This window comes from Globicephala melas, chromosome 2 (genome assembly GCF_963455315.2).
Source record: "Globicephala melas chromosome 2, mGloMel1.2, whole genome shotgun sequence".
Lineage (NCBI taxonomy): Eukaryota > Metazoa > Chordata > Mammalia > Artiodactyla > Delphinidae > Globicephala > Globicephala melas.
This window is the reverse complement of record NC_083315.2, coordinates 118,786,628-118,858,716: the sequence shown is the minus strand read 5'-3', so window position 1 is coordinate 118,858,716 and position 72,089 is coordinate 118,786,628.

The window sequence follows — 72,089 nt, the reverse complement described above, 5'->3', positions numbered from 1 at the left end:
AAACAATTAAAGGGTCACTGAAGAAATCAAAGAGGAAATCAAAATATACCTGGAGACAAACGAAAATGAAAACACAATGATCCAAAATTTATGTGAAGCAGCAAAAGCAGTTCTAAGAGTGAAGTTTATGACCATACAAGCCTACCTCAGGAAACAAGAAAAATCTCAAACAACCTAACCTTACACCTAAACGAACTAGAAAAAGAATAACGAACAAAACCCAAAGTTAGTAGAAGAAAAGAAATCATAAAGATGAGAGCAGAAATAAATGAAACAGAGACATACAAAACAATAGAAAAGATCAATGAAGATAAGAGCTGGCTCTTTGAAAAAATAAACAAAATTGGTAAACCTTTATCCATAATCATCATGAAAAAAAAGAGAGGGCTCAATCAATAAAATCAGAAATGAAAAAGAAAAGTTAAAATCCACACCAGATATACAAAGATCCTAAGAGATTACTACAGTTATACACCAATAAATTGGACAACCTAGAAGAAACAGACGAATTCATGGAAATGTACTATCTCCTAAGACTGAATCAGGAAGAATAGAAAGTACAAGTAGAAAAATTACTCGTAATGAAATGGAATCAGTAATAAATTCTCAAAAAGAAAAGAAGTCCAGGACCAGATGGCATCACAGGTGATTTCTACAAAACATTTACAGAGAGTTAACACCTGTCCTTCTTGGCAGGAATTCTTCTGAACTCATTCTACAAGGCCAGAATTTCTCTAATACCAAAACCAGAGAAAGCTATCACAAAAAAAGAAAATTACAGGCCAATATCACTGATGAACATAGATGTAAAAATCCTCAACAAAATATTAGCATACTGAATTCAACAATACACTGGAAGGATCGTACACCATGACCAAGTGGGATTTATCCCAGGGATACAAGGATGGTTCTATATCTGCAAATCAATGTTATACACCACATTAGCAAATTGAAGAATAAAAATCATATGTTCATTTCAATAGATGCAAAAAAAGCTTTTGACAAAATTTAACATCTATTTATGATAAAAACTCTCTACAGTGTGGTTATAGAGGGAACATACCTCAATATAATAAAGGCCATATATGACAAGTTCAAAGATGACTCATACCCAACAGTGAAAATCTGAAAGCATTTCTTCTAAGTTCAGGAATAAGACAAAATATCCCCACTCTCACCACTTTTATTCAACATAGTATTGGACGTCTTAACCACAGCAAACAGACAAGGAAAGAAATAAAAGTAATCCAAAACTGGAAAGGAAGAAGTAAAACTGTCACTGTTTGCAGATGACATGATCCTGTACATAGAAAATATTAAAGATGCGACCAAAAAACTACTAGAACTTATGAATGAATTCAGTAAAGTTGCAGGATACAAAATTAATATGCAGAAATCTGTTTTATTTCTATACACTAACAACAAACTATCAGAGAAATTAAGAAAACAATCCTATTTACAATTTCATCAAAAAGAGTAAAATACCTGGGAATAAATCTAACTAAGGAGGTAAAAGATCTGTACTCAGAAAACTGTAAGATACTGATGAAAGAAATTAAAGATGACACAAACAAATGGGAAGATATACCATGGAGTGGAAGAATTAATATTGTTAAAATGTCCATACTACCTAAGGCAATCTACAGATTCAGTGAAATCCCTATCAAAATATCAAAGGCATTTTTCACAGAACTAAGACAAATAACTCTAAAATTTGTATGGGAACACAAAAAACCCTGAATAGCCAAAACAACCTTAAGAAAGAAGAATAAGGAGAAGAACAAACCTGGTGGTATCACACTCCCTGATTTCAAACAATACTACAAAACTACAGTGACCAAAACAATATGGTACTGGCACAAAAACAGACACACAGATAAATGGAACAGAATAAAGAACACAGAAATAAACCCACACTTACATGGGCAATTAATCTAGGATGAAACAGGCAAGAATACACAATGGGGAAAAGACAGCCTCTTCAGTTGGGAAAACTGGACTACTTTATCATACCATATACAAAAATAAACTCAAAATGGATTAAAGATTTAAATGTAACACCTGAAACCATAAAAGTTCTAGAAGAAAACATAGGCAGTACACTGTTTTGTATCAGTCTTAGCAATAATTTTTGTATACATCTCCTCAGGCAATGAAAACAAAAACAAATGTGACTACATCAAACTAAAAATCTTTTACACAGTGAAGGAAACTATTAACAAAACAAAAATGCCTGCTGAATGGGAGAAGATATTTGTAAAAGATATAGCCAACAGTGGTTAATATCCAAAATATTTTAAAAAAAACAACTCATACAAGTTGACATAAAAAAAATTAAAAAATTGGCAGAGGACCTGAATGTACATTTTCCCTAAGAAGACATACAGATGGTCAACAGGCACAAGAAAAGATATTCAACAACACTAATTGTCAGGGAAATGCACGTCAAAGCCACAACGAGATATCACCTCACCCCTGTCAGAATGGCTCTTATCAAAAAGACAAGAAATAACTAGTGTTGACAAGGATGTGGAAGAAAGGGAACCCTGGTGCGCTGTTGATGGGAATGTAAATTGGTGCAGCCACTATTGTAGACAGTATGGAGACACCTCAAAATATTAAAAATATAGCTGTCATACGATTCAGCTCCTGGGTGTTTCAATTCAACTCCTGGGTATTTATCAGAAGAAAATGAAAACACTAGTTCAAAAAGATATATGCACCCCTATGTTCATTGCAGCATTATTTACAATAGCCAATATATGGAAGTAACCTAAGTGCCCACTGATAGATGAATGGATAAAGAAGATGTGCAATATATATACATATAAATACACACACAGACACAGACACACAGAATATTAGCCATAAAAAAGAATGAAATCTTGCCATTTGGGGCAACATAGATGGACCTAGAGGATATTATGCTAAGTGAAACAAGTCAGAGAAAAACAAATACTGTATGATTTCACTTATATGTGGAATCTAAAAATCAACAAATGAACAAACATAACAAAACAGAAACAGAGTCATAGATACAGAGAACAAGCAGGTTGTTGCCAGAGGGGTGGGGGTGAAGAGAAGAGAGAAATAGATGAAGGAGATTAAGAGGTACAAACATTCAGTTACAAAATAAATGTCACAGTATGAAATGTACAGTGGAGAATATAGTTAAATAGTTATGTAATATCTTTGTATGGTGACAGATGACAACTAGACTTACCATGGTGATCATTTTGAAATGTATGGAAATATTGAATCATTGTGTTAGTGTAACAGGAACTAACATAGTGCTGTAGGCAATTATATTTTACAAACAAACAAACACACTTATAGAAAAATAGATTAGATTTGTTTTCTCCAGAGGCAAGGAGGTGGGGGAGGGGAATTGGATGAAGGTGGTCGAAAGATATACAAACTTTTAGTTATAAGTACTAGGGATGTAAGGTACAACATGATAAATATAATGAACATTTCTGTATGTTACATATGACAGTAGATAAGAGAGTAAATCCTAAGAGTTCTCATCACAAGGAAAAAATATTTTTTCTGTTTCTTTAATGTCATCTCTGTATGAGATAATGGATGTTCACTGAATTTATTTCAGTTATCATTTCATGGTGTATGTAAGTCAAATCATGATGCTATACACCTTAAACTTGTACAGTGCTGTATGTCAATTATATCTCAATAAAAATGGAAGAAAAAAATAAGATGTTACCTGGACCTATGGATTTTCAGAAACCCAGTGTCTGCAGCTCAGGAATTGAACTATATATTATGTATCTTTTAAAAAGTAAGGAACTTGGAAAATTGATGTGGAGTATTTGAAAAATAAGTCCCATCAACCACCTTTTTTATTACTTTAATAATAATAATAGACTTACAATATTGTTTTACTTTTAAGATGTACAACATAGTGATTCCTTATTTTTATACACTACAAAATGATCACCATGATAAGTGTAGTCACCATACAAAGTTATTACAATATTATGGACTATATTCCCTATGCTGTATATTCCTGTGACTTATTTATAACTAAAAGTTTGTACCTCTTAATTACTGTTTCACTTTTTTCACTCATCCCCCCCCCATCCTCCTCCCCTCTGTCAGCCACCAGTTTGTTCTCTATGAGTCTATTTCTGTTTTGTTATGTTTGTTCATTTGTTTGGTATTTTAGATTCCACATATAAGTGAAACCACATCAACCACACTTTTCACAAATGCATAATGCCTTCTGCATATGTTGCAAATTATTCCCAGTCTTCTGTGTTTAGGAGCTTATAATGGAAGAGCCCACAGGTACACAAAAGGACAGACAGGTCTTAGGCAAAATACGATGGTCCTCTTGTCAGGTGTATAATTCTATTTAACAGTGTTGACTAATGACATCAGACAGCGACCGTTAATTATATGAAGTGATTTTAAGTAGATTGCTTTGAATAATTTGTTTCTTTAAATGATTAACAACAAGATTCAAAGCTCCTTCTGACGGATTTTGCACATGGTACCTGGAAATTAAAAGAAAGCATAGTCTGTTGATAGACAATGGAACTCTGTATAAGGATCTGTGGGCTACTCTTTTATGCATTTCTGTGAATTTCCCCTTGTGTTTTGAATGGATGTCAAAATAATTATTTGCATGCTACACCATGGCCACTATGGATTCCATCTTAAATTAAGAAAAATGGTCCACCTAAAAAAAATAGAAGACATATGAAAAGCAAAACAATTTTAGAAAAAAACATAAAAAATATTTTTTCATGAATTCAAAGTGGGGAAGGATTTCATACACAAGCCATAAAAGTGCCAGCCATTAAATAATAAACATGATTGATAAATTATACTATATTTTGTTAAGAATACTGCACATCAAAATACAAGTAAAAAAAAATAAGCTATAACTGGGGGGGAAGATCTTTTTCACACATGTAACCCTCAGAGGGTTATATAACTCTCTATAAAAGGGTTTTATATATTGCAGTTTTTATATATTTTATATTTATATAAAAAATATAAAAACTAAAAATCAATTATAAAATGAGCCAGTAGAAAAATGATCAAAACACAATCATAATCAGTATATAAAAGAGAAAACAGGAACAAATAAACATAAGAAATATTTTTTTTATTTCATTAGTATTAGGAAAATGCCAATTATAGCCAGAGTGACATAGCATTTTATACAATCTAGGATGACAAAAATTAACAAGAGCTTCTGAAGCATGTGAATGAAAGAAAACTCGTAGTGATGTTGGCATATAATTGGTACAGCTACACTGGAAATCATTTGGGAATTATCTTGTGAAGCTGAATATGGTCATCTGTTAGAGCAATTTCACGTCTAGGACTATTATACAGATACATTCTTGCATAGGTGTACCAGGGATACAAGCAAAAATGTTCACAACTAACAGTAACTTTGTTATAAAAGATAGGAAATGACTCATTGTTTTGACAGTAGAATGCACACAGTGGGATGTAGAACAATGAAAACTCAATGAACCATTACCTGCAATAATTTAGATGCAATTAAAAAAATATGTCAAGTGAATTTTTTTCTGAAGGTATCATTAAATAAAACCCTCAACTTAAGCACTATGTTTTTAATGATTAATATATTTTTTAAAAAAATAAAAACTATAAAAATGATTTTCCAAAATGACAAAAATGGTGGTAATTGAGATATATACAAAGGGTACTGGGTAGAGTCATTACTGGTAATATTTAATTCTTTGGCTGGGATTTGAGGTTATGGATTTATATTTAATAACTGATGATTATGTTAATTCAATTCTTGTATTTTACAAGTATTATATTTGAAATTAAGGTCAGTAAACCTTAATATATTTAAAAACATCCCATATTTGGATCTAGGACTGATTTGTTTTACCAATAGATATATGAAAAGACTTACACAGTAAATAACTGCTTCTTGAACAAAGATCATAGTCTTCCCTTTATCTGGATTAATTATTTCCTGTGAGAAACTATCTTTCATTCTTTAATTATTGGTCAGGACATCTGAAGATTTAATATATAATATTTGTGGTAGTTTTCTATCACATGAATTCATTTTATTTAACCATTTATATTTGGCCCTTTTCACCATATAATTTAAAATATTCCTAGCAGAAAAATATTCCTAAGTAGATTAAGCCTCATTTTAACACTGATTTCAAAGAAATGATAAAAAGCCATCTCACTGCTTTTCTAAGTAAGTAAGTAGTATCATCTGTCATTATTGGGTTCTAAAGGCATGAACCTAATACAGAAATACAGGGGGATGCATTATTTTGTAATGAAATGATGTAAACTTTGCATTTTATTTTATTTTTCCCATGATTTTAAATAGTTTGCTGATACAATCCATACTTGCTCAGGTCTATATTTTTGCCTACCATCCAGCTTATATTTCTAGAATAGTGTTGAGCAAGTGAAAGATTAAAGCATTATCAATATAAATATATTGCTTTAATCATACTTTAATATTAAAAGATTATCACATAATTTTTTATGTAAAGAATCATTACATAGTTTCTTATTAAGATACAAATTATACTCTCAAGGAAAGATGTTTCTTCTACTTTTCAAGTATTTCATAGTGAGAGTTTATACTTTTCAAAATGGAAAATATTTTAGCATAGCAAGCAACTAGGAAAAGAATTATTGTAATAAGTTATTATGCATAAAACTGGATATCTAAGTCAAAAAAGTCTCCTGTCTGAAAACTTTGGTTAAAACTGGATAACAATGGTGAGGTATAATTTTTATAAATTACATAAATTTTTATAGGATATTATTTTAGTAATTATATTTTTATAAGAGAAAAAAATAAGATTTCCAAACTATACATTTTCACTAGTCTCATAACTAAAATAGTCTTTACAATTGGTTAATATAATTTGACATTTCTGCTTTGCATAAAATAGATTTAAACATTAGGATGTATCCAGGTGATAGCAAACTGCCTTCTCATATTGTTTGTCTTCTGTTTTATGATTTGTACTTAAGCTACTTAAATATTTTTTGAGATGAATATTGCATACAATAAAATGATCCTTCTAGGCTGAACCAACTAGATTAGTTACAGCTCAGGGGAGAAGTTGCAAAATAATATTTCTGTTGTTTCCTTGTGCTTTCCTATTTGCTGTTTTTATTTTTATATCAGTGAAAGCACATTCCACACAAGAGCTTTATAAAAAATAAAAATCATGCCTCCTGCAAAAGTACACTCTGTGTACTTTAGCACCAAGCAAAATATTCTACCAATAAAATCTGATGTTTGTGTCTAGCTGTTAAAAGAACTTGATATTCAGAGAGTACATTAGAAGATACATGAGTCAAACTGAGTGAATCCAGAACTTCATCTAAACTAAATCTATTTCATCTTCACATATTAATATTTATTGAATTAATATGTCAAACTTAAATGAATTTAATCAATGTTGGTATGCTACTCCAATATTTGTTATATTTTAAATACCTACATATTTACTACCTTATTAGGGTATAATTACCTGACTATATTAATTAAAAATACAATTCAATTGCTGTTATGTTAAACTTACAGTTACATACTTTGTTTTACATATCTCAAGTCTAAAAATCACAAAAAAGAATCCAAATATCAGTTAACTTAGTAAGTTGTAACTTTATTTGAAATAGTATTAACCCAGGAGAGTTTCTTCCTAAAGATATCATCTGTAGTTACTACCTGTATACTATTTGCCATTCTATTTCATTAATAATTTTTTCACAACACCCTTGTCTGTCAGGCATAGTTATCTGCAATGTACCAATTAAAACTGTTGGTCAAAGAGACTGAAAAATTTATCTGTGGATTTAAGTAAAATAAAATTCCAGAGTAAAAGGATCTGCTTTTTAACAAGTTTTGTGGACTTTTTAATATGACTTTTGTTTGACTTATAAATTTAACAATCACTTACAAGAAATGAATTAAATATGTAATATTATTTTGAAAGTTTAATGCTTGCTACATTTTTTTGTGATACAATAACATGCCACTCATTTGGCAAATACAGTGGTGGAAGGTTGCTCTCTGTATTAGTCCGCTAGGTCTGCCATAACAGAGTACCATAGACTGGGTGGCTTACACAACCAACATTAATTTCCTTATAGTTCTGGAGGCTAGCAGTCCAAGATCAAGGTGTCAACAGGATTGGTTTCATCTGAAGGCTTCTTTATGGGTCTTGTAGATGGCCATCTTCTCCATATGGCTTTACATGATTTTTCCCCTGAGCAAATCTGTATCCTAATCTTTTATAAGAACACCAGTCCTACGGGATTAGGGCCCATCCTAATGACCTCATTTAGCCTTAATTACCTCTTTTTCTTTAAAAAAAATTCTTATTTTTTTAAATTGAGGTATAGTTGATGTACAGTATTATTTGTTACAGGTGTACAATATAGTGATTCACAATTTTTAAAGGTTATACTCATTTTATAGTTATTATAAAATGTTGACTATATTCCCTGTGTTGTACAATATATCCTTGTAGCTTACTTTATACAAAATAGTTTTTCTAAAATATGTTAACTCCAAATGTAGTCACATTGTGAGATACTGAGGGTTAGGACTTCAACACATGAATTTTGTGGGTATACAATTCTTAACAATATTAAGGACTCTGGCTTTTGCTTTCTACATTGTATTTGCTCTACTGTGTGGATTATGTATAATGAAAACACATTACATTAAAATCTGAAAAAGTATTTTTAAAGGAATTGAGATATATTGAGTGGCCAAATAATGTCACCACGTTCATGTTAAAATATGTAAACTTTATGTACAAACAAAACCACTTAAATCCTTCTCTCACAGGAAATTTGCTCACCTTTAAACACACATTTAAACATGTTTGGTTACGTGTTTTTCTAGCTTACTGCAAATTGCAAAACCAGCAAATTGTAAAGACAAAGAAGTATACCAATTAGAGGCTGGAAAATTGATAGTAATTTTAATTTGTGGAACTCTAAGAGGAGGGAGATGTTAACACACACTCACAAGCACATATGCATGTAGAAGTTTTCAGTCATTTAATATAAAGGCAAACATTTAGACACCTCAAATTTTTCTATAATATTACTATTTTTAGAGGGTATTAATATAATAATAATGGTAAACATCAGTCAATAAGAAAAATGTGAAAAAATGATCCATTGGTAAAGAACACAGATAATAAGACTACATTTATTGAGAGAACGTTAGGTTTAATGTGCATATAGATTCTTTTTATGTTTATAAATATACAAAACATTTTGTCTACAAGAAGTCTACTAATTTAATCATAATGTGTTATTTTTTTCAAGTTGCTAGATTGGTTTGCTAATATTTGGGAAGTTTTAGCATCTGTGTACATAAGTGAGATTGATGTGTATATCTCCCTTTCTATAGTCCTTTTATGGTTCCATAATCTCACAGCCACTATATCATAGAATGGTTTGGAGAATGTTTCCTCATTTTGTAGGCTCTGTAAGACTGGAGTGATTTCTTCCTTGAAAGATTAGAACTTGCCTTTAAAATTCTGAGCCTGGAATTTTCTTTGTGTGAAAAATAATATTAAAGTTTCTTTAGGAGAATAATTATTCTTCTCATATCAGTTTTTCTAAATTATATTATTCTAGGAATTTTACCATTTCATCTTTTAAATTTCATGGCATGATTTTTAAAAAATAATTTCCTTTCATTTACTGAATTTTTAGTCCACTTAAGATACTAGAAGTTTAGAACACCTTAATGTACAGGATCTTATGATTTCCATGCTATTGTTTAGTGTTTTATTTCTGTCATATTTTAATATGAATGTACTCATTAGCTACTATGAATGACTAATCACCCTAAAACCTAGTGGCTAAAAACAAACATTTATTTAGCTCACAGTTCATGGTTTTGAAATTGATGCTGGTCTCAGCTGGATATCCCCAAGTGTGCACAATCAGTGGACTCAGCTAGGTGTCTCTGTACCTGGGGTTGGCTGGCTGTTGGCAGAGGGGTGTAGGTTCTCGTTTACATGGGCTCTCGTCTTCCAGCAAGCCAGACTTGACCTGTTCACATGGAGTTGGTAGAATTCTAAGAGAGAGAACAAAAGCACACACAATCTTTTGTGGCCTAGGCTTGGAACTGGCCCATCACTTCTGCTATATTCTATTGACTAAAGCCACCACAAAAGATTTGATTCACGGAGTTAGAGAATACTCTCCATCTTTTAATAGGAGTAACTTGAAAATCACATTGCAAAGGGCAAAGATACAGAGAGGGGTAAAGAATTCAACATTTTAGTCTAGCATTATTTTTAGTATTGAAAACATTTGTTTATATTTATCTGCATTTTTAAAAGAATTCCTCTTCTTATTCTTCCACCTCAAATCATACTTTAAGATAATTATCTTTATTATTTTATTTTTAAAATTTATTTATTTATTTTTGGCTGTATTGGGTCTTCATTGCTGTGTGGGCTTTCTCTGATTGCGGTGAGCGGGGGCTACTCTTTGTTGTGGTGTGCGGGGTGGTGCGCGGGTGTCTCATTGCAGTGGCCTCTCTTGTTGCGGAGCACAGGCTCTAGGCACGCAGTCTTCAGTAGTGTGGTACGTGGGCTTCAGTAGTTGTGGCTCGCGGGCTCTAGAGCACAGGCTCAGTAGTTGTGGCGCACAGGCTTAGTTGCTCTGCGGCATGTGGGATCTTCCCAGACCAGGGATCGAACCCCTGTCCCCTGCATTGGCAGGTGGATTCTTAACCACTGTGCCACCAGGGAAGCCCCTAGGATAATTATCTTTAGTTCTCAAATACAGCAATTAGAATTTCCTTTAGTGAAATTTTTGTTTTGTGAACTTTGAAGGTTTTATCTGAAATTTTGCAACCATTTTTAAAAGAGAGATTTTTCTGGGAACTCCATTCCATGTTGTCATCTCGCCATTTCTAAGAAAATTTTCAGTGTTACCTGGATTTCATTATTGAGATGTCTAATTGTCATTCTTTTGTAAGTCTTTTCTCTGGGGCTTCTTTAAAATCTTTTAGTTGCTTTTGTACTTCGTAGCTTCAGTGGAATATACGGGAATGTATTTCTTTTTAATTTATCCTGTTTGTACTTTATGTATCTGTGGATTTTCAATTTCATTAGTCCTAGGCAATTTCCAGCCCTTGCTTCTTCATTCTAGTCACCTATTTCTGTGTACTGAATTGACATCTCATTGCCAATTAGATATATGTTATACTTTCTCATTTCATTCTCTGAATCTTTTAATTTCTTCATATTTTTCATTTCCTTGCTCAATATATTGCATTCTAGATAACCCCTTAAATTTATCTTCAGATTTATTCATTTTCTGTAATCAGCTCTTTAAACCATCCATTCAGTTTTTAATTTCAACACTTTTACATTTTATTCCTGAAAGTCCTTTCTCATATTTTCCTGAACATTTTTGGCAGTCTCTTGCTCTGATATCAATGTTTATTTAGTTTTTTACTTTTTAAAAGCATTTTATGCTAAGTTATATACATTATGTATAAAAATGTGTAGTTCTTTCAGTTGACTGTCACTCATGATTTTACTAGCTGTTTAGTAATTATTGTAAGCTTATATTTTTCGAAATTCTATCCCTGGAAATCTTGAGGAGTTTTAACTTTCTCCATAGAGGATTTGTATGTTAGATTCCATCAGAAGCCAGGAGTCATTATAGTCTAAGAGCCATGTTGTCCTACCTTCAGGACCTTGGCATGATGTGGGATTCTCAGATCAGTTTCTTAACTCACAAGTTCCAGGGCTTAGAACCCTGATCACTGCAGAGCTAATATTGGCACTTACCTTTGGAGACACCCCATCTTATTGATCCCTGCTCAATTGCTTGCTTACTGCTCCCTCCCTTGTCTCAACTGTTATATTTGTGTATCTGCATATGTATAAGAGTTTGACCCTAGGGACTTAGATTATTTTCTAGTGAACTCAATAATGCAATAAGTTATATTTTTTTATTTCACCAAAGATACAGTTGTACTTTACCAGAAGGGCTCTTCAAGTATCTGCTCTACCATCCTGTCATGCAAATTATCATCCAGAATTCTTACATGCAAAGAATAATTTAAATGATAACATGTAATTATCAGTAAATTTAATTTATATAAGATAAATATATGATATATATGAAAAAAGTAATGTTTAATAATTTGGTATTATTATTTCCAATAATTATATCTCTGTTCTGAATGGGATACCAAATTTTTGGACATTACTGGGGGTGTGGTTAAATCAACAGTGTATGTAATAGTCTTGAGATCAATGTGGGGAAGCAATGAAGCATAATAAAATGCACAAAAGTCAGACAGATGACTTAGAAACCAAATCCTTTGAGCTAATTAGTTGAATTCTCTAAACTTCAAATAACTCCTTATGTAATGGTGATAATAATATTTTAAGTACTGTTTAAAAGATTAATTGAAATGCTAAACCAAATCTGAAATATGGCACATCTCAAATATTCAATACATAACATAGTGATTTGATAAAAGCTTACTTACTGAACACCTATGTGCTAGGCATTACTTTGCTGTTTCTTTGGAGGCAGAGTATGACTTTGGAGGATTACAGATTCTTTCACTTTTTGAAATCTTATCATAGAGACAGTATAAAACCACATAAAATTAATTCAAGGAAAATAAATTAGTGAATACTCAGTTTTTAAAACTGTACCAAAGATGAGGTATGCTGATAATAAAGTAGGAGAATGAGGTAAAGAAAAGAAAGATTCAAGACGACCTTTTGTTAGGTAAGATGTGAAGACAGCATTCAGATTCTGATTTAAAAAGAAAACAAGGGCTTCCCTGGTGGCGCAGTGGTTGAGAGTCCGCCTGCCGATGCAGGGGACACGGGTTCGTGCCCCAGTCCGGGAAGATCGCACATGCCGCGGAGTGGCTGGGCCCGTGAGCCATGGCCGCTGAGCCTGCGCGTCCGGAGCCTGTGCTCCACGGTGGGAGAGGCCGTGATGGTGAGAGGCCCACGTACCGCAAAAAAAAAAAAATTAATTTAAAAAAAAAAAAAGAAAAGACATCAATGTTGCCTTTCACTGCTTTAGACACACAACAATATTTTTTATGATTCTATATTCAAAGATTGAAAGATTGACACATGAATTTTAAAATTCAACTGTTTGCTAATTAATCATATTTGCTATTAAAAGAATTGTGAAAATGTATTATCCTTAGAAACTCTGTAAATTATATTCTTCATGGAAGAGATAATAGCAATAGTAATTTACTGAATATTCTGCTTGTCTCATAAGTATAGCTGTGGATGAAATATGTTAATTTAGTAAATCACAAGTATGTCATCATAGGAGTTTTCTAAATTTGTGATCCCAACAAATGTCTGTTTTAATTTCATTAAAAAATTATATAAGCAGATGAGCTCTGTTCAACTTTATTTATTTATTGCCGAAAATTGCTTTGGGCAAAATTTTCCAGTGCAAAGTAAGAAATGAGATGGAAAGCATTAATGAGCCAAAACAAAACTTAAAAATAAAAGAAAGCCTGTGGGGTTTCTTTCATTTCTTTTATAAACTATAAATATATTCCATCAGGTGAACTGTAGCAGAATTATAAGGCAGAAAAATGAGATGCTCCCTGGAGCCTTGTGGGGGGGTATTAATTTGAATTTTAATTGGAGTAAGAATTTCAATTTCTACATTGCACATGTTGCCCCCTGCCTTTCAGTTTGAGGGTTTTGCATTACCTCGGGAGAGAGGAATGTAGTTCGATTTCATGTGCTCTCCTAAGTCTATTAGCTTCGTACTACCTCAGGTTTTTTTCTCCGTTTTTAAAAGATGCATATAAAATATTTTATGTAAGCATCCAGGGACTTCCCTGGTGGTCCAGTTGTTAAGACTCTGTGCTCCCCATGCAGGAGGCCCGGGTTTGATCCCTGCTTGGGGAAATAGATCCCACATGCTGCAACTAAAGATCCCACATGCAGCAAAGAAGATCCTGCATGCTGCAACTAAGACCGAGCACAGTCAAAATAAATAAATAAATATTAAAAGAAAAAAAGGAAGTATCTGATAACTAATGAGCATACTTCCTTGAAAGTCACTGGTAAGTGCATGCATGCTGGTGGCGGTGCTGGTGGTGATGGGATGGTAGTACAGAGGACTAGAACAAAACAATCTCTTGGAAAGAAGGGAATTATCTTATGTAGTTACCTTGGCATTATCTCTTGTATTTGATTGATATATTTTGTGGTGATTTGGGCCTACGTGACACTTTTTCAGAGTACCAGTGCCAAAAGTCATTAAAATAAATTGATATTTCTATCTGTACTGTCATTTAGTGGGAACAAAGATACTCTAAGAAAAGCAAGGGGTCAGGGGCAAATATACATAAGGAGGGAGGGAAAGGAATTTTATAATGTATCAAGAGAGGAATAGCAGTATTTCACTTTTTAATCAGCATTCTTGAGATATAATTTACATATTATAAATTCACCAGTTTAAGTGTACAATTTAATGTTTATTATTGTATTTCTCAGAGTTGTGCAACCATCATCATATCCTAATTTTCATCTTCAAAAGAAATCTCATATTCCCTAGAAATCACTTTTTGCGGTACGCAGGCCTCTCACTGTTGTGGCCTGTCCCGTTGCGGAGCACAGGCTCCGGACGCGCAGGCTCAGTGGCCATGGGTCACGGGCCTAGCCGCTCCACGACATGTGGGATCTTCCCGGACCGGGGCACGAACCCACGTTGCCTGCATCGGCAGGCGGACTCTCAACCACTGTGCTACCAGGGAAGCCCTAGAAATCATTTCTTATTCCTCTTCCCCCTAGCACTAACCCCTGATCTACGTTTTGTCTCTAGGATTTGCTTATTCTAGAGGGTTTTTTATAAATTGAATCATTCAATAATATGTGATCTTTTGTGACTGGCTTCTTATCATAATGATTTTGAGGACCATCCATGTTACATATAGCATATATCACTATTTCATCTTATTGCTGAGTATTATTCCATTGTATGGATATACCACATTTTGTTTATTCATTCATCAGTTGATGAATATTTAGGTTGCTTCCATTTTCTGGCTGTTACTAATAAAACTGCTATGAACATTTACATACTAATCTGTGTGTATAAATATGTTTTCATTTCACTTGCGTAGATAACCAGGAGTGGAATTTCAAGGTCTATGTTTAACATTTCTTAGAAATTGCCAAACCGTTTACCAATTCAGTTGAGTCATTTTATATTCCTATCAGAAATGTATGAAAATTCACGGGGCTTCCCTGGTGGCACAGTGGTTGAGAATCTGCCTGCTAATGCAGGGGACATGGGTTCGAGCCCTGGTCTGGGAAGATCCCCCATGCCGCGGAGCAACTAGGCCCGTGAGCCACAACTACTGAGCCTGCGCGTCTGGAACCTGTGTTTCGCAACAAGAGAGGCAGCGACAGTGAGAGGCCCGTGCACAGCGATGAAGAGTGGCCCCCGCTCTGCGCAACTAGAGAAAGCCCTCGCACAGAAACAAAGACCCAACACAGCCAAAAATTAATTAATTAATTAATTAATTTAAAAAAAAAGAAATGTATGAAAATTCAAATATCTCCACGTGCTTCTTTTTTTTTTATGATAGCCATCCTAGTGAGTATGAAATGTTATCTCATTGTGGTTCTGATTTGCATTTTACTAATACCTAATAATTTTGAGCATATTTCATGTACTTATTGAGCATATTCATGTACTTATTGACTTACATAAGTCAAATGACTTATTCATGTAATTTGCATGTCTTCTTTGGAGAAATATTTATCCAAAACCTTTGCCTATTTTTAATTGGGTTGTCTTTTTATCATTGAATTTCTTATCATTTAATATCATTGAGTTCTTTATATATTCTGGATATAAATCTTTTATGAAGTATTTTCTCCCATTCCATGGGTTATCTTTTCATTTTCTTGATGGTGTTATTTGAAGTTTAAAAGATTCTAATTTTATGAAGTGTAGTTTATAATTATTTTTGTTTTATCACTGTACTTTTGATGTCTTACCTAAGAAATGATTGCCTAACCCAAGGTCATGAAGATTTAAGCCATTTTTTCCTAAGAGTTTTATAGTTTTGGCTCTGATGTTTAGCTCTATGATTCATTTTGAGCTAAATTTTGTGTATGGTATGAAGTATGAGTCCAACTTTATTCTTTTGGATATGGATATTTAGTTGTCCCACCCGTTATTTTGCAGAGACTTCATTGCAACTTGAATCTGCTAAAATACGAATTGTTTACTTTTGAAGCCTCTGTGAGCCTTACTGCTCTTATGAAGGAACAAACACATGCATCTTATAAACATCTACATGTTTTTGCTATATGAAATACCTGGGATATTTACTATAGGAAAGTGGGCTTTATTCTTACTCCCTACACAAAAATATAATTCTTTGCAGTACTGTAGAATAACCTTATAGTATGGTGTTAAAATAACTAAAATATTTTGTAACATGTAAGTATTTGATAAAAGAAGAACGTAACTTGATCCACAGTCTAGTTTTGAACTATCAGCAGGAGGGTGAATGATTTTCTGTTTTTCCCTTCTTCTAACAGAGAACAGAAGAGGGAATCCTATCTAAAAGAAGTTATGTTAGAAAGAAAATTTCAAGGCTTCTGAATGTATTTCGTAAAGAACAGAGACTGAGCAGATGATTCTCTTGTTTAAGAGCAAACTTTAATGATTTTTCCTGCTTATAAGGATGTAAATGTTACTGCCTTTTCTGGGAAGCTAAACTGCTCAACGAAAATGTTATAAAAGATTATCCACACTGTGAGCAGGTGTAACCTTTCCAGATTATGTTCTTTTGCCTTTAGAAAGAAATTCATTTTTCTTATTATGGTTTTATATTCTTTTATTTCAGAAAATCTGTGTGTGTATGTGTGTGTGTCTTATGCTAAGGTTACATAGTAGAGACCAAAACATGGTAGAAATAGGGAGGATCTTATTTTATCCTCATAATGTACCAAAGGTCCATACTCAGCTGATTTGCTGAAGCACCTTCATGGTGATACTCTTCTAGAGAGAATAGCTTTAACTCTGATTAACATATTGTTGAATATTCACATACTGTGCATATACAGGTTGGGAGGAAGTTGCTTTAAGAAAAGGTTCTTAATTGGTATGAGTGAAGTTTCACTAACAAGGAAAGTGGAGGATTGAAAAGAGGGTGCAGAACTCCAAGGAGGAAAAAAGAAAGGAAAACAGAACTCATCAGAGGAAGCCAGTCTAGGAACTGGAGAGGGGCTGCAAAGGGTTTAACATTATTCCAAAATTTTCCTTGGCCTTTGTTGACTGGCTATTTATAATGTAGTTGCAAGGATACTTTTTCATCACTGCATTTTGAGATATTCTCAAATTTCTAATTAAAAAAAAAATTTGTGGTGTTAGGAAATATTCAGAAACTATTATAAGCAAGGCATTAAACTCAGCTCCAGGCTGTGTGTAACCAGCAATATCATTTTGGGTAGAAGTCATGCTTTATTTGGGGAGCAGGTGACTGTGTGGACTTAGTGGTGTATTTGATATGTAACTGAGACCCTCCCAATCTCTTCCCCTCACATGTACTTGAAGAAGCTCATTCTGGAAAGGGAGGGATGTACACTTTGTTTGCTCATATAATGAAACATTAAGGATGTAGGCTTCTTGACATCAAGTAATTACTAGGTAATGTTTTTAAATATCAGATTACCTCAATCAAATTTTCCTGTTTCCAATGTCACATCGTTTAAATTGTTCTCCCTAGGGAGGGGAGAGCAACAAAGTGATCTCTCTCCAAAAGCATTTTTAATAATCTCATTTCCTAACTTAAAAATTCTTCAATAACTAATAGTGACTTGCAGGATAAAATCCAAACTATTTTGTAGGATATCCAGGGCTTTCCAGCATCCCACCCCTTCCTTCTTTCTCATTTCCACATCTTCTCCTTCAGGAAAAGCTTCCTTTAGTCCATTTCCTACCAGTCTTGATAGGTCTGGTGTATCCTATCTTAGGATATCGTATTTCACCATAGCAGCATCTGCATTTTATTGCCTTTACTTGTTTTTCTCCTTCACTAGTCTGTGAACTCCACAAGAGCAGGAATTATATCTTCCATCTCTATATTCTCTATGGTTGGTTCCTTGGCTAACATGAAGTAATTGACAAGGAATATTTTTGAATGAATTGGCTTTGTGGTCCTGATATCTATTTCCCTCTTATACCTTCTTCAGTGTTAAGCTGTGCCCTTAGCCATCCAGGTCCAGATGATATTGTCAGTCTCCTTTTTAGCTAGGTATGGGCGTATGAAGACATTCCAAACAATGGGAAGTGGGTGGAAATGTTTGATACAATTATAGTGTGAGATTAAATTTCTGAAAATAAAAACTCTTCATTTTCTCTTTCTCCTTGCTGCAGGCTAGAAAGCAGATATGCTGATGAGCCAGATTTAACTTTCATGAAGGAGCATCATTCTAGAAAAGGTAGAACATGTAGAGGGAAACTTGGAAAACTTTATGGAGTAATTCCCCGTATTCTTCTAGGACTGCTAACATACCTTTGGACATGAGGAAGAAATCTTTTTACTTCAGCTTAGCCTGTACTCTAACTGGCATATCTGGGAGTGCACTGGAGACTTTGTCTATCTGTGTTGCTTCTTTTGTGGGACTGAGCAGAGGTTCATTCTATTTGCAGATATTACTCATCTGCAAGAACCACCCTGCATCCTTCTCATCAAGGCAACTTCCCCGGGACTGATCTTTAAAACAGTCATGTACTTAATTTTGGAGATAGGTAGAAAAATATTTACTCTCAGGAGTTTTTGCCATAGTTCTTGCTTATCTAACATTAAATAGAAAAAACAAGTCCTTCAGCTAGCAACTCTGCAAGTGACTAGGACTGAATTGTCCTCTAGCACTTCTAAGTTACACCATATATCCAAGATTTTATGGGATCTTTACTCATTTTTTTTTTTTTATTTTAAACAAACTGTCCTCACAGAGTGATTACAGTGAAGATCTAGTATAACTAACCTCCACCTAACAGGCTTGTTGAATTAATGGACATTCTGTTTTCTTTGCAAGCATGATGACTAAGGTTTATTGTATGCTGAATTTTTAATGATGCTGATGTACCACCATTTGGGCTGCAATCTTAATAAGAGTCACTTATACCTATTTCTAAACCTGTCTATGCCAGTTAGGAGCCGCATAATACACTGGTGTAAAGCACCTACTCTGGAGTAGACAATTCGTGTTTAAGTCCTGGCCTGCTTATGTGCCAGCTGTATGGTCTTGGGGAAGTTACTTCTGTTATGTAGTACTTCCTCATTTATTAAATGGGGATAATAATAGTAACTATGTCATCGGGGTCTTGTGAGGACTGTTTGTGTAAATATAAATAAATCTCTTAGAACAGTATAAAGAGAATTATGAAAAATTGGCAATAAGTAAAATCACTTAAGTGTTAACTAATTGTACTCATGTAATTGAATTGACTATTGTATAAACTGATGAAATTTAATTATGCAAAGAAGTTGTTACATCTATAGAAATTAAGTCAGATCCTTTGGAATCATTCCAAAGAGATAAATATCTCACACACACACACACACACACACACACACACACACACATATCAGAGTCTAGTCAGGGAATTGTAACAGTTTTGGGAAAAAATTCATGATATTCCACAGGTGTTCTTTATTCAAACTGCTTTGCAACTAATATTAGATAAACTAAGAGGAATTAGAATAAGTGTTTTTTGTACAAAAAAGGCAATGCAAAGTCCCACTCTAGGGAGTCATAACCAAAGAAAAGGCCTTGATCCCACTGCAAAGAATCAATGAATGAATGCTCATTAATATGTTTTAGGTTATAGTAAAATTTTTAGGTCTGTATATAGTTCTTTTTAAAAATTTTATCCTATTAACCAAATAGTTATCAGTCAACTGAGTAGTAGTGTTTCTGTGTTGCTCTTCTCTTAAAAGGACCCAGTCTTGTTCTCGTTATTCAACCAGTTCCTATTACCTTACTCCAGGTCATTTTTGTTGCTTTACCTAGATATAAAAGGGAAGAGTCCTCTCCCAAAATTTTGTTTAAAAAGTCACATTTTTTTCCTTTTTCATTAGATAGGTTGTAATTTGAAGATGGCTGTTCCAGAGATTAAATAATAAGATAATTAATAAGACAACAACAACAATGGAGTAGATAAAATCTGAATTTATTCAGGCATATAAATGGCCTACTGACCACCCCAAATCTCTTCTACTTAAATATTAAAATTCAAAATTAATCTCTACTGTTATAAGAAGGACAGAAAAAAATATTTTCAGAAAATTCAAACCAGATTTTAGTCTTTATGGCAATTGTAAGAATTCATACTAATCATATTAAATCAATTTTGTCCATTTGTTTAATGTATTAATATTTGAAAAGGAATTCTTTTAAATTTAATATCAGAAAAATATGTTAAAGTATGTGGGACTTGAGATTTAAAAATAAACATTAAAAAGTTCCTTCTAATTTTAAATATTAGTTGGTACAACTAAGTGTAAAATAAACCCTCCCATCTCTAAGGAATTCTTTCTCTTGCTCATTCTGTTAGTACAGTTTCTAGCTCCATGCCTGGTACATATTAGACGTTTATTAAATACCTGTATATATAAATGAATGATTGAATCAATCAATCAATAAATGAATATGTGGTCACTGCTCTTACAGAGGTTACCATTTAGGAAAAAACACATATAAATACAGATAAGAAGACTATTAAAAAAACAATTTAGGTCATAAATGCTAAGTAAGTAAAAAATGCTAGGGAATATTCAGTTAACATTGAAATATTTTGGAATAAATAACTAAGGGAGACTAGAGCTTTCCTCTCTGGTATACTATAAAATTGAATTTAATGCATGTGCACCTGTTTTCATTTTTTAAAAATTTCACATCAGATCAGATATCTAAATATTCAGATATCTAAATAATTAAAACATACTTACCTAATAGGTTAAAGGAAGTTTAGGTTTAAAGTTTTTAGTGTTTCAGATTGCCTATCTACCTTTCATTAAAGTTATTTGATTATGCAAATTCATAAGTTTTATCAAAAGAATTTCCTTTAGAATCAAATTTTGTAGTGGTCTTTTGGTCTTCTATTGGTTTTGGATGATTTTCAGAGTAACTACTGGAAAACTGGTTTTAGACTCTATAATGCTGATGCACACATCAGCAATATTCATTTCCCATGTGTTTCATATAATAAAGGCAACCAAACAGGCAATTAGTTTCTAATAAGGATAGGTTTGTTTGACATCTGCTCTTGACTTTTTTTTTTTTTTGGCTTGTCTAGAGTCACTTAGAAACTATAGTTAGAAACTCTCTAAGCATAGAATAGATGCACTTCTAATAAGCCAGTACCTCATGCTTCACTAAATAGAGCAAACTGTCTTTTATTATAGTTTACAGTTTTTTGAACTTTGGTGAAAGGCAGTAGATTGTATACTTTGGTTTTTACTTTAGTTCTTTTCTTATAGATAATAATGCTGTTTTTAAAAGGTTATAGTTACAATGCAATTTGTAAAATGACAGACCTCGTAGTTCTTAGTTTTCAAAGAAAAATGTTCACTTATACTATTTATAAGATCAAAACTGACTTTCAAATTTAAATTTTACATTACATGTTTTTCTAAGTTTTGATATGTAAGTTATTCATAGAAGGTGATAGTTATAGAGCTATAACATCATATCAAAATTTACTTAGAAATCTTGTACTTGATGATAATTCCAGGCATGGGACTAGTGAACTGCAGAAGCATTACCTTTTTTGAATCATTGGTGAGTATGTGAGAGTGTGGTGGTCAAAATTCATCCAATTTTTGACAAAACCAAAATATCAAAGACAAAACAATTGTGCTAAATATTTCTGTAAGGATAAAGGGAAGTTTTTGACGATGGCCTTTTTAAAATTATTTTAAGATTTTGAGAGTAGTTGTATATTTTAAAGCAAGCTTTTCAGCCAGAACTAAAGAAAACAGATGTTAAGCATGCACAAGCATAATGATTGTGCTTTTCCGCCTTTACTCTGCTAGGCTTTAAATTCTTAATACAGTGAGTTTGAAAGTGGTGGCCAGAAGGTTTTTTTATTATGTTTCTTACTGGGGCTCTACAGGGTTTATTGCCACTACCTGAAACAGTGCATTTTCTGGTGATAAGAGGAAGTTTTAAAAACTTATTTATTTTTCTTCAGAATAGGTAAAGAAGAGCAATTCTCAAGGTCTATTGATAATTTTAATACCAAGCATTTGAATATCTCTATCACAGATTCTAATCTCATAATATACTCAAATAAAAAGGCTATTGTCTGATTCATGTAATAAATGCTCTACTTGCAATGATAGCTGGGTTGTGTCAAGACACTTTGATGAGATTCCCAAGGCTGTTGAGCTCAAAGAATTAATTTTAGAATCTCTACCTAAGACATATCAAAGGCAATTCAGGAAAGAATAATTGATAGAGAAACTGCATGATGAGTTCAAGACCTTTATTATTTATCAGTACCAGTTATTTTCCCAAAGAGGATATTTTGGAACAACTGTAATGTATGTTACATAAGAATATGGTATTACCTTGTTTTGGAGAATCTTCAAGTAACCATCATGTCCAAATGATAATGCTCATAATTAGCTTCTATTCCTCCTTTCTCATTATCTATAACCAAATAATCCTATTACTTTTACTTCATATATTTTCTTTATTTAAACTCCCTCTCTTAATTTCCAGTGTCTTTGTTTCTACCTCAATTCAAGCCTACTGCATAGTCTTGCAGAGGTTATTTTTCCAATAGCTTCCTGTCATTTCCTTTTTTCAAATATGTCAGTCTATTCCATGCTTTGTTACCAGAGTAATCAAAAAATAAGTTATCATGTGACTGTCATAGTCAAAAATTTTGAGAGTTCTACAGTAATGTTTCATATCATGGTTTTGGAGAAAAATATAATAAATTTAATGGTAATTTTGTGGGTATTTAAACTCCCTAAGCTGGAGACTTCTGGTTTCAACTCCAACATGTAAAGAGCTTATTACAACAAGAAAATAGCTGAATTAGACAAAAGTTAACACTTTTCTTGGACCCATCACAAAACTGAGATCACAGGGCAAACCACCACCAGGAAATATGGAGAGACAGGCAAATCCAGAAGGTCATGGCTGAGATATGCTTTCCTGGATGAAGCAGAAATCATCCAGGAAGCAGAAGCAGAAAATAATATTTTCTGAAGCAGAAAATAAACTGATAGTGACATTTAAATGGTAATTGAGACAAATGGCCAGAGGCTGAGTGTGGACTAGCAGGAGAGTAAGAAACACTTAGGGACCACAGCCTTAGGAGAGTCTATAATTTTCTGTGTTTTAATTCCAAGAACCCTACAAGGTTCTCATTGTGAAGATCTGATTAAGGTTCCCTAATGACTCTGGGAGGGAGAGGGGAAGAGTAACCTAGGGAACTATGCCTAGAGCAGTCTCCATAACAAAGACTTGCTGTCAGGGCTACCAAACACTTGTTCCACCTGAGGGAAAGGTATTTTCCTGATTCCATCCCTCTCTAGTTTTCCTGTCTTACCAAGGTGGGGAGAAGTTATGCAACAATTGTGAAGGACACGGCCCACAGATACAGTTCCCCTGAAAAGACTGATTTTAATTATAAGACCATAGGAAGCTTTCCTTCTTCCACATCTTACCACTGCATCAGTAGGGCTCCAGTATAATAACTTTGGATTACAGATGAAAAAACCGACAAATACAGACTATCTAAAGAGGAGTTCTTACAGGAACCTAAAGGCAACAGGAGAAACAAAAACAAGGAAACTAGAGGAATTTCAAGCCAATGGCACCTACAGTAACATCAAACACAGCCCAACTCCTAGCCAGATTAACAGAAATCCTCAAACTAAAGGCCTATTTACCTCTGTTACTATTATCCAATACTTCATGTCCATCATTCAACAAAAAGTTACAAGTCATGCCAAGAGGAAAGAAAACACATGGTCTGAAGAGACAAAGCAATCATCAGAACCAGAATCAGATATGACACAGATATTAGAATTATTAGATGGTAAAAATTTTAAATAACTGTGATTAACATGTTGTAAGTTTCCATGGAAAATGTAGACAACAAAAATAAGTAATGTGAACAGAGAAATGGAAACTCTAAGCATGAAGTTTTAAATGCTAGAAATAAAAAATACAGTAATTGAAATTAAGAATACCTTTGATGAGTTTATCAGTAGACTGGACACAAATGAGGAAAGAATCAATGAGCCTGAAGATAGATCCATAAGAAGTCACCAAACTGAAAGAGAAAAAAAAGAAAAACTCCCCAGAACATTCAAGAGCTGTGAGTCAATTTAAAAGAACATCTTGAAGAAAGCCAGAGGAAAAAAGATCATTTTACCTATGGAGAAACAAGTTTAACAGCAAATTTCTCAACAGAAACTATGTGAGCAGGAAGAGAGAGGAGTAAAATATTTAAAATTTTTTTAAATGTTGAAAGGAAAAAACTCAGCAATCCAGGAGTCTAATTTAGTGACATTATTCTTCAAAATTGCAGGAGATTAAAGACTTTCTGAGACAAAAACAGGGTGTTTATTGCCACTGAACCTGCCCTGCAAGAAATGTTAAAGTTGGAGCTTCCCTGGTGGCGCAGTGGTTGCGAGTCCGCCTGCCGATGCAGGGGACGCAGGTTCGTGCCCCGGTCCGGGAGGTTCCCACATGCCGTGGAGTGGCTGGGCCCGTAAGCCATGGCCACTGAGCCTGCGCGTCCGGAGCCTGTGCTCTGCAACGGGAGAGGCCACAACAGTGAGAGGCCCGCGTACCGCAAAAAAAAAAAAAAAAAAGAAATGTTAAAGTTGTTCACAGAAAATAAAGATGACCCAGGTCAGTAAAATGTATATTTTCTAAATATATTAGAAAATATATTAGATTGTCAGAGTGGAAAAAAACACAACAAATATGTTATCTACAAGAAACTCACTTTAAATATAAAGACGCAGGTTAGAAGTAAAGGGATGGGGGTGCGATATACTAAAGTGAAAGGGAGCTGGAGAAGCTATGTTCTTTTCAGACGAAACAGGCTTCGGAACAGGAAATGTATTAGGGATAAAGAAGGGCATTTCATAATGATAACAGAGTTAATTCTCCAAGAAGACATAACCACCCTTAATAGTGTGTACCAAAACTTCCCAAGCCTGTTCCTGCATATGTAAAGCAGGAAACACCTGTTAAAGAATTTTGTAATAGTAGAAAATATGTAAAATGACTACTCAGTGGTCAATGTATCTTATTGTTTCTTAGTGTAGTATACTTGCTATCGACAGTCTGCCCCCACTTTCATTTCTACTCTCAATTACTACTAATCTTCCCTACGCCTCCTTCCTGCAGCCACGCGGACTGCCAGTGGTTTCATGAATAAACCCACATTCTTGCTCAGGTATTCGCTTTTCACCTGTGCAGGTGTCCTTCAGCATTCACAGGGGTTTGGTTTCTGGAGCCACACTGTATACCGAAGTCCATGCATGCTCAAGTCCTTTATATAAAATGGCCATAGTGCATTGAATACAGTTGACCCTCCATATCTGCTGGTTTGGCATACACAGATATTGAGGTCCAACTGTATATTTACTGAAAAAAAGTCATGCATAGTGGACCTGTTCAGTTCAAACCCATGCTGTTCAAGGGTCAACTAATTTCTTATGAATGGAGTGATCTTCCCTGACACCAGACTCAACCTGTTCACCTTACAAAATCTTCACAAACTTGCAAGAAATTGATATGGTATCAATTGCTATGTTCTCACTGTTTTCATAAAAATTGTAGTTAACTTTAATAGAATTTATTTCATTGAATTATGTTTCATTCCCCTCATATCTTTTCCTCCCTTAGTAATGGGAGTTCCTGATATAAAAGGACTGCATGGTATTTTTTACTCTTTGCACTTAGCAAAACAACTTGCACAGGACAGTGCTTAATAAGGAAAGGACACTAGATTACTCATCATTCCTAGAACAAACGATGAATATACATTTTTCATATCTTTGCATGGATTATTTTTCTCTAATTTGGATCTTTGTTTCCTCACTATAGCTGATAAACTCTTATTCATAATTCATGATCCTGCTCAACTATAACTCTCTTATGATTTCTTTTAGATGTTTTGTAATTGTAGATTCCATGTTTAGGTTTTTGATCCGTCTCAAATCAGTTTTTGTGCCTGATGTGTGAAGGGGTGAATACTTATTTTGTCCCCTATTCTTTATTTCATTGCTTAAATACACCACTTGCTGAAAAGGTTTTTCTTTCCCCGGTGAATTACTTTGTTGCCTGTCAAAAATTTTTTGATTGTAATTATGTAGAGCTATTTCTGGAATGTCTTTTGTTCCATTGATCTCTGTCTGTTTTATTATGCCCACACCATAGACTTGGTTACAGTAGCTTTATGGTAAATCTTGAAATCAGGAAGTATAAATCCTCAAATTTTTTTTCAATAATGTTTGACTCTTCTATATAGATCCTTTGCATTTCCATATATATTTTAATACTAGTTTGTCAGTAATCACAGGAAAGCCTGTTAGGATATTGATTGAAATTGTGTTCCATCTTTGATTAATTTGGAGAAAATTGATATCTTTACAATATTTATTTGGGCTCTCTCAAATTTCTCTCAAATTTTTGTAGTTTTCAGAGTAGAGGTCTTGCTTGGCTTTCATTACATATATCCCTAGGTGTTTTATTTTTTATGATATTGTGAATGGAATTGATTTTTAAATTTTATTTTCCAATTGTTTGTTGCCACTTTGTAGAATATAATTGATTTTTATATTGATCCTGAATCCCAAGACCTTGCTGAATTCACCTATTACATCTAGGATGTTTTACTGTCTATGAAAAAAGAAGTTACTTTTTTCTTTCTCCCTCCTTCTCTCTCACTCCCTTTTTCCTTAGATGTACTAAGACTGCTACTCCAAAATACAGTGTTGAATAAAAATGGTGAAAAATTCAGAGCCTTTCCTTTTCCCCAATCTTAGTGGTGGTGAGGCATGTTTAATATTTCATTAATAAATCTGATGTTAGCTGAAAGTTTTCCACAGATTTTTTCTTTTTCAGATTGAGGGCATTTTCTTCTATTTCTAGATACTGAGAAGTTTTTTAATCATTAATGAGTGTTAGATTTTATCTAATACTTTTTCTTTTGGCCTGTTAAGATAACCATATGACTTATCTCCTTTATTCTTTTTAATGAATTACATTCATTGATTTTTGAACGTTACTATAACCTTGAATTCCTGCATAAACTCTACTTAGCCATTATATATTTTCTAATTACACATATTTTAGATTGCCTGAAATCTTCCCACAGGTAACTATCATTCTGATCAGTTGTTTTTACATATTTCTTCCTCTCTAATTCCTTTGGCATAAACTTTATCAACCTGTCTTCCTTCTGCAATGAATTTAATTCTAGTGTTTGAATGTTAGGCCCACTTTGTATTGCAGATTCTAGAATTCTGTACTTTAGTAGTTTTCTTTTCTCTGCTGAGATCTGTTAATCCATACTTTATATCTGTCCTGTAAATCTTTGTACTTATGAAGGATAGTTATTTTATTTTTTAATTTATTTTTTTGAAGAGTAGTTGATTTATAATGTGTTAATTTCTACTGTACAGCAAAGTGATTCAGTTTATATATGTATACATTGTTTTTCGTATGCTTTTCCATTATGGTTTATCACAGAATATTGAATATAGTTCCCTGTGCTACACAGTACGACCTTGTTTTTTACCCATTCTATATATAATAGTTTGCATCTGCTAATCCCAAACTCCATGCCCATCCCTCCCCCACCCTCCCTCCTCTTTGGCAACCACAATTCTATGTCTGTGAGTCTGTTTCTGTTTCATAGATAAGTTCATTTGTGTCATATTTTCTGACTTACTTCACTTAGTATGATCATTTCTAGGTCCATCCATGCTGCTGCAAATGGCATTATTTCATTCTTTTTTATGGCTGAGTAGTATGTCATTCTATATATGCACCACATCTTCTTTAAGGTATAGTGATTTTATTTCTTTTATTTTTTAAATGAGCAGTATAAATAGTAGCTTACTTATATTTTCCAGAAAGTTCATACATATAAAATGTTTCTATAAACCCATTTATGCTCGTTTCAGCAGGATTACTGATGGTACTATTGAAATAGAATGTGACAAAATAATAGTTAAGTCTGGGTAACTGCATACAAACCAAGTATTTCTCTGTTCCTTTATATTTTTTGCTCCTCTCTAGAACAGATTTGTGTTTGCTAATTTTGTAATCAGGAGAGATAAATTTAAAAGACACAAGGAAAAAAAGTTTTTTTTTTTAATCCCTAGTACTTATTTAAGGGGATAGTTATTTTAAAGTTCATGTTTACTTTTACAGTATCTAGGTTATCTGTAAATTGGATTCTTTTAAGCTTTTTTCTTGATTGTAGGGTCCAGCTTTTTTCTTCATATCATTCTTTTGTTGCATGCCAGCCACTTCATGTAGAAGAGCCAGGGATATTGGGATACACTATTATTTTGTTTTCTCAGAGAATGCAAGCTTTTCTGTGTCTGGTAGCTAAACTGAGAAAGTGATCATTCAGATTTTACCAATTGTTGAATAACTTATATTAACTGAGTTATAGCTTTATGATTAAGCTCATTTCTGTTTAGCCCAACCCCAAACATCCAATCTGTGGCTGCTGCCACTGACATTAATGTGGAGAAGCTGCTTTGTTTTATCAGAATTCAAATGAGGAATCAGGAGAGAGTTAGATAGAGGTATCCCCTTTGTATTTACTGGCTCCAGCTACTATTAGAATGGCTGATAGAGCTTTTCAAATAAGTTATTTCTGAAACTGTAAGTTATTTCTGTTTTTCACTCTTGACTGCACTGTCTTTATCTCAGCGAAATTGGGAAAGAGTGAGATCAGGAAGATTATTATACCAAGAAAATTTTTCTTGTATTTGGGGTTTCTCAGACTCCAGTCATTTCTGCTTGCTCAACAGTTACCAGTATCTTGCCAGACTTCTTCCCCTATGGGTAGAGTCACTGGATCTCTGGTAGGTCTGTCTAAACCCAGACTTAGTGTTTTCCCAGAAGCTGTTGAAGGAAGCTGCTGATGGATACCTCTATGGAGATCAGTTTATCAAGGCTTTCTTGCATCTACCACTCTTTGATAATCCTACAGATGAGTATGGTTTTCATGTTTTCTAGATTTTTCTTGGTGTTACCACAGAGATAAAGTTCTTCTTCACCCCTTTATATCCAGAAACAGAATTCTGCAGTATGTACGTCTGGGTTATCCTGATGTTGATTTTTCAGCTGTGACCTCTGTAGAGTCACCAGATCCTCAATATAAAGGAATAAATATTCCTCTAGACCCACCTTACTCAACAATACCTTGTGGAAAGTACACCGGAGCAACTTTTGTAAATATATTTTTTAATAGCCTTATATTACATAGTGTGGATCTATCATAATTTACTTAGCCATTCTCTTAAGTGAAGTGAAATCACTTTGTTTCTGTGTATTTACAACTACAAACAATTCTGTGATAAATATTCTTCTGTGTATATTTTTAGATACTGACACAGTTCTATGGTATAGAATACTAAGAGCACGATTGATAATTATGTATAAAGTGATTTTAATAGATGTTGCTAGGTTTATTTTTTATTAGTAATGATGTATATTTTCACTCATAAAGTGGAGTGTCTTACATCCAAGCCAACAATTATCATTCTTATATAACTTTCATTATTTTGGTGGGTGTAAAATGGCTGCTCATAACTATTTTATTGTGTACTTTCCAGACTACTAGAAAATTTTGAGCATTTAAATTTACCTATTATCATTTGGTGTATTTTATCTGTGAATTACCAATTCATAGCATTTTATACTTTTTCTGCAGTTGTCAATTATTAGGAGTTCTTTGTATATTATAGGTAAGAGTTCTTAATTTATTACCTAAATTGCAAATCAGTTTGTACATTTGTACACCTGAGTTTGTGGCGTGTAAAACTAAAAAATCCCCAAACCCACTACATATATAAATAGGTAGCACATATGAGTGTGTCTAGGACTGTCTCAATTTGCTCCTGTCTTCCCAATGTACTGGCTGGTTAATGTCCCCTTTCATTCTCAAAAGTTTCCTCATATAGTAAGTTATATGGTTACCACATATATGAGGAATATTTGAAGGAACTAGAAATGTTCAAACTAGAGGAAAGAAGTTCTTGCTTACATATATTACCTGTGTATGTGTGTGTGTGTGTGTGTGTGTGTGTGTATGCACATGTGTGCAGTCTTTTCCCATTATAGACACTAAGATTAAAAATAAACCACTGTGTGGGAAACACAGGATGATAGATTTTAATTTACTCTAAGGGAAAAAATATACAGATGTCTCAAAGTTGGATTAGGCCACTTTGGGAAATGCTGAGCTCATCATTGCAGGCCGTAAGTTTTACATTGAATAACTATTTAGTGAAACTAATATTATGAGATTAAGTTCTCCAGAAATCTGCTATGTCTCCTGAGTCTATATATTATGATTCCACATAACTGTTATAATGGAAGTAACTTTGAAAATGGTTAAAATGTATTTGGCTATTCCATAGACGAAGTGATAGGGATTACAGGCTTTGGAAGATAGAAGAGATCTAATTATGGCTAGGCCACTTGCTTTCTACCTGGTCTTGATAACATTACTAGAAAACTCTGATCCTTGATTTCCTACTCTTATAAAGTGATAATAGTAATAATAACTTCACATGGCAATTTTAAACAAAGCTGTGAACATTAGTAGGTAGCCTAATGTTTGGTATGTAGTAACCACTGAATTCATAGGGATTACTCATTAATATTCTTAGCCAGGGTGTACTGTGCTGCACTGAACAAGAGGGTTCTCTATGGATTACTCTTGACATACTGACGTTTGAATTCTTACAGAATTCTTATAGAAGCTTGCTTATTGTGGAGTCATAGACTAAGGTTAGTAAAAAAAGTACTATATAAAATACTATATGACTTAACGTTTTCTTAGGTATGGAAGCAGGTAATAAAACTAAACACAAATGCTCAAATATGGACAACTTGGCTTAGTGCTTTTATAGATCATACTAAGCTATGTTTGAGGCCATTCCTGAATAACATGACCTTACAGATATAGGGTTTTATAACATCTTCTCTTTTTTTTAGAAACAAGCAAGCAAAAATGCACAAGAAAAAGAAATGCAAGCTCTATATTTGATTAAACTAAGGACATCTGTATCCTTAACAATCAGATATCCAAAAGGGCTGTTACAGGTGTAGGAAAAATGCTGAAAGGTGTTTTAAAAAAAAATTTATTGGAGTATACTTGATTTACAATCTTGTGTTAGTTTCAGGTGTACAGCAAAGTGAATCAGTAATACATACACATATACTTATTCTGTTTTAGATTCTTTTCCCATATAGGTTATTACAGAATATTGAGTTCCCTGTGCTATACAGTAGGTCCTTGTTGGTTATCTATTTTATATATAGTAGTGTGTGTATGTTAATCCCAAGCTCCCAATTTATCCTTCCCCATGATGTATCCCCTTTGGTAACCATAAGTTGGTTTTCAATATCTGTGAGGTTGTTTCTGTTTTGTAAATAAGTTCGTTTGTATCATTTAAAAAATTCAGATTCTACATGAGTGATATCATATGGTATTTGACTTTATCTGACTCACTTCACTTAGTATAATAATCTCTAGGTCCATCCATGTTACTGCAAGTGGCATTATTTCATTCTTTTATATATCTGAGTAATATTCCGTTGTATATATGTACCACATCTTCTTTATCCATTCCTCTGTTGATGAACATTTAGGTTGCTTCCATGTCCTGTCTATTGTAAATAGTGTTGCAATGAACATTGGGGTGCATGTATCTTTTCAAAGTATGATTTTCTCTGGATATATGCCCAGGGGTGGGAATGCTGCATCATATGGGAGTTCTATTTTTAGTTTTTTGAGGAACACCCATTCTGTTCTCCCTAGTGCTTGTACCAATTTACATTCCCACCAACCGTGTAAGAGGGTTCCCTTTTCTCCACACACTCTCCAGCATTTACTGTTTGTAGATATTGTTGATGATGGCCATTCTGACTGGTGTGAGGTGTTACTTCATGTAGTTTTGACTTGCATTTCTCTGATAATTAGTGATGTTGAGCATTTTTTCATGTGCTTTTTGTCCATCTGTATATCTTCTCTGGAGAAATGTCTATTTAGAGCTTCTGCCCATTTTTTGATTGGGTTGTCATTTTTGACATAGAGTTGCCTGAGCTGTTTGTATATTTTGGAAATTCCTTGTCAGTTGCTTCATTTGCAAATTTTTCTCTCATTCTGTGGGTTATGTTTTCGTATTGTTAATGGTTTCCTTTGCTATGCAAAAGCTTGTAAGTTTAATTAGGTCCCATTTGTTTATTTTTGTTTTTACTTTCATTAATGTAGGAGATGGATCAAAAAACATCTTGCTGTGATTTACATCAAAGAGAGTTCTGCCTATGTTTTCCTCTAAGAGTTTTATAGTGTATGAATTTACATTTAGGTCGTTGATCCATTTTGAGTTTTTTTGTGTGTTTGCTGTTAGGGAGTGTTCTAATTTCATTCTTTTACATGTAGCTGTCCAGTTTTCCCAGCATGACTTATTGAAAAGACTGTCTTTTCTCCATTGTACAGTCTCACCTCCTTTGCCATAGATTAATTGACCATAGGTGCATGGGTTTACTTCTGGGTTTTCTATCCTGTTCCATTGATCTATATTTCTGTTTTTGTGCCAGTACCATACTGCTTTAGTATGACTGTAGCTTTGTAGTACAGTCTAAAATCAGGGAGCATGGTTCCTCCAGCTCTGTTCATCTTTCTCAGGATTGCTTTGGCTATTTGCAGTACTTTTTGTTTTCATACAAATTGTAAAATTGTTTTGTCCAACTTCTGTGAAAAATGCAATTGGTAATTTCATAGGGATTGCATTAATCTGCAGATTGCTTTGGGTAGTATAGTCCTTTTCACAATATTGATTTGTCCAATCCAAGAATGTAGTATATCTCTCCATCTGTTTGTGTCATCTTTTATTTCTTTCATCAGTATCTTATAACTTTCTGACTACAGGTCTTTTGCCTCCTTAGGTAGATTTATTCCTAGGTATTTTATTCTTTTTGTTGCAATGATAAGTGGGATTGTTTCCTTAATTTCTCTTTCTGACTTTTTTGTTATTGTACTGGAATGCAAGAGATTTCTGTGTATTAATTATGTATCCTGAAACTTTACCAAATTCATGGATCAATCCTAGTAGTTTTCTGGTAACATCTTTAGGATTCTCTATTATAGTATCATGTCATCTGCAAACATGACAGTTGTACTTCCTGTTTTCCAGTTTGGATTCTTTTTCTTTCTTTTTGTTCTCTGATTCCTTTGGCAAGGACTTCCAAAGCTATGTTTTGTTCTGTTTTTTTTTAAACTATGTTGAATAACAGTGGTGAGAGTGGACATCCTTGTCTTACTCTTGATCTTAGAGGAAATGCTTTCATTTTTTCACCATTGAGAATGATGTTTGCTGTGGGCTTGTCATATATGGCCTGAGGTATGCTCCCTCTATGCCCACTTTCTGGAGAGTTTGTTTCATAATGTTGAATTTTGTAAAAAGCTTTCTCTGCATCTGTTGAGAGGATCATAAGCATTTTATTCCTCAATTTGCTGATGTGGTGTATCACACTGATTGATTTGCAGTTATTAAAAAATCCTTGCATCCCTGGGATAAATCCCACTTGATCATGGTGTATGATTCTTTTAATGTGTTGTTGGATTCAGTTTGGTAGTATTTTGTTTAGGACATTTGCATCTATGTTCATCAATGATATTGACCTGTAATTTTCTTTTTTGTGTTATTTTTGTCTGGTTTTGATATCAGGGTGACAGTGGTCTCATAGAATGAATTTGGAAGTGTTCCTTCCTCTGTAATTTTTTGAAATAGTTTCAGAAGGCTAGGTGTTAACTCTTCTCTAAATGTTTGCTAGAATTCACCTGTGAAGCCATCTGGTCCGGGACTTTCATTTGTTGGAATTTTTTTTAAATGACTCTTTGAATTTCAGTGCTTGTGATTGGCCTGTTCATATTTGCTATTTCTTCCTGGCTCAGTTTTGGAAGGGTGTACCTTTAAAAGAATTTTTCCATTTCATCTAGGTTGTCCAGTTGGTGGTGTATAGTTGCTTGTAGTACTCTCTTATGGTCCTTTGTATTTGTATTTCTGTAGTTGCTTGTAGTACTCTCTTATGGTCCTAGTACTCTCTTATGGTCCTTTGTATTTCTGTAGTGTCAGTTGTAACTTCTCCTTTTTCATTTTATTGATTTGAGTCCTCTCCCTTTTTTTCTTGATGAATCTAACTAAAGTTTTATCAATTTTGCTTACCTTTTCAAAGAACAGCTTTTAGTTTCATTGATTTTTTCTATTGTTTTCTTCATTTTTATTTCATTTATTTCTGCTCTGATTTTTATGATTTCTTTCCTTCTACTAACTTTGGGTTTTGTTTGTTCTTCTCTAGTTGCTTTAGGTGTAAGGTTAGGTTGTTTATTTGAGATTTTTCTTGTTTCCTGAGGTAAGATTGTATTGCTATAAATTTCCCTCTTACGACTGTTTTTGCTGCAGCACATTGGTTTTGGATCGTCATGTTTTCATTGTCATTCATCTCTAGGTATTTTTTGGTTTCCCCTTTGATTTCTTCAGTGATCCATTGGTTGCTTAGTAACATATTGTCTGTCTCCATGTGTTTGTGTTTTTTACGGGTTTTTTTTCCCCTGTAAATGATTTCTAATCACATAGCATTGTGGTCAGCAAAGATGCCTGATATTATTTCAATTTTTTAAAATTTACTGAGGCTTGATTTGTGGCCCAAGATGTGATCTATCCTGGGGAATTTTCCATGTACACTTGGGAAGAAAGTGTATTCTGCTGCTTTTGGATGGAATGTTTTATAAATATCAATTAAGTCTATCTGGTCTAATGTGTCTTTTAGGCCTGTGATTCCTTATTGGTTTTCTTTCTGGATGATCTGTCCATTGATGAAAGTGAGATGTTGAAGTCCCCCACTATTATTGCGTTACTGTCGATTTCTCCTTTTATGGCTGTTAGTATTTGCCTTATTTGTTGAGGTGTTCCTATGTTGGGTGCATACATATTTAAAATTGTTATATCTTCTTCTTGGATTGATCTCTTGATCATTATGTAGTGTCCTTCCTTGTCTCTTGTAATAGTCTTTATTTTAAAGTCTATTTTGTCTGATGTGAGTATTGCTACTCCAGCTTTCTTTTGATTTCTCTTTGCATGGCATATCCTTTTCCATCCCCTCACTTTCAGTCTATATATGTCCCTACATCTGATGTGGGTCTCTTGTAGACAGCATATATATAGGTCTTGTTTTTGTATCCATTCAGCCAATCTGTGTCTTTTGATTGGAGCATTTAATCTGTTTATACTTAAAGTAATTATCAATATGTCTGTTCTTATTGCCATTTTGTTAATTGTTTTGAATTTGTTTTTGTAGATCTTATGTCTTTCCTTCATCTTTTGTTCCCTTCTCTTGTGATTTGATGACCATCTTTAGTGTTGTGTTTGGATTCCTTTTTCTTTTTTTGTGTGTATCTATTGCAGATTTTTAGTTTGTGGTTCCCATGAGGTTTTGATATAGAAGTATATATTGATATAGAAGTCTATATGTATATATATGATTGTTTTAAGTTGCTGGTCTCTTAATTTTCAATGTGTTTCCAATATCCTGCACTTGTACTCTCCTGTTCTCACAGTTGCTGGTTTTGATATATTTGTGTGTTGATGATTTACTACCTTACTTTATGTTTGCCTTTACCACTGAGCTTTCTCATTCAGAATTTTCTTGAATCTAATTGTAGCCTTTTCTTTTCTGCCTGGAGAAGCTCCTTTAGGATTTGTTGTAAAGCTGGTTTGGTGGTGCTGAATTCTTTTAGCTTTTCCTTGTCTGTAAAGCTTTTGATTTCTCCATCAATTCTGAATGAGAGCCTTGCTGGGTAGAGTATTCTTGGTTGTAGGTTTTTTTGTTTCATCAATTTAAACATATCATGCCACTCCCTTCTGGCCTGCAGAGTTTCTGCTGAAAAATCAGCTGATAACTTTATGGGGATTCCCTTGTATGTTATTTTTTTATTTTAATATTTTTTCTCTGTCTTTAATTTTTGTCAGTTTGATTAATATGTGTATTGGCATGTTCTTCTGTGGGTTTATCTTGTAGGGGACTCTCTGTGCTTCCTGGACTTGAGTGAGTGTTTTCTTTCTCATGTTTGGGAAGTTTTTGGCTATAATCTCTTCAAATATTTTCTCAGGCCCTTTCTCTCTTCTCCTTCTGGGATCCCTATAATGGAAATGTTGGTACGTTTAATGTTGTCCCAGAAGTTTGAGATTGTCCTCATTTTTTTTCATTCCTTTTTCTTTATTCTGTTCCATGGCAGTGATTTCTACCACTGTGTAATAGTTCATTTATTCATTTTTCTGTCTCGTTTATTCTGCTATTCCTTCTTGTGTATTTTTCATTTCAGTTATTGTATTCATTTCTGTGTGTTTGTTCTTTAAATCTTCTAGCTCTTTTTTAAACATTTCTTGTATCTTCTTGGTGTATGCCTCCATTCTTTTTTTTGAGTTCTTGGATCACCTTTACCATCATTACTCTAATTTCTTTTTCAGGTAGATTGCCTATCTCAACTTCACTTAGTTGTTCTTGTGAATTTTTATATTTTTCCTTCGTCTGGAACATATTTCTCTGCCATCTCATTTTGTCTGACTCTCTGTGTTTCTGGTTTCCTTTCTCCAGGCTACAGGATCATAACTCCTCTTGCTTCTGGTGTCTGCCCCTGGTGGATGAGGTTGGTTCTGGGGCTTGGGCAGGCTTCCTTTTTAGAGGGACTGGTGCCTGCCCACTGGTGGGTGGAGCTAGGTCTTGTCCCTCTGGTAGGCAAGGCTGTGTCAGGGGTGTGTTTGTGAGCTCAGAATGGCTTTAGGCAGATTGTCTGCTGATGGGTGGGTCTCTGTTCATATCCTGCTGGTTGTTTGGTCTGAGGTGTTCCAGCACAGGTGCCTATAGGCTGTTAGGTAGGGCCAGGTCTTGATGCCAAAATGGCAACCTCCAGGAGAGCTCACTCTGATCAGTATTCCCTGGGGCCTCTTCCACCAGTGTCTGTGCACCTCCAGTGAGCCACAGCCAACCCCTGCCTCCCCAGAGGACCCTCCAAAACTCACAGGCAGGTCCAGCCCAACTGCCTATGTAGTCACTGCTCTGCTCTGGGTCCCAGGGTACATGAAACCCTGTGTGCACCCTCCAAGAGTGGAGTCTCTGTTTCTCCCAGTGCTTTGGAGCTCCTGCACTCAAACCCTGCTGGGCTTCATAGCCAAATGCTCTGGGGGTTCCTCCTCCTGAAGCCAGAGCCTCATCCTGGGGAGCATGATGTGGGGCTCAGGACGCTCACTCTTGTGGGAGCACCCCTGTGATATAATTATTTTTCAGTTTGTTGGTTGCCTACCTGGCAGGTGTGGGATTTGATTACGTTGCAAAAGTGTCCCTCCTTCCGTCTGTTTGTGGCTTCTTCTTTGTCTTTGAATGTAAAATGTCTTTTTTGGTAAGTTCCAGTCTTTTTTGTCAATGGTTATTCAGCAGTTGGTTAGTTGTGATTTTGGTGTTTTTGCGATAGGTGAGCTCAAGTCCTTCTACTCTGCCATCTTGTGCAGAATCAAGGAGCTGCTTTTAGTTTGGATGCCTGCTGCTTCTTTCCTCAGTGTGTGCTGTTCGTTATTCCCTTGATATGGAGTGTGCAGGTGTGGCGTCCCTTGTGTGCTCCTGGGATGGTGGGGGCAGAGTTTGGTGCCTGCTTGCAGGTCTCATAGCAGTGGGGGCCTGTGCCTGCCTCTGGAGCCCACAGTGGTGGCAGTGACTGCACCCACCTCTGGAGCTCCTGTAGGCAGTGTCCTGTTGCCTAGGAGTGTTCACAGGGAAAGAAGCTCTTATGGTGTTCCCACTGCTCTCTTCATGCACCCCCCCCAATAATGGCACCTTTCCTCTCTGTGGGCTCAGGCTTCTTCTGAGTACACCCTCAGTTGCCACAGTGCAGCCTCTTCAGGTTGTCTCTGTGCAGGCAACCCTGGTCCTCTCCCTGGGTCTGACCTCTGAAGCCTAAGCTTCAGCACCCAACCCCCACCTGCACCAATGGACAAGCATCTCAGGCTGTGGAGTGCAGGACAGTTATGCTGACCTTCTGGTAGGTTACCCTTCATTTCACCTTCTGCAAATCGGTTGCTGTGCTCTCCTCCTAGACTCCAAAGCTCCCCCTCCATCCAGGCTGATCTCCCCGCTGGTGAGGGGACTTCCCAGGGTGCAGGGACTTTTCCTCCTTTACAGTGCCCTCCCTGGAGTGCAGGCCCCATCCCAATTCCCCTCTTTTTCTTTTTCCTTTTGTCCTACCTGCTTACATGGAGGTTTTCTTGCCCTTTCAGAAGTCTCAGGTCTTTTGCTGGTGCTCAGTAGATGTTCTGTGTGAATCATTCCACTTGTAGATGTACTTTTAATGTTTCTGTGGGAGAATGTGAGCTCCTTTGTCCTCCTTGGCCATCTTGGTCCTCCTGCCCCTAAAAGTGGCCTTCAATCAAGCTGACTGAGCGAAGTTCTTACCCTGTGGAGCAAAACAAGAATCTTTGTTTTGTGAAATGGGCATGGGTTACACAGACAGGATGTTTCATCCCCCTGACTCTATGGAGTAACAGGGAAAAATAACTGCGTTGGAAATGTGGCATAGCAAGATGTTATATGTAGCACTGTAGCTGGAGATCTCTTTTTAATGGGAAGGAATAAAGTTAAAACAACCTGGACATGAAGACAATGTATGTCATATCCCAGGGGAAATTCTTGCTAGTTTGTAAGCCTACTCTAGTGTCAATCTAATAAGTACTCTAGAAATAATGATAGAGAAACATTTCTTTTCATTTGAAGACAATAAAGGTAATAAAAAAGGTTAAAAAAAGTCAATGTAAATATATTACATGGAAAAAGAAGAAAAGGTCAAGATGGATAAAGAAAACTCACCCCCAAAACTTGTCAATGATCAGATAAACTGATTTAAAACACCAGCATGAATGAGCACAACTTAATAAAACAAGCATGAACTCATGGCTGAGAAATAAATGCTCAAGAGTATAGGGTGAGACCACAGATGCAGAAGTAGCATGAAAAACAGAAGCCAGGGAATACTTAGAAGATAAAAAAATTACAGAAATAAAGTTACCACTGGCAGTTGCATATACAAAGACAAATATTTGTGGAAAATACAATAAAAGTCATGAAGGACAGGATTTTTTAAAAAGTGAGCAAAAGAATGAAAATGAAGTAATTTATTTAACATCTTTATTGGAATATAATTGCTTTACAATGGTTTCTTAGTTTCTGCTTTATAACAAAGTGAATCAGCTGTACATATATACATATTTCCACATATTTCCTCCCACTAGCATCTCCCTCCCACCCTCCCTATCCCACCCCTCTAGGTGGTCACAAAGCACCAAGTTAATCTCCCTGTGCTATGTGGCTGCTTCCCACTAGCTATCTATTTTATATTTGGTAGTGAATAGATGTCCATGCCACTTTCTCACTTTGTCACAGCTTACACTTCCCCGCACCGTGTCCTCAAGTGCATTCTCTATGTCTGCACCTTTATTCCTGTCCTGACCCTAGGTTCTTCAGAACCACATTTTTACTTTTATATATTTTTTAGATTCCATATATATGTGTTAGCATATGGTATTTTTCTCTTTTTCACTTACTTCACTCTGTATGACAGACTCTAGGTCCATCCACCTCACTACAAATAACTATATTTTGTGTCTTTTTATGGCTGAGTAATATTCCATTGTATATATGTGCCACATCTTCTTTATCCATTCATCTGTTGATGGGCACCTATGTTGCTTCCACATCCTGGCTACTGCGAATAGAGCTGCAGTGAACATTTTGGTACATGACTCTTTTTGAATTATGGTTTTCTCAGGGTATATGCTCAGTAGTGGGATTGCTGGGTCATATGGTAGTCCTATTTTCAGTTTTTTAAGGAACCTCCATACTGTTCTCCATAGTGGCTGTATCAATTTACATTCCCACCAACACGGCAAGAGGGTTCCCTTTTCTCCACACCCTTTCCAGCATTTATTGTTTGTAGATTTTTTGATGATGGCCATTCTGACTGGTGTGAGGTGATACCTCATTGTAGTTTTGATTTGCATTTCTCTAAAATTTAGTGATGTTGAGTATCCTTTCATGTGTTTGTTGGCAATCTGTATATCTTCTTTGGAGAAATGTCTATTTAGGGCTTCTGCCCATTTTTGGATAGGGTGGGTTTTTTGATATTAAGCTGCATGAGCTGCTTGTAAATTTTGGAGATTAATCCATTGTCAGTTGCTTCATTTGCAAATATTTTCTCCCATTCTGGGGGTTGTCTTTTCATCTTGTTTATGTTTTCCTTTGTTGTGCAAAAGCTTTTAAGTTTCATTAGGTCCCATTTGTTTGTTTTTATTTCCATTTCTCTGGGAGGTGGGTCAAAAAGGATCTTGCTATGATTTATGTCATAGAGTGTTCTGCTATGTTTTCCTCTAAGAATTTTATAGTGTCTGGACTAACATTTAGGTCTTTAATCCATTTTGAATTTATTTATGTGTATGGTGTTAGGGAGTTTCTAATTTCATTCTTTTACATGTAGCTGTCCAGTTTTCCCAGCACCACTTATTGAACAGGCTGTCCTTTCTCCATTTTATATTCTTGCCTCCTTTATCAAAAATAAGGTGACCATATGTGTGTGGGTTTATCTCTGGGCTTTCTATTCTATTCCATTCATCTATATTTCTGTTTTTGTGCCAGTACCATACTATCTTGATTACTGGAGCTTTGTAGTATAGTCTGAAGTGGGGAGCCTGATTCCTCCAGCTCCATTTTTTTCCCTCAGGACTGCTTTGGCTGTTTGGAGTCTTTTGTGTCTCCACAGAAATTTTAATATTTTTTTGTTCTAGTTCTGTAATAAATACCATTGGTAATTTGATAGGGATTGCACTGAATCTGTAGATTGCATTGGGTAGTATAGTCATTTTCACAGTGCTGATTCTTCTAATCAAAGAACATGGTATATCTCTCCATTTGTGTGTATCATCTTTAATTTCTTTCATCAGTGTCTTATAGTTTTGTGCATACACATCTTTTGTCTCCTTAGGTAGGTTAATTCCTAGGTATTTTATTCTTTTTGTTGCAATGGTAAGTGGGAGTGTTTTCTTAATTTCACTTTCCGATTTTTCATCATTGGTGTATAGGAATGCAAGAGATTTCTGTGCATTAATTTTGTATCTGCAACTTTACCGAATTCATTGATTAGCTCTAGTAGTTTTCTGGTAGCATCTTTAGGATTCTCTGTGTATAGTATCATGTCATCTGCAAAGAGTGAAAGCTTTACTTCTTCTCTTCTGATTCAGATTGCTTTTATTTCTTTTTCTTTTCTGATTGCTGTGGCCAAAACTTCCAAAATTATGTTGAATAATAGTGGTGAGAGTGCACAACCTTGTCTTGTTCCTGATCTTAGAGGAAATGGTTTCAGTTTTTCACCATAGATAACGATGTTGGCTGTGGTTTTGTCATATATGGCTTTTATTATGTTGAGGTAAGTTCCCTCTATGCCTACTTTTTGGAGAGTTTTTATCATAAATGGGTGTTGAGTTTTCTTGAAATCTTTTTCTGCATCTGTTGAGATGATCATATGGTTTTTCTCCTTCAATTTGTTAATATGGTGTATCACATTGATTGATTTGCATATACTGAAGAATCCTTGCATTCCTGGGATAAACTCCACTTGATTATGGTGTATGATTCTTTTAATGTGCTGTTGGATTCTGTTTGCTAGTATTTTGTTGAGGATTTTTGCATGTATGTTCATCATATTACTGGGTAGTTTTCTTTCTTTGTGACATCTTTGGTTTTTGTATTAGGGTGATGGTGGCCTCATAGAATGAGTTTGGGAGTGTTCCTCCCTCTGCTATAGTTTGGAAGCATTTGAGAAGGGTGTTAGCTCTTCTCTCAATGTTTGATAGACTTCGCCTGGGAAGCCATCTGGTCCTGAGCTTTTATTTGTTGTAAGATTGTTAATCACAGTCTCAATTTCAGTGCTTGTGATTGGTCTGTTCATATTTTCTATTTCTTCCTGATTCAGTCTTGGCAGGTTGTGCATTTCTAAGAATTTGTCCATTTCTTCCAGGTTGTCCATTTTATTGGCATATAGTTGCTTGTAGTAATCTCTCATGATCCTTTGTATTTCTGCAGTGTCGGTGGTTACTTCTCCTTTTTCATTTCTAATTCTATTGATTTGAGTCTTCTCACTTTTTTTCTTCATGAGTCTGGCTAATGGTTTATCAATTTTATCTTTTCAAAGAACCAGCTTTTAGTTTTATTGATCTTTGCTATCATTTCCTTCATTTCTTTTTCATTTATTTCTGATCTGATCTTCATGATTTCTTTCCTTCTGCTAACTTTGGGGTTTTTTTGTTCTTCTTTCTCTAATTGCTTTAGGTGTAAGGTTAGGTTGTTTATTTGAGATGTTTCTTGTTTCTTAAGGTAGGATTGTATTGCTATAAACTGCACTCTTAGAACTGCTTTTCCTGCATCCCATAGGTTTTAGGTCATCCTGTTTTCATTGTCATTTTTATCTAGGTATTTATTTTTTGCTTTCCTCTGTGATTTCTTCAGTGATCTCTTGGTTATTTAGTAGTGTATTGTTTAGCTTCCATGTGTTTGTTTGTATTTTTTACAGTTTTTTCCTGTAATTGATATCTAGTCTCAAAGCACTGTGGTCAGAAAAGATACTTGATACAATTACAATTTTCTTAAATTTACCAGGGCTTGATTTGTGACCCAAGATATCTATCCTGGAGAACATTCCATGAGCATTTGAGAAGAAAGTGTAATCTGCTGTTGGATGGAATGTTCTATAAATATCAATTAAGTCCATCTTGTTTAATGTATCATTTAAAGCTAGTGTTTCCTTATTTATTTTCACTTTGGACAAACTGTCCATTGGTGAAAGTAGGGTGTTATAGTCCCCTACTATGGTTGTGTTACTGTCGATTTCCCCTCAAGTAATTTTAAGGTTTAGAAATAAACCAGTGTTGTTGATATAACAAGATCCTACCTTAAGCATAATTGGTGTCCCTGATGAAGAAATGAAAAATTAGCAGAGAAAATAAACATTTAATAATAATATTTCCAGTGGAATTTCCACAAATAAGATGAATTTTGTAGTTTGAAATGAATACTGTGTCCTGTGGAAAAATTCACACAGAATGAGTAAGACAAAGCCTGGTGGTGACTTTTTAAAAATATATATAAAAAAATTCTTTTTAGTATCTGAGCAAAGTGATCAAGATACCAATAGGGAAGTGGGAGGTAGAAACTAGTGGTTCTAAGATAGATAGGTTCAAGGATGTATTGTACAACATGGGGAATAGAGCCAGTATTTTACCATAACTGTAAAAATAAAGTAGCCTTTAAAATTTGTAAAAATTTTTTTAAAAATTTGAAATTTACAATAGTTTTTAAAAATAAAAATGCAAGCTGATCTTTTTAGAAACTTATTCCACACAGGATGTGGACCAATGCCCATAAATTACTCAGCAAAACATGACCTAGAAATCTGATGCACAGCTAAATCATCATTTAACTCTAGATGATATATGTATATAATTTTCACATGTGCAGGAATTAAATGACAGTTGTCATTGACACTATTTGAAGAAACTGTTCCTCAGTCAAAGGAGAGAAAAATGAATAAAACAATAATGAAATACTGGTGCTCAATCTTGAACCCATTTCCTGAAAGGGAAGGGATGGAAACAATTGTAGGTTTTTTCATAAAATTGGAAATAAATTTATATTGTGTACAGATGATTTGATTGCATGCTAGGAAATTCAGGGAAATCAAACAAAAGTATCAGAGAATTTCGTAGTTACCAAGTTATGAAATTAATGTCAGTGGTCTTTCCCTATAAAAATATTTAAAATAATGGGCCATGTGGAAATATTTGCAAGAGCAAAGGAAATGATGAAGTAGCTAGGAATAAAATTAAATATAAGTGTGTAAGATGTATGTGAATAAAACCTGAATTATTTACTCACAGACATAGAAGAAGTAGTAGGCAGGCATACCTGTTAAGGATAGAAAGATTCAATGGTAAAATGATGTAAATTATTCCTACACTAATCCATAAAAGATACAAATAGAAACTTCTAAAAACCAGGAAAGGCTCAGTATAATATTTGGGAAAATAAACAATATTTTATAAAGAAAAATAAAAAGCAAAACAAGCACTCCTAAAGACATGAAAACCATATGGTACTCATAAGTGACAAGTTCATCAAAGGAGAAGAATAGAGGGTCTGTAAATAGACCAAAGCCATACAGATACTTACTTTATTATAAAGTCAGCCACATTAGATATCACCTGAGGCATTAATTTGATCCTTTTCTCACCATTTATGAAAATAAGAATTTCCAGATAAATCTAAAACCCTAAAATTTCTAGGTAATATGATGGGCGATTTTCTCCCATAATTTTAGAGTAGAATGCAGAATTTTTAAATTATTGATATATTTAACTGTTTAATATAAAAGAGGAAAAATTCTGCCTGTCAAAATTCTACTTATATTCAAAATATATGACAATCAAAAGGATAACTTCATTTATAGATGAGGAGTTGTTAAATTAGAAAAAAAAGTAGGAAATTGGAGAAAACACATAGTTCAAAGTAAAAAAACAAATACAAGCACAGGCAACCATCTTTAAAGTCCTTGAAAAAGAGATGTGAAAATTAAAATTATATGAAAATTTTCAATTTTCACTCCAACATACTATATATGTAAGTGACTACTTCACGCTATGTCAGTGAAAACCATGGTTTTCTCTTTCTATAGTGATGAATTGGATTTTTCTGAATCCAACTTCAACTTTTCAGATACTTGGTGTGATGCTCAGGTTTATGTATCAACTTGGCTAGACTACACTCTTCAGTTCTTTAATCAAACACTAATCTAGGTGTCATGAATATATTTTGCAGATGTGATTGAAGTCCATAACTGGTTAACTTTAAGTAGGAAAGATTATCCTAGATAAACTGGGTGGGCCTGATTCAGCCAGTGGAAAGGCCTTAAGAGCAAAGCTGAGGCAAAAGAAATTCCTGCCTGTAGACTGAAGTTTCGCCCTGTGCTGGAGAGTTCCAGCCTGCCCTTCCTGACAGGCTGTCCTAAGGATTTTGTACTAGCCTAGGCAGCCCCACAATTACATAACCCAATTCCTTGCAATAAATCTCTTATTAACAATATATATCTCCCACTGATTCTGTTTCACTGGTTGAACCCTGACTAATAGACTTGTATGTAATTGGCATAGTTGATTTTTTTCATAGGCAATGAGATTCCTTCACATAACAGAGGATTAAGTTCCTGAGCCCTGTTCCAGGTGGGTCTATACTTTAGTTTCTAAGTTTAAGTGTGGAAGGGAGCTTAAATGATGTACCATGAATGATCCTAATTTTGCCTTGGGACATTGATATCAACAACATGATATTTTAGGTAAGTATAGAGTACCTAGGAAAACTGAAGTAAATGAAACTCAAAGTGAGATGAGTCCAATTTATCATTCTATATTTATCCACTCTACTGTTGATGGACTTCTGTTTTTCAGATTTTTTTCCCTTATTTTTCTTATAATAAAATAGAAATGTTGCAAGGAGAATTCCTGCTCACAGCTTCTGGTACACATGTATAAGAGTTTCTTTACAGCAACGGTTCTCAACCCTGGCTGTATACAGAAGAAACCTAAAGAGCCTTTAAAAAAAGTAGTGATTTCTGGGTTCTGTCCTCAGAGATTCTGAATTAATTGGTTTAGTGCCTAGGAAAATAGGACTTAAAATCCTTCCCAGATCAGTCTAATGTGACAAAAAGGCTGACAACCTCCCATAACTTGTAGTGAAATTATCTGATTATAAGATGTGAATATGTTTATTTTTAGTAGGTAAAGACAAATTGTTTTCCAAAGTAGTTATATTATCTTTTTTTCTTACCATCCGTGTAAAGGACTTCCCTTTGTTTTCTTAGTCATCTTTGTCTTACTTCTTACCTTTTGCCAGTAAGGTGTTTATAAAGATAACACATTATGATTTATATTTCCCTGATTATACTTGATTTTATTTATATTTTAATATTTTATAAGGTTTATAAACATTTCAAGCTATCCTTTCTTCTAAATACCAGTTCCTATATTTTGCCTGCTGTTCTTTTGGGTAATTTATATTTTTTATGAATTCACAGGAATTATTAGATATTGTGAATTCTAATTCACTGTCATTTATGCAGATACCTTCCCCAAGTTTGCAGAGTTTTTTTGTAGTAAAGAGGAAAACTCCTGTTTTGATGTCTTAACCCTAAACAGCTTTCAAGCCATCCCCTCTCTCCTGCCTTACATCCAAGCAAGCAAATAAGGAAACCCAAACCTTCCCCTGGTGCTTGTGTGAAGTTGAGACAAGTCCCTGCAACCTTCATCTGGCCCCATTTTCTAGCCACAGTACAATCTAAATCACCAGGTCGCTCTTGCTATCACCTCAGATAAGCCTGTCTCTGCCTTGCTCTCCCTAGAAAGTCCAGTTGTGTAAGTAACAAATCATTTCATATCCTTCTGGTGTTTGCAACAGATTAAAATTATTAACTATAATTATTAAAAATTACGTTTTTTGTTATAACTGTGTTTAACAAGCCTAAGTTTTTGGTTGTTCAACTGGATAGCTGCATTGCATCCATTGGTTTCCTTACATATTTTAGATTCTTGGTAGTCTGCTCATATTTATTAAGGAGGACCAAGAAGGAAAAGAATTGACAGCTGTAGTAGATATCACCAGCATAAATAAAATTTCTCCCTACAGTAATGTATGCAGATTATGATCATAGATATCTTCATTCTGATGACTGGGCAGGAAAAAGGTTTGTATGCGATTTTCTGATTTTCAGTTTTCTTTAGAATGTTAAGGCAGTTTGCTTTCTGGGTGTGGAGCCAGACATACTCCACTGTGTCCAGAATTTATCTGACCTACTGCTTGATTTTATCTCCAACAAATTGTTTACCAAACTTCTGTTTCAAATTGCATCTTTACTGACCAAGAGCAAAAGCTATTGGCAGCAATGCTGAGATCTGATATAACCAGTCTGTAGTTCTTTCGTTAGTAACCTAATGACAAAATACAAATTCTACTTTTATTTTTGTAACCTGATTACAGTAAGTCCCCTACATACGAACCTTCAAGTTGCAAACTTTCAACGAAGCGAATGTGCGTTTGCATGTCCAATCACATAAGTTAGTTCATGTGTCTGGCGTACACTGTCATGTGCATGCATCCTCTACAAGTGGTTGTGCTTTTGTGTACTTTACTGTACAGTGCTGTATAGAGTTCAGTAGTACAGTATCTTTTTTTAAATTTGAAGCCCAGGATGTCTGGAAGCAAGCATAAAAGCAGTGGTGATGTAGCTGGTACAGTACTAACCAGACATCACTGGATCATTTTTTCAAAAGGGTAGATAGAATTGAATCCAGCAAGGGACCAGAACTTGTGCCATCAATGTCAGGCATGAATGAAACTGCAGCTTGCCCTCTGTCTCCTATTGCTGATGATCCTTCAGCTCTACCATCATCTCCCACCTCCTCTTTCTTCTCCAGTCAGTAATTCTTCTTGCCCGTTCACTCGATGCCAGCCCCTGTATGCCAGCTGTTGTACTGTACTACTGTACTTTTCAAGGTACTTTACTATAAGACTAAAAATGTTTTATTTTTTGTGTTTGTTTTTTATGTATTATTTGTGTGAAAAGTATTATAAACCTATTACAGTACAATACTATATAGCCGATTGTGTTAGTTGGGTACCTAGGCTAACTTTGTTGGACTTATGAACAAATTGGACTTATGAACGTGCTCTCAGAATGGAACTCGTTTGTATGTAGGGGACTTACTGTACTCTGTTCCTGGGGTTATTCTAAGGTTTTTCTTTGATACCTTACTTGTTATGATGTCTTTTTGAACACTAAGTAGTTTTGAGTTCCTAATTTCTCACGAGTTTCTTTTAATATTCTTATATCCAACTTATTTTTCTAGAAATTCTTCAGCGTTTTACCTGCTAGTGACTCTCACCTCAGTTCTCTACCATGGCTATGGATGCATTTGTATTTTCATAGTCCTTCTGTCATTCCAGTGAAATTTTAAACTGGAGGGATAATTGCCTATCAGATACCTCGAATTGCCCTTTTACCATGAGTCTTACCTTTCTCCTTTTACTTGCTTTAGGTACTAGTTCTGTCCTTTAAGTTTGCCTACTTCTAATCTCATGATAATATTTCTGGCTTGCATTTCCTAAGTAGACTCAATCTCTTCAAGACATATTTCTGCTTATTAGATCTTATGGAACTGTGCTTTATGAAAATATGCATCGTAATAACAGTCACAGACCCTATTAATTTCTGCCTACCACTGAATGTGTAGAGATTCAAGACCATCACTGCCATCTCTACCCCTGTACCCCCAAATGAAAACAGTACAGTAAAGTTCTAGGAACCTAAGCTACTTTTTTCAGATATCTTTTATGTAATTAGGCTATGGCATCTAGAGTTAAGTTCTTCTTCGGCTTGTTTTAATAATGTCTCATTATTCTGATGAAAGTGACAGTATGCCCTTTGAAGCCTAATAAAAGGGCTGTCCTTCTAATGCCTACCAAAAGCATCGTTGACACAGCCTACATGCTATCTGCTCTTATCTCTATTGAGTTTCCTGATCTCCCCATTTGTGAGAACTGATTTCTATTCTGTGGCTCCTTTACTTCTTGATTTTAACTACCTCTCTCTTTGATTTTTGTCCTGTTTGAGCTCAAGTGCCCCTGATTTAGAAGCTTGTCTGACTCTTGTAGGGCTGACCTTGACAACACTTCACTCCTGCTTCTTTTCCTCATAATAACCTAGACCACTAACCTGGCTCTTTAATATGTGAAATGGGAGGACAACATGTTGAATTATAATGGAGAAGTTAATTGTGTAAATGTTAAGTAATTAAGTTTGATAAGAGTTTTTGGAGTATAATGATATAATTCACTGTGGCCAGGGCTATGATTTGCTTCTTTTGCTGCAGTGTTTCAAGTTGAAAACACATTCATTCCCTAAATCTGAGCTTTGTATGTTTAAATACTGCAAGACTAAGATTAAATTGATTCTAATAATAAGCATCCCTATCTCAACTGGGAGAAAAGACAAAGTTATTCAATACTTGGACACCGAAGGCATGATATGGCTGATATAGTTTTCCTAATCTATAAAGGTTCAGTAATGCCATTTGCAGCAACATAGATGGACCTGGAAAATATCATACTAAGTGAAGCAAGACAGACACAGAAAGACAAGTATTGTATCATATCACTTATATGTGGAATAGAAAAAAAATGATACAAATGAACTTAATTACAAAACAGACTCACAGACCTAGAGAACAAACTTATGGTTACTGGGGGGAAGTGTGGGATTGACATGTATACACTGCTATGTATAAAATAGATAACCAACAAGGACCTGCTGTATAGCACAGGGAACTCTGCTAAATACTCTGTAATAACCTAAATGGGAAAAAAATTTGAAAAAGAATAGATACATGTATATGTATAACTGAATCACTTTGCTGTACACCTGAAACTAGCAAAACATTGTTAATCAACTCTACTCCAATATAAAATAAAAAAAAAGAACTATCAAAAGAAAGAAAAAATAAGAATATTATTATAGCTGAACTCAGAAAACCCACACTCCAAAATATGCCTTACCTGTTGCCCTCAAAACATGATCTCCCATTTAAATATTCTCTCCCTTTCTCTTTAAATGTATGATGCTGAATTTGCTAAGGGATTATATAGATATTGACAGACAATTATTCATCATTTACAAAATAGAATATGCAGTATAAGGGGAAATAGCAATTATAAAATAAGTAGTCACAGTTACAGTGAAATTTATAAAGGTTAAAGTAGAATAAATCCTTTGGAAATATGACATTTTAAAAATGTATTTTAATGAAACACACATCTCTTAAGTGACTAATGGAAGGAAAAATCCATTACATTAAATCTTCAGACTGCTGAGAGTAAAGATGGCAGAGTAAAAGGACATGGAGATTGCCTTCGCCTACAAACACATCAAAAATACATCTACATGTAGAACAGTTCTGACAAAAAGAACTGAAAGATGGCAGATGATCATTTTTACAACCAAAGCTGAAATAAAGATCCCCACATAAGTGGGTAGAACAAAAGAAAAGAAAAAGGAATCAAGATGGAACCTGCACCCCTGGGAGGGAGTCATGAAAGAAGAAACGTTCCCTTGCCCTGGGGACCCCCTTCATGGCTAGGAGGCCCACAGGGGCAGATAGGGAGCTGGAGTGGCCTGGTCATTGCTCAAAAGGAGTATGCAGATGCTGGCTTGCTAACAATCAGGGCAGAGAGAGGCTGGTACCGAAGGCCATGTCACCTTAATTCCTAGCCCCAGACACACTCCAATTAGTATGTGCAGTGGCTAGGTACTGAAAATCAGGATTCAGCAGACAGACCCAAGGAGAGGACTTGGTTTGGCTGTGCTGGGACAGCCCAAAGGTCCTGGAGTGAGGTACCCACTACTTTTGTCACACACAGGACAGGGCAGGGGTCCACAACAGACGCCTCATCGGTGCATGCTGGGTGGGGCATGGGTCCAACATAAGACCCCCGCTATGAGTGTGCTTAGGGTGGGGAATGGCTCTGGTGGCACAGACATGCCAGGGGCAGGACTGACAGCCCACCCAATTGTCATCGATTCCACAGTGGGGACAGGGCTGGGGGGCTGGGCCAGTAGCAGTGGAATTTGTGAATGCACACAACAGGTGGCAGCCAGAATCACAGGATTGCACATCTCTGGGGGACAGCACCTGGGGAGGAATATGCAGTGGCTCCCTTCACAGGGGGAGCACACCCGTCCCACCTACCTCACACCGCAGCCTAGAACCAGATCTGGGGGCTTCTACTCCAACAACTAGGGAGCAGACCCTGCCCCTGACAGGGCTGTGAATAGCTACAGAGCAAAATGGAGGCCCCACCCAAAATCCAGTACAGGATCTAGTCACTACAACACCAACACACCCCTATCAAGGGGACAATAGCCAGCAAACTCAAGGAACAATGTGGTAGGCATACATAACAAAAACAGACCTCCTACCAAAAACATTGGATTCATACAGTTTTCACAAGGACACTCCCACTTTAAAAAAGTCCTTCAAGGCCACAGTAGATAACTGTTTCTCCTAAATTTGTAGATTCAGAGAAGTTCAAGTAAAATAAAAAACTACTCCCAATTAAAAGAACAAGAGAAATCCCCTGAAAGAACAATGAAACAGACCTCTCCTATTTACCAGACCCCAAGTTCAAAAAGGAAGTAATAAAAATGCTAAAGGAATTAAGAAAGATTATTGATAGAAGTGCAGATGACTGTAACAAGGAACTAAAACTATAAAGGCAAACCAATCAAAATGAGACAACTCAACTGCTGAGATAAAAATCAAGCTAAAGGCGATGAATAGCATACTAAATAATGCAGAAGAATGAGTAAGTGATCTGCAAGATAGAATAATAGAAAATCACCCAATCAGAACAGCAGAGAGACAAATGAAAAAAAAAAAAGCAACATACATGATCTATGAGATAATATAAAGCATGCCAACCTGTGCATAAAATGGATTCCAGAAGGAGAAGAAAGAGAAAAGGGGATCAAAAATGTATTTGAAGAAATTATGGTTGAACATTTTCCACACCTAAAGAAGGACACAGATATCCAGGTAGAAGAAGCAGGAAGGGACCCCAAAAAGATGAAAACAAACAGACCCACAACAAGACAAAGCATGAATAAAATGGCAAAATTTAAAGATAAAGAGAGGACTCTAAAGGCATCAAGAGAAAAACGAAGTGAGTTACAAGGGAACCTCTGTAAGGCTATCAGCTGATTTCGCTACAAAAACTTTGCAGGCCAGAAAGGAATGGCCTGATATTTTCAAAGTCCTGAAAGAGAAAAACCTGCAACCTAGGAAAATCTACCCAGCAATTATAATTTAGAATAGAAGGAGAAACTAAGAATTTCTCAAAGAAAAACTAAAAAAATACAGCAATATTAAACCTAACCTAAAAGAAATACTGAAAGGTCTTCTCTAAATAGAAAATAAGCAAAAATCTATAGGAAAGGGAAAATCACGAAAGGAAAATATATAAAAGGACTGAAGATCAATAAAATAAGTCATACATAAACTAAAAAACAATCCAAAAAATTTGTAAAAGTGATAACTACAATGAAAAGCAAAAGGATAAACATAAAGATGTACAATAGGACATAAAAATCACAAAATGGGGCTTCCCTGGTGGTGCAGTGGTTGAGAGTCCGCCTGCGGATACAGGGGACGCGGGTTCGTGCCCCGGTCCGGGAGGATCCCACATGCCGCGGAGCGGCTGGGCCCGTGAGCCATGGCAGCTGAGCCTGCGCGTCCGGAGCCTGTGCTGCGCAATGGGAGAGGCCACAGCAGTGAGAGGCCCGCGTACCGCAAAAAAAAAAAAAAAAAAAAAAAAAATCACAAAATGTGGGGGAGGAAAGTAAAAAATGTAGATCTTATGGAATGTATTTGAACTTACATGACTATCAGTCTAAAGCAAGTGGATATAGTTATGGGTTAACATACTTGAAAACCAGGGTAACCACAATTCAAAAACACATATTAGAATCACAAATACAAAAAGAAAGGAACTCAAGCAAAATATGAAAGAAAACTATTAAACCACAAAAGGAAAAACAAAAGAAAAAGAAAGGAACTACAAAAACAACTGGAAAATGAGGTTTAAAATGGCAATAAATACATACTTATCAACAATTACTTTAAATGTCAATGGACTAAAGGCTCTGGTCAAAAGACATATATTGGCAGATTGGATAACAAAACAGGAACCAACATTAAGCTACCCACAAGAGACTTGCTTTATGGAGAAGGACACACATAGATTAAAAGTGAGAGGATTGAATAGGTTTATTCATGCGAATGGAAACAACGAGAAAGTGAGGGTAGCAATACTCACTTCAGATAAAATACACTTTAAAACAAAGTCCAGAAAGAAAGACAAAGAAGGACGCTATATAATGACAAGGGGATCATTACAAGTAGAGGATACTGCATTCGTTAACATATATGCACCCTATATAAGAGTACCTAAATACATTTAAAAATATTAACAAATACAGAAGGAGAAACAGGAATATGACAATGATAGGAGACTTTAACACCTCACTGACATCAGTGGGCAGATCTTCCAGACAGAAAGTCAATAAGGCAACAGAGATACTAAATGACACAATAGAACAGTTTGATTTAATTGAAATCTACAGGACCATACATCCAAACAAACCAGAATACATTCTTTTCAAGTATTCATGGAACATTCTACAGGCTAGAACACATACTGGGACACAAAACACACCTCAAAATATTTAAGAGGACAGAAATGCTATCAAGCATCTTTTCTGACCACAATGACATGAAACTGGAAATTGATCATAGAAAGAAAAATAAGGAAAAAACTGATTACATAGAGACTAAACAACATGGTACTAAAAAACCAATGGGTCAAGGATGAAATCAAAGAGGAAATCAGAAAATACCTCTACACAAATGACAGTGGAAACACAACCTTACAAAATCTATGGGATACAACGAAAGCAGTTCTAAGAGGGAAGTTCATAGTGATACAGGCCTTCCTCAAGAAATAAGAAAAATCTTAAATAAAAATCCTAACCTACAATCTAAAAGGACTAGAAAAAGAAGAATCAAAACCCAAAGTCAGTAGAAGGAAGATAATAATAAACCTCAGAGAGAAAATAAAATATAGATTAAAAAATAGAAAATATCAATAAAACCAAGAACTGGTAAGTCTTGAAAGGGCAAAATCAAGAAACATTTAGCCAGGCTCACCAAAAAGAAAAGAGAGAGGAAAATAAAATAAGAAATGAAAGAGAAGAAATAACAACTGATATGGTAGAAATACAAAAAAATTGTAAGAAAATACTATGAACAGTTTTATGCCAACAAACTGGACAACCTAAAAGAAATGGACACGTTTTTAGAAACATACAGTCCACCAAAACTGAATCAAGAAGAAATAGATGATTTTAACAGAGTGATCACTAGAAGTTAAATAGACTCTAATTAAAAACAAACAAATCTTCCTGTGACAAAAATCCAGGACCAAATGGCTTCACTGAGGAATTCTACCAAACAGACAAAGAAGAACTTATACTGATCCTTCTCAAACTCTTCCAAAAGAATGAAGAGGAGGGAACACTCCCAAAAGCATTCTGTGAAGCAAGCCACCATCACCCTGATACAAAAACCAGACAAAGAGACAATCAAAAAATAAATAAAGATTAGAGGCAAATATCTTTGATGAATATACATGCAAAAGTCCTCAACAAATTATTAGCAAACTGAAACCAGCAACACATAAAAAGGATCATACGCCATGATAATGTTGGATTAATTCCAGGGTCACAAAGATGGTTCAACATATAAGAAATCAATGTGATACACCACATCAAAAAAAGAAAAGACAAAACTACATGATCATCTCGATAGATACAGAAAAAGCATTTGATAAAATTCAACATCCATTCATGATAAAAACAAAGTGGGTATAGAAGTAACATATCTCAACATAATAAAAGCTATTTATGATAAACCCACAGCCAATATACTACTCAATGGTGAAAAGATGAAAGCCTTCCCACTACATTTTTCAAGACAAGGATGCCCATTCTCACCACTTCTATTCAACATAGTATTGGAAGCCCTACCCACAGCAATCAGACAAGACAAAGAAATTAAAGGTATCCAAATTGTAAAGGGAAGAGTTGAAATTGCCATTACATACAGATAACATGATACTCTATATGGAAAACTGTAAAGACTCTGTAAAGAACTATTTGAACTAATAAATGAAGTCAGTAAGGTAGGATAAAAGTTTAACATAGAGAAATCCATTACTTATCATAATTATAATTGAAGGTTATTTATATAATTAATTGTCAGGAATCTGTTTCCCTACGAGATCTCAAGTTTATTAGGCAAGATTCAAGTGTGGTTTGTTCACTGCTATATAATTCAACAACTTAACATGTTGTCTGGCAGATGTTAAGTCTTTGATAAATTTGTATTAAGTAAATATTGAACAAAATTGTGCCTCACTTTGCAGTGTTTTATCAAAACAAAGTGAATCATGGATATGATGGCAAAAGAAAAAAGAGTAGCCTAGGAAAATGTATTGAAATGAGAGATTTTTTTGCTGGATTTTCAATGTATTTAAGGATAATATGAAAGCTTAGGATCATCATTTTAAAGAATTGTTTGTTTGAAAATCAGGTAACATTTTGTATTAAAATTATAGTCATAAATCTAGATGCAAGAGGAATTACACATTATCTTGACATTGTCTATCCTCCCCAAAATAAAGCAATAAAATTAGAAAATATATTTTACATCTCCTACCAGTGTACCTGTGTTTTAGGATAAACAATTTAGAAAACTTTAACCAATAAAGTCCTGACATGCCAAAATTCATATCACAAATGTGACAATTTAGGGATGGTAAATGTTTTATAAAATAGAAAGTAAGGTGGCATATTAGTTAAGATATGCTAACTTATTTTTTAAAAACTAACCTAAAATCTCAGTGGATTGAGACAATAAAAGTGTATGCCTCATTCATGCAAATTATGGAATGGATATTGCTGGCTGACTGGCTCTCCTACTAGCATTATTTCGGTAATCAAGGGTCCTTACGGTTTATGTTGCTATAGTACCCTAGGGCTATAGAGTCCTGTGCTGAATCTTCTTCATCCAGCTGGGACACAAGAGGAAAAAGAATGTAGAAAATCTCGTGGGAGATCTAGGACTACAAATGGTGTTCACCACTTCTGCCAATATTCTATTAGCCATAATCAGTCATATTCTCCCCTTGCAACTACAAGGAAGGCTGGGAAGAGGAAATGGCTATGGTGACCACATGGCCAGTGTTTGCCACAAAGGGATTGTAAAATTTGGGAATAGATAAAGGGTTATTTCAAAATGCTAAAAAAAAATATTATGGTGAAGACAAAATGCATGGTTTATAAAGGGCACATATTACAGATAAACCAATAAGCATGGCTGTGAGCTAACTCTTACTCTTTCTATTTTAAAGTTTTCTATCCAAATATTCCTTTAAAGCATAGCATTATTTCAAGATGATTTTATAGTTTTTGATTCAACAAATAGCCTCTTATTAGATAATTTAAATCTGTATTCAAATGAAAAAAAGTAGCAGAGTAACAATGTCATTTTCTAAATATGCAGCTTACCAACAAATTTAAGTGGATTCATTTTAGGATCAAAATACTTTGATCCCAAAATGTTATACAAACATAATTGCCAAGCACCCTGAGACTGAATCCATTACGTTTTGGGTCACCAATCCATATACCAAGGTCATAGCCATCACTTCCAATTCCCATGGTAATGAAATAGCGTAACCATTTTGAGTTATTAATGCTTCAAGGATTGATTGTTGAGCAGGAGATCAATGATGACATGACTTTGCCTTAAGTTCATCTTAGGAATTTTCTTGCTGTGTGAAAATCATCTAATAAATGCAGCATATTAACAGAGTAAATTTCTAGGAAGTATTCCTTCTAGACTTTGTGGGTAAATGGAAAAAGTAATTCATTTTCAATTATTTAACAGAAGCAAAGTTTAAAAATTTATTTGACGATTAGAGTTACAGAAGTTATAGTAAAATATAATCCCATGCTATTATTTAAGAAAAAGAAGGGAGACTTACATTTAAAAGCTAATATATCATGGCCTTAAAAGTTTATATGATATACAGAAGTTAAGAAGTGATCAAAATATAGCCAAATCATTTCATAATAATGAAAATCTGATTTGCAGCCTGTCCTTCTGAAAGTCTTTAATTTACGATGTTTCAAAAGAATGAGAAGAAAATGAGAAGTTTGAAGTTTATTACAGCAGTCTGTGAAAATATCTATTTTTTCTAATTAAGCATTATAAAAAGTTATGGTATAAAATTATAAATTAAAGCTGAAAATAGATAATTTATTCCTTGAAAGAAAACATAAATACTATATGAATTACACAGTACAATTGGAAGAATTCACAAGACTTTATAGATTACATGCATACATTATACCTTTAACAAAGGTAAAAGATTTGGCACATCAACAGAAAGAAAGCACAGTCAAGACTGGGGAGCCCAAGAGACTTCCAGGCACAGCTCCCTGAGATCCATTCTTATTAGCACAGGATGCGCTGCATGTTATAATTGTGAATCACCAAGATATGTGTGAGGAATCTTGGTTTCAGGAGAGTTTGGACATGTTTTCAGCAGGGTCTTCTAACAAAGCCAGGGTATATGACCTATTAAACCTGGGGTACGCCATTCATCAATACATCCCTAAAAAAAAATGTAAACAAACTAGCTCTGGGTATCTCCAGGAGAGTTTTGAAATTCACTAGCCTACCTGCCTCCTCCTTATCTTAGACAAGGGTCTGTATTAGTCATCCATGCTTTCCTGGAGATAAGCATAGAGCTACCTGTCTTAGCTGAGTTGAAAGACAACTCTGTCTTGCACGAACAGAAAGTAGATGCTTATACAACACACTGGCTTCTTGATACGCCACACTTAGACTGTGAAGTAAATAAATTTGAAGAGACATGTAAAGTTTAAACCAGAATTATTAATGTTTGGAAATGTAATAAACTCTGCTAAGCAATAAAGAAGTTTAAAGAAATAGTTCTTTAGACTACTAATTTGTAGGAGATAATCAAAACCCTCATATACATCAAATCACAAGTAGTCTGCATTTGTCAGTCAATGATGAGGTGGTTGTTACATCCCTTGTTCTTGCTCACCCAAATATTATAAGCTTTTACTGGACTTCCTAGACAAAGATAGTAAAGTAATATAGTTGAGGGGAAGGGGAAGACAATGTTTCAGATCTCCTTTTCACCCCTTTATTTTTATTCATTCATTTAGTAAATATTTATTACATGTACTTAATCAGGTTCTTGAGATATATTAGTGAAAAATATGTAAATATTTGTACTCTTACAGCACATATATTCCAGCAGGGAGACAGAAAATAAAATAACTAAAACAATGAATAAGTCAACTGTACAATATATTAGTGTTTAAGTGCTATAAAAATGACAAAGAATAGCAGAGTAAAGAGAATGAAGATATACCTACATAAAAAGAACAGCTGCAGTATTAAACAAGGTAGGAGAGAAAGTGGCCTCATTGTGGAGGTGAAATTAGAGCTATCACTTGAAAACTGTTAGGGAGTTAGCCATGTGGCTATGTGGAGAAGACAGATGCTGCAGTACAAACGCAATACGATGGGTGCTTTCCAATAATGTTCAAAATATGGCAAGGAGACCAATGTGACTAAAGTGTAAACAAACAAAAAAGAGAAGAAGAAAACCAACTGGGGAAGAGATCAGAAACATGACTTGGCTAGGTAGGGGGAAGCAGAGAGAAGAGATAAGGATTCATAGATAATTTTAAGGACTTTGAATAAAATGATAATGATTTGAGTAGAGAGGTAATGTGATCTGAGTTGCATTTTTCAGTGGTCAAGGGTAGAAGCAGGACTACCAGTTCGGAGGCTATTATAGAAATTCAGGCAAGAACTTCTGATGAGACATTGCACCAAGTAGTAACAATGGATAGGATGAGAAGCAGTCACGGTCTAGATATGTTTTAAAGGCAGGAGCAGGAGACTTTCAAGATGGCAGAGGAGTAAGACATGGAGATCGCCTTCCTCCCAAAAAATGCATCAGAAATACATCTCCATGTATTTAGATATGGAACAACTCCTACAGAACACCTACTGAATGCTGGCAGAAGATCTCAGACTTCCCAAAAGACATACAAATTTCTTCCCGTTTTCTCTCTAGGTGAGTGTGTATGTGTGTGCTTCTTTGTGTAATTTTATCTATATAGTTTTGCCTTTACCATTTGTCCTAGGGTTCTGTCTGGTTTTTTTTTCATTTTTTATTTTTTGTATAGTTTTTAGCACTTGCTATCATTGGTGGATTTCTTTTTTGATTTGATGGCTCTCTTTTTTCTTTTTAATATTTTTTATTTTTAATAATTTTTTAAATTTTTTATCTTAATAACTTTGTTTTTTTTTCTTTCTTTTCCTCTCCCTTTTCTTCTGAGCCATGTGGCTGACAGTGTCTGGGTGATCCGGACGCATGTCAGGCCTGTGCCTCTAAGGATGGAGAGCCGAGATCAGGACACTGATCCACCAGAGACCTCCCAGCTCCACATAATATCAAATGGAAAAAGCTCTCCCAAAGATCTCCATCTCAACCCTAAGACCCATCTCCACTCAACAACCAGCAAGCTACAGTGCTGGACACCCAAAGCTGAACAACTAGCAAGACAGGAACACACCCCACCCATTAGCAGACAGGGTGCCTAAAACCATAATAAGGTTACAGACACCCAAAAACACACCACTGGATGTGGTTCTGCCCACCAGAAAGACAAGATCCAGCCTCATCCACCAGAACACAGGCACCAGGCCCCTGCAGCAGGAAGCCTACACAACCCACTGAACCAAACTTAGCCACTAGGCCAGAAATGAAAAACAATGAGAACTATGAACCTGCAGCCTGTGAAAAGAAGACACCAAACACAGCAAGTTAAGCAAACTGAGAAGACAAACACACAGCAGATGAAGGAGCAAGGTAAAACCCCACCAGAGCAAGCAAATGAAGAGAAAATAGGCAGTCTACCTGAAAAAAAATTCAGAGTAATGATAGTAAACATGATCCAAAATCTTGGAAACAGAATCCAGAAAATACAAGAAATGTTTAACAAGGACCTAGAAGAACTAAACAGCAAACAAACAATGATGAAAAACACAATAAATGAAATTTAAAATTCTCTAAAAGGAAACAACAGAAGAATAACTGAGGCAGAAGAACGGATTAGTGAGCTGGAAGATAAAACAGTGGAAAAAGCTACTGCAGAGCAGAATAAAGAAAAAAGAATGAAAGGAATTCAGGACAGTCTCAGAGACCTCTGAAACAACAATAAACACACCAACATTCAAATTACAGGGGTCCCAGAAGAAGAAGAGAAAAAGAAAGGGACTGAGAAAACATTTGAAGAAATTATAGTTGAAAACTTCCCTCATATGGGAAAGGAAATAGTTAATCAAGTCCAGGAAGCACAGAAAGTCCCATACAGGATAAATCCAAGGAGAAACACACCAAGACATATTAATAAAACTATCAAAAATTAAATACAAAGAAAAATTATTAAAAGCAGCAAGGGAAAAACAACAAATAACATACAAGGGAATCCCCATAAGGTTAACAGCTGATCTTTCAGCAGAAATTCTGCAGGCCAGAAGGGAGTGGCAGGAAATATTTAAAGTGATGAAAGGGAAAAACCTACAATCAAGATTACTCTACCCAGGGCTTCCCTCGTGGCGCAGTGGTTGAGAGTCCACCTGCCGATGCAGGGGACACGGGTTCGTGCCTCGGTCCAGGAAGATCCCACATGCCGCGGAGCAGCTGCGCCTGTGAGCCATGGCCAGTGAGCTTGCGCGTCCAGAGCCTGTGCTCCGCAATGGGAGAGGCCACAAAAAAAAGATTACACAGCAAGGATCCCATTCAGATTCGACGGAGAAATTAAAACCTTTACAGACAAGCAAAAGCTAGGAGAATTCAGCACCACCAAACCAGCTTTACAACAAATGCTAAAGGAACTTCTCTAGGCGGGAAACACAAGAGAAGGAAAAGACCTATAATGACAAACCCCAAAAAATTAAGAAAATGGTAATAGGAACATACATATCAATAACTCCCTTACATGTAAATGGATTAAATGCTCCAAGCAAAAGACACAGACTGGCTGAATGGATACAAAAACAGGACCCATATATATGCTGTCTACAAGAGACCCACTTCAGACTTAGGGACACATACAGACTGAAAGTGAGAGGATAAAAAAGATATTCCATGCAAATGGAAATCAAAAGAAAGCTGGAGTTGCAATTCTCATATCGGACAAAATACACTTTAAAATAAAGACTATTACAAGAGACGGAGAAGGACACTACATAATGATCAAGGGATCAATCCAAGAAGATATAACAATTGTAAATATTTATGCACCCAACATAGGAGCACCTCAATACACAAGGCAAATGTTAACAGCCATAAAAGGGGAAATCAACAGTAACACAATCATAGTAGGGGACTTTAACACCCCACTTTCACCAATAGATAGATCATCCAAAATGAAAATAAGTAAGGAAACACAAGCTTTAAATGATACATTAAACAAGATGGACTTAACTGATATTTATAGGACATTCCATCCAAAAACAACAGAATACACATTTTTCTCAAGTGCTCATGGAATATTCTCCAGGATAGATCATATCTTGGGTCACAAATCAAGCCTCCATAAATTTAAGAAAATTGATATCATATGAAGTATCTTTTCAGACAACAACATTATGAGACTAGATATCAATCACAGGAAAAAGAAAGGTAAAACATACAAACACATGGAGGCAAAACAATATACACTACTAAATAACCAAGAGATCACTGAGGAAATCAGAAAATACCTAGAAACAAATGACAATAAAAACACAACCCAAAACCTATAGGATGCAGCAAGAGCAGTTCTAAGAGGGAATTTTATAGCAATACAATCCTACTTCAAGAAACAAAACCATCTCAAACAAACAACCTAACTTTGCACCCAAAACAATCAGAGAAAAAAGAACAAAAAAAACCCAAAGTTAGTAGAAGGAAAGAGATCATAAAGCTCAGATCAGAAAGAAATGAAAAAGAAATGAAGTAAACAATAAAAAACATCAATAAAACTAAATGCTGGTTCTTTGAGAAGATAAACAAAATTCATAAACCATTAGCCAGACTCATAAAAATAAAATGGGAGAAGACCCAAATCAGTACAATTAGAAATGAAAAAGGAGAAGTAACAACTGACACTGCAGAAATAAAAAGAGTCATGAGAGATTACTACAGGCAACTATATGCCAACAAAGGACAACCTGGAAGAAATGGACAAACTCTTAGAAAACCACAACTTTCTGAGACTGAACCAGGAAGAAATAGAAAATATAAACAGACTGATCACAAGCACTGAAATTGAGATTGTGATTAAAAATCTTCCAACAAACAAAAGCCCAGAGCCAGAGGGCTTCACAGATTAATTCCATCAAATGTTTAAGGAAGAGCTAACACTTATTCTTCTCAAACTCTTCCAAACTGTAGCAGAGGGAGGAACACTCCCAAACTCATTCTACGAGGCCACCATCACCCTGATACCAAAACCAGACAAAAATATCACAAAGAAAATTACAGGTCAGTATCACTGATGAACATTGATGCAAAAATCCTCAACAAACTACTAGGAAACAGAATCCAACAGCACATTGAAAGGATCATACACCATAATCAAGTGGGGTTTATCCCAGGAATGCAAGGATACTTCAATATACACAAGTCAATGAATGTGATAAACCATATTAAAAAATTGGAGAAAAACCATATGGTAATCTCAATAGATGCAGGAAAAGCTTTTGACAAAATTCAACACAAATTTATGATAAAAAACCCTCCAGAAAGTAGGCATAGAGGGAACTTACCTCAACATAATAAAGACCATAAATGACAAACCCACAGCCAACATCATTCTCAAGGGTGAAAAACTGAAACCATTTCCACCAATATCAGAAACAAGATAAGGATGCCCACTTCATCAGAAAAGAAGAAGTAAAACTATCACTGTTTGCAGATGACATGATACTATACATAGGGACTCCTAAGACTACCAGAAAACTACTAGAGCTAATCAATGAATTTGCTAAAGTAGCAGGATACAAAATTAATGCTCAGAAATCTCTTGCATTCCTATACACTAATGATGAAAAATCTGAAAGAGAAATTAAGGAAACACTCCCACTTACCATTGCAAAAAAAGAAAAAAATACCTAGGAATAAACCTACCTAAGGAGACAAAAGACTTGTATGCAGAAAACTATAAGACACTTATGAAGGAAATTAAAGATGATACACACAAATGGAGAGATATACCATGTTCTTTGATTGGAAGAATCAACATTGTGAAAATGACTGTACTACCCAAAGCAATCTACAGATTCAGTGCAATCCCTATCAAACTACCAATGGCATTTTTCACAGAACTAGAACAAAAAATTTCACAATTTGTATGGAAACACAAAAGACCCCGAAAAGTTAAAGCAATCTTGAGAAAGAAAAACGGAGCTGGAGGAATCAGGCTCCCTGAATTCAGGCTATACTACAAAGCTACAGTAATGAAGACAGTATAGTACTGGCACAGAAACAGAAATATAGATCAATGGAACAGGATAGAAAGCCCAGAGGTAAACCCATGCACCTACGGTCACCTCATTTTTGATAAATGAGGCAAGAATACACAATGGAGAAAAGACAGCTTCTTCAATGAGTGATGCTGGGATATCGGGACAGCTATATGTAAAAGAATGAAATTAGAACACTCGCTAACACCATATACAAAAATAAACTCAAAATGGTTTAAAGACCTAAATATAAGGCCAGACACTCTATTAGAGGAAATCATAGACAGAACACTCTATGACATAAATCACAGAAAGATCCTTTTTGACCTACCTCCTAGAGAAATGGAAATAAAAACAAAGATAAACAAATTGGACCTAGTGAAACTTAACAGCTTTTTCACAGAAAAGGAAAACATAAAGAAGAAAAAACCCTCAGAATGGAAGAAAATATTTGTAAATGAAGCAACTAACAAATGATTAATCTCCAAAATTTACAAGCAGCTCATGCAGCTCAATATCAAAAAAACAAACAACCCAACCCCAAAATGGGCAGAAGACCTAAATAGACATTTCTCCAAAGAAGATATACAGATTGCCAACAAACACATGAAAGGATGCTCAACATCACTAATCATTAGAGAAATTAAAATCAAAACTACAATGAGATATCACCTCACACCAGTCAAAATGGCTGTCATCAGAAAACCTACAAACAATAAATGCTGGAGAGGGTGTGGAGAAAAGGGAACCCTCTTGCCGTGTTGGTGGGAATGTAAATTGATACAGCCACTATGGAGAACAGTATGGAGGATCCTTGAAAAACTAAAAGTAGAACTACCATACAACCCAGCAATCCCACTACTGGGCATATACCCTGAGAAAACCATAATTCAAAAAGAGTCATGTACCACAATGTTCACTGTAGCTCTATTTACAATAGCCAGGACATGGAAACAACATTTGCCCATAGACAGATGAATGGATGAAGAAGATGTGGCTCATATACACAATGGAATATTACTCAGCCATAAAAAGAAACGAAATTGACTTATTTGTACTGAGGTGGAATCTAAAAAAATAAAAGGTTCTGAAGAATCTTGGGGCAGGGCAGGTATAAAGATGCAGACATAGAGAGTGGACTTGAGGACATGGGGGGGAAGGGTAAGCTGTGAGGAAGTGAGAGAGTGGCATGGACACATATACACTACCAAATATAAAATAGCTAGTGCGAGGCAGCCATATAGCACAGGGAGATCAGCTTGGTGCTTTGTGACCACCTAGAGGGGTGGGATAGGGAGGGTGGGAGGGACATGCAAGAGGGAGGGTATAAGGTGATATATGTATATGTATAGCTGATTCACTTTGTTATACAGCAGAAACGAACACACCATTGTAAAGTAATTATACTCAAATAAAGGTGTTAGAAAGAAAAAAAGGCAGGAGCAACAGGATTTGATATGGGGTATGAGAGAAAGGAAGGAGTCAAGGGTAACACCAAGTTATCCTGAACAACTCGAAGTATAGAGAACAAGTAAAATTGGGGGTAGAGGGAGTAATTGGCTGAACATATCTGGTGAGGGAAGATCAGGATATTGAGGTCCAATTATTTTGAATTGGGTGTGTTCAGGAGGGTATTGGTCTATTATTATCCTAGACTTTGGGAGATGGGTTTTGGCAAAAATGCATATTTAAGAGGCACTGGCATGTGATGATATTAAAAGTCACTGGAAGATATGAGCTCACGAAGAGAGTGAGGACACTTAGAGAAAGGGAACAATGATGAGGACCTGGCACTCACCAACATTAAAAATCCAGGGAGAAAGGAAATAACTATAAAAAGGGACCAATGAAATGGCAGAAGTGTATGGAGTACTTGAAGCCAAGTAAAGAAAGAATATCTAAGAGAGGGGAGAAATTAACTCTATAACTATACACAACACTAATAGTGCAGGTAAAATAAAAATTGAGAATTAACCATTGTATTTACAAAATGGGCAGGGGGTGATTTGTAACTTTGAGAAGAACAAATTCAGAGGCATGGTGGGGGCCAAAACCTGAGACTGGGAGAAAAGGATTTAGAGACAAGGAGTAGAATTAACTCTCCAGGAATTTGGCTATAAAGGAGATTTTTTAAATGGGGCATTAGCTAGAGGAGAAAGAAGAATTAAGAGGAAGTTTATTTTTTAAATGAGAGAAAATAAATATGTTTTGTATTAATGGAAATGATCTAATAGAGAATGAAATTTGATGATGCAAAGAGATGTATTAAAGTCATTATCATGCTAACAATCAACAAAGCCCTCTTATAAATCACTTACAAAAAATAACTTATTTATTCTTCACAATACTATGATGTATTATTAATATCCTTATATTTAAAAGATGTGAAAATTGAGACAAGACACAGAGAAGGTAACTAAGTTACTCCAGGTCATACAAAGAGTGGCAGAGCTGGGATATAAATCCAGGCAATCTAGCTGTAGAGTCCATGCTGATACCAGCTGCTCCGTGCTAGTCCTTAGGGGAGACTTGCTGGAATAATGGTTTTGAGTAGGCTACAGTGAATGTGTTCTAGTGCACAAAAGGGGCCATTAGTGTTAGACTGAAACATATATAATAAGTTGGAAGTTGTTAGTGTCAATGTTAGAGTTAGATGTGATGTGATGGTGGGAGTTTTGAAGGTTCTCCCTCTTTCTCTCTCTCTTCAGAAACACAATCTTGAAACTATCACTAACCACTGATGCCTTCCTTTCAGCTAACAAATTGGGTTTACTACTCATTGCTATGAGGAATAATGTACACCATGGGGATCTGTGTGGAATCTTAGTAGGAAGGTGTTAGAAATTACTTATTGTAGGTTTTGGATTTTAGGGTGATTGGGGGGAAGGTATAGAAAGCAGAGGTTTCTTTTCAGTGTAAAAGAATACAGAGACAATTCTATGATTTGGTGTCTTAATAAATCTTACCTATATGGAGATCTAGATGATTTTGAGCATCTTTTTATGTGCTTATTTGTCATCAGTATATCTTCTTTTGTTAAGTAAGTGTTGAAATTATGGCACATTTTTATTGGGTTATTTGTCTTATTGAGTCATAAGAGTTTTTATATATTCTAGACAAGTCCTTTCTCAGATATATGTTTTACACATATTTATGCCCAGTCTGGAGATTGTCTTTTCATTTTCAAAATGGTATTTTTTGAGAGCAAAATTTTTTTTTAATGAATTTATTTATTTATTTTTGGCTGCATTAGGTATTCGTTCCTGTGTGCAGGCTTTCTCTAGTTGCAGTGAGCGGGGGCTACTCTTTGTTGCAGTGCATGGGCTTCTCAATGCTGTGGCTTCTCTTGTTGTGGAGTACCAGCTCTAGGCACACGGGCAGTAGTTGTGGCATGTGAGCTCAGTAGCAGTGGTTCGCGGGCTCTAGAGTGCAGGCTCAGTAGTTGCGGCGCACAGGCTTAGTTACTCCACAGCATATGGGATCTTCCCGGACCAGGGCTCGAACCCGTGTCCCCTGCCTTGGCGAGCGGATTCTTAACCACTGCGCCACCAGGGAAGCCCAAGAGCAGAAGTTTTTAATTTTGATGAAGTCCAATTTATTGATTTTTTTCTTTAATACCTCATGAGTTTTTGTCATATTTTGGAAATCTGTCATATTTAGGAAATCTTTCTTAAAGTTACATAGTTTTAACTTTCATATTTAACTCAATGATCCATGGTAAGTTAAAAATGTTATAAGGTATCAGGTAAAGAGATCTTCCTTCTTTTCATTCTTCCCACTTTCCTTCCTTCCTTTGAGTGGCTGGTTAGATGGCTGGCCAGCTAGCTAGCTAGTTTATGGTTCTCCAATATTTTTAGGACTGTATGCTGAAAATATTAAAAACCCATCGAATTGCCTTAGCATCTAGATAGGCTGACTAATGACCCCCAGAGATATCCAGATCCTAATCCCTGGGACCTGTGAATGTCACCTTATATGACAAAGAGACTTTGCAGATTAATTTAAGAATTTTGAGATGGGAACATTATCTCAGATTATCCAGATGGACTCTAAGTATGATCACAAGAGTTCTTATAAGAAGGGAGGGTGAGATTTTACTACAGAATAAAAGGTGGCCATGTATTGGGGACAAAAAGTAGAGTCCAAAAGAGAAGATGCTAAGCCACTGGCTTTGAAGATAGAGGAAAGGGCCACAAACCAAGCAATACAGGTAGCCACTGGAAACAGTAAAAGGCAGGGAAACCAATCCTCCTCTAGAGTCCTGGAGAGAATGCAACCCTGGCAACACCCTGATTTTGACCCAGTGAAACCCAGTTTGGACTTCTGGCCTCCAGAACTGTAACAGGATACATTTTTTTAAGCCACAAAGGTTGTGATAATTTGTTACAAGAGCTATAGGAAACTACTATAGAATCTTTGTTGAAAACAGATTTACTATGTAACTGAGAGTCTATATCTGGACTCTATTCTGTTCCATTTATCAGTTACCCTATTTTTTTATCAATATTATACTCTTTTGATTACTGTAACTTTAAAATAACTCTTGAAATTAAGGAGTAGCACATAGAAGTTAAAGAAGACTGTACTAAAAAACAAAGCAAGCAAACAAACAACACTCTCAGACAGTAAAAATAGTCCTACAAGAGAACAGAGTTCTCATACATGGACTCAAAAAAATCTGTGATTAACATGTCAAGGAATTAAATACCATGAGAGAAATTTTATCCCATAAAAGGAATAAAATGGAAGGTTTTAGAACTGAAAACAATAATTGAAATAAGACACTCAATAAACTGGAATACACATTTGAGGAGAGAGTTAATGAACTGAAAAATTTGTTTGGAATAAAATATATAGACTAATCACAAAAACACACAAAAAAGATGGAAAATTCAGAAAAGAGTGACCCAGAAGGACTGAAGGATAAAATAGTGCAAAAACACTGAATAAAATTTAAACACTGAGAAACTTCCCAAACTGAGTAAAGACATCAAGCCATATATTAAATAAGTTTTTTAAATACCATGTTGGATAAACAGAAATAACACACTTAGGCATTTAAGAATAAAGCTGATGAAAAAAACAATGAAAAAGAAAAAATCTTAGAAAACTGCAAGGAATAAAGTCATTACCTCTAAAGGAATAACAGAAAAACCAACAACACATTACTCAAAAGAAATAAGGAATGTCAAAATAAAATATAATGAAAACTCTAAATGAATGAGAGAAAAAATGTTTCAACATAAAATTCTCTATTAACAAAATATTCTTTAGAAATGAAGGCAACCTAAAGGAATATTCAGACAAACAAAAAGTGAGAGAATTCATTACCAGCAAATCTGCACTGAAAAGAATGCTAATAAGTGTTTCCCAGGCACAAGAAAATCACCCCAGATGAAAGCTAAGACAACAAAGGAATAAAGGCCAAGAAAAGGGTAGTTGTGTGGGTAAATGTATGAAGTAAAGAAATGCAGAACAAAACTGATTACAGATAAAAATTGATCACATTTCTTCTGTAAAAGTAATAAAATCAAACTCTTATATAGCATGGCCAGGCAATTTTCTCAAGAAACTTACAAATACACACTTACTATTATATAAATTACCAAGCTAACCATGTGGTGTTTAATATGTATACAGATTTAAACACACACACACACACACACACAAATAAGACATAACTCAAAAGAGGGAGTTAAAGGGTTGAAAGCCCTTTCATTGTTTAACAAGCTGTAACATTTCAAACTTAAAATGCCAAGAATTAATATTTTAGTTTCTAGGATGACAAATAAAATAGTAAAATATGGTGTATCTAACAAGTTAATATAGGGTGGAAATGGAATAACACAAAGCACATAACATTAAAAGTAAAGGGAAAATAAATTGCAGATTTTGTTCAATTTAATCTATATATTTCAGTAATTTTAAAAATATAAATGGACTAAAATTTCGAACTAAAGAATAAATATAAATGAACAAAAAAAAGGAGATACACTCTATGCTACTTATGAGACAAATCTTCAATATAAGGACAGAGTATGGTCAAAAATATGGAAAATATGCACAATAAGAATAATGTTAAAAACTTTATATAGCTAAATTATTATCATATACAATAGATTTTAAGACCAAGACATAAAGAAGTTATACCTGAAATACCTAACCTAGCAAGACTAGGTCACTCAAACCCCACACATTCCAAATAAATCTCTTTTAGAAAACATTTTTCCAAATAAAAAGTCTCCAGGACTGGCCCTTGGACATCCCCTGAAAGATATCCTCTGAGCTGTTGGAATATTCTACCTGATAATGTATTTTTGTATGCCTGGGGCCTTGGGCCATGCTAAGGCTAGTGTGACCAGGTAAGTTTATCCTAACAAAGTGACTTAAGGTGAATACCTGTTTTTGCTCAGGGGACTGGATGCTACATGCCTACATGACTGACCCCTAATAAAAACCTGGACACCAAAGCTCAGGTGAGCAGCTTCTCTGGTTAGCAGTACTTTGCCCTTGTTGTCACACATCACTGATATAAGATTTAATTGTGTCCCTGTGTAACTCCACTGGAAAGAAAAACTTGGAAGCTTGTGTCTGGCTTGCCTTGGACATTGCCCCATGTGTCCTTTCCCATTGCTGATTTTAATACATATCCTTTCATTTTAATAAACCATGACTGAGTATAACAGCTTTTTCTGAGTCCTGTGAGTCATTCTAGTGAATCATCAAGCCTGAGGATAGTCTTGGGTACTCTAACACAAACCCCATCTAAAATTTTAGAATCCCATCTTTCCTAATAAATGCCCTAACATGCTCCTGGCTCAGGGTCTCTTCCCTCTGCCAACACGGAACTGCCCCGGAGCTGGAGGGGAGGGCAGCTGCGCTGAGGCTGCCAGCTCTGGAGGGGCCCCAGCGGCTGAAGCCGCAACACTCCTGCGGACGGAGGCCCGGTATGTAGGGGAAGATGGCAAAATAGTAAGAGGCAGAGATCACCTTCCTCCCCACAGATACATGAGAAATATATCTACATGTGGAACAACTCCTACAGAACACCTACTGAATGCTGGCAGAAGACCTCGGACATCCCAAAAGACAAGAAACTCCCCACGTACCTGGGTATGGCAAAAGAAAAAAGAATAAACAGAGACAAAAGAATAGGGACGGGACCTGCACCAGTGGGAGGGAGCCATGAAGAACGAAAGGTTTCCACACACTAGAAGTCCCTTCCCAGGCGGAGCCTGCAGGTGGCAGAGGGAGGAAGCTTCACTGCCATGGAGGAGAGCGCAGCCACAGGGTGCAGAGGGCAAAGCGAAGAGATTTCCGCAAAGAGGATCGTGCTGACCAGCACTCACCAGCCCGAGAGGCTTCTCTGCTCGCTGGGAGTAGAGGCTCGGGCTTCGGTCGGAGCCCTGGGAGTGGACTGGGGTTGGCAGCGTGAACACAGCCTGCAGGGGGTTAGTGTGCCATGGCTGGCCGGGAGGGAGTCTGGGGAAAAGTCTGAACCTGCCGAAGAGGCAAGAAACGTTTTCTTCCCTCTATGTTTCCTGGTGCGCGAGGAGAGGGGGGATTAAGAGCGCTGCTTAAAGGAGCTCCAGAGACAGGCTCAAGCCACAGCTAACAGCGCGGACCCCAGAGATGGGCATGAGACGCTAAGGCTGCTGCTGCAGCCACCAGGAAGCCTATGTGCGAGCACAGGTCACTCTCCACACCTCACTTCCGGGGAGCCTATGCAGCCCGCCACTGCCAGGGTCCCGGGATCCAGGGACAACTTCCCTGGGAGAATGCACGGGGCGCCTCAGGCTGGTGCAATGTCACACCGGCCTCTGCCGCCGCAGGCTCGCCCCGCACTCAGTACCCGTCCCTCCCCCCCAGCCTGAGTGAGCCAGAGCCCCCGAATCAGCGGCTCCTTTAACCACGTCTTGTCTGAGCGAAGAACAGTCGCCCTCCGGCGACCTACATGCAGAGGCAGGGTCAAATCCAAAGCTGAACCTCGGGAGCTGTGTCAACAAAGAAGAGAAAGGGAAATCTCTCCCAGCAGCCTCAGGAGCAGCGGATTAAATATCCACAATCAACTTGATGTACCCTACATCTTTGGAATACCTGAATAGACAATGAATCATCCCAAATTGAGGAGGTGGACTTTGACAGGAAGATTTATTATTTTTTCCCCTTTTCCTCTTTTTGTGAGTGTGTATGTGTATGCTCTGTGTGAGATGTTGTCTGTATAGTTTGCTTTCACCATTTGTCCTAGGGTTCTATCCGTCCGTTTTTTTTTCTTTAAAAAAAATGTTTTTTCTTAATAATTATTTTTTATTTTAATCACTTTATTTTATTTTGCCTTTCTTTTCTTTTATCC